At 31.4% G+C, this 52,356-nt stretch overlaps 7 protein-coding genes and 2 long non-coding RNA genes across 17 annotated transcripts in view; 5 read left to right on the top strand and 4 right to left on the bottom strand.

Annotated features, from left to right (window-relative positions):
* The first annotated feature begins 10,228 nt into the window (after positions 1 to 10,228).
* Positions 10,229 to 15,984, top strand: LOC118030240 (uncharacterized protein At3g49140). 8 transcript variants are annotated; one of them, XM_073408621.1, is made up of 10 exons: positions 10,229 to 10,476; positions 11,828 to 12,068; positions 12,774 to 12,876; positions 12,983 to 13,050; positions 13,476 to 13,631; positions 13,741 to 13,866; positions 14,081 to 14,422; positions 15,007 to 15,159; positions 15,389 to 15,484; positions 15,641 to 15,984. In XM_073408621.1, the coding sequence occupies exons 1-10, from the start codon at positions 10,358 to 10,360 to the stop codon at positions 15,743 to 15,745; spliced, it is 1,509 nt and encodes a 502-aa protein (XP_073264722.1). In that variant the 5' UTR covers positions 10,229 to 10,357; the 3' UTR covers positions 15,746 to 15,984. The 8 variants fall into 8 exon arrangements, with proteins under 8 accessions (XP_073264722.1, XP_034890154.1, XP_034890157.1 ...); XM_035034263.2 differs by having other exon boundaries at positions 10,230 to 10,527; positions 11,846 to 12,068; XM_035034266.2 differs by having other exon boundaries at positions 10,231 to 10,527; positions 11,846 to 12,068; positions 12,761 to 12,876.
* A 196-nt stretch (positions 15,985 to 16,180) lies between these two features.
* On the bottom strand, positions 16,181 to 17,588 carry LOC118030241 (protein SAR DEFICIENT 4). Its single transcript, XM_035034267.2, has one exon. The coding sequence runs from the start codon at positions 17,446 to 17,448 to the stop codon at positions 16,429 to 16,431; it is 1,020 nt and encodes a 339-aa protein (XP_034890158.1). The 5' UTR covers positions 17,449 to 17,588; the 3' UTR covers positions 16,181 to 16,428.
* A 520-nt stretch (positions 17,589 to 18,108) lies between these two features.
* On the bottom strand, positions 18,109 to 20,081 carry LOC118030250 (uncharacterized). The gene is made up of 2 exons (XR_012169670.1): positions 18,717 to 20,081; positions 18,109 to 18,637 (listed from the first exon to the last, which is right to left on the bottom strand). It is a non-coding gene; the product is annotated as an uncharacterized lncRNA (long non-coding RNA).
* Positions 20,082 to 20,209: 128 nt separating this feature from the next.
* LOC118030248 (E3 ubiquitin-protein ligase SINA-like 7) lies at positions 20,210 to 23,485 on the top strand. The gene is made up of 3 exons (XM_035034289.2): positions 20,210 to 20,697; positions 21,899 to 22,572; positions 22,973 to 23,485. The coding sequence occupies exons 1-3, from the start codon at positions 20,263 to 20,265 to the stop codon at positions 22,980 to 22,982; spliced, it is 1,119 nt and encodes a 372-aa protein (XP_034890180.1). The 5' UTR covers positions 20,210 to 20,262; the 3' UTR covers positions 22,983 to 23,485.
* A 137-nt stretch (positions 23,486 to 23,622) lies between these two features.
* On the top strand, positions 23,623 to 24,559 carry LOC118030249 (uncharacterized protein PAM68-like). Its single transcript, XM_035034291.2, has one exon. It carries the CDS (start codon positions 23,816 to 23,818, stop codon positions 24,362 to 24,364), a length of 549 nt encoding a protein of 182 aa, XP_034890182.1. The 5' UTR covers positions 23,623 to 23,815; the 3' UTR covers positions 24,365 to 24,559.
* A 4,176-nt stretch (positions 24,560 to 28,735) lies between these two features.
* Positions 28,736 to 30,006, bottom strand: LOC118030251 (heavy metal-associated isoprenylated plant protein 39). The gene is made up of 3 exons (XM_035034292.2): positions 29,844 to 30,006; positions 29,348 to 29,423; positions 28,736 to 29,254 (listed from the first exon to the last, which is right to left on the bottom strand). Exons 1-3 carry the CDS (start codon positions 29,847 to 29,849, stop codon positions 28,938 to 28,940), a joined length of 399 nt encoding a protein of 132 aa, XP_034890183.1. The 5' UTR covers positions 29,850 to 30,006; the 3' UTR covers positions 28,736 to 28,937.
* A 2,526-nt stretch (positions 30,007 to 32,532) lies between these two features.
* LOC118030252 (heavy metal-associated isoprenylated plant protein 39) lies at positions 32,533 to 33,617 on the bottom strand. 2 transcript variants are annotated; one of them, XM_035034293.2, is made up of 3 exons: positions 33,533 to 33,617; positions 33,075 to 33,150; positions 32,533 to 32,955 (listed from the first exon to the last, which is right to left on the bottom strand). In XM_035034293.2, exons 1-3 carry the CDS (start codon positions 33,536 to 33,538, stop codon positions 32,672 to 32,674), a joined length of 366 nt encoding a protein of 121 aa, XP_034890184.1. In that variant the 5' UTR covers positions 33,539 to 33,617; the 3' UTR covers positions 32,533 to 32,671. The 2 variants fall into 2 exon arrangements, with proteins under 2 accessions (XP_034890184.1, XP_034890185.1); XM_035034294.2 differs by lacking the exon at positions 33,533 to 33,617 and adding an exon at positions 33,341 to 33,513.
* Positions 33,618 to 41,708: 8,091 nt separating this feature from the next.
* LOC118030253 (uncharacterized) lies at positions 41,709 to 42,535 on the top strand. Its single transcript, XR_004684302.2, has 2 exons — positions 41,709 to 41,922; positions 42,158 to 42,535. It is a non-coding gene; the product is annotated as an uncharacterized lncRNA (long non-coding RNA).
* Positions 42,536 to 52,033: 9,498 nt separating this feature from the next.
* The window catches only part of LOC118030254 (protein REVEILLE 6), a 3,963-nt gene continuing 3,640 nt past the window's right edge, over positions 52,034 to 52,356 (top strand). Inside the window, exon 1 of the mRNA XM_035034297.2 lies at positions 52,034 to 52,356. This exon is cut by the window's right edge and continues 30 nt beyond it. Within this exon, the coding sequence (XP_034890188.1) occupies positions 52,151 to 52,356 (206 nt within the window). The 5' untranslated portion in view covers positions 52,034 to 52,150.

Here is a 52,356-nt window from a genome sequence, read left to right on the forward strand (position 1 = left end):
TTTCGTCTTCCTTGCTGACTTCATTCACATCACGGCCACTCTCAAGATCCGAGCCTGCAAAAAGCTAGAGCCCACTACTTTCACATCAGAGGAAGCCTCCTCGTCCTCATTTGCAACATCTTTGACGACATCGACTGCATCGTCACGGGAAGTCTCCTCCTCCCCGCTTGCAACACTGCTAACACCATCAAATTCATTGGCAGGCTTCGCTCGAATCCTAACACGCTCTCCCTCTGATGTATCGGTAAACCCGTTTTGGTGGCGGGTATTTTGTTTTCTTTAATTTTTCATTTTTGTCCGTCATGCCCAGCCTCTGGAAGACACTTCCCACCATGCTGACAATCGAAACACTAGGGCGGAGACCAAGCTCCTCCATATCAGCAAATATCTGCGAGAAAGAGAGATCACGTTAACATAAACAAGGTAGGCCAGACATCCAATATTATGAGCAACTATCTAGCTAGTGCCATACGACGTTGGTTTCAAATGACAAAGATACCGATCATCAGCGTCATATTTGAAGTCATGAAAAGATCAACAAGGGAAAGAAAACAAAAATGGAGGGATTAACTCAAATATTACTTTGAAGAATTACTGCTAATCAGGTGTCCCACAAGAAGGGATTGCTCGTCATTAGCATAGAATGTGGCATAGTGTGACTTCCTCACACACCATTCCCTTATATTCACCAAAATCATACGATGATCAAGTTGAAACCTTTAGGATACAATAATATATTCACAGACACCAGCAAGCTGCTAAAGTCAATCACCAGAAGTCAATATGCTTGCATGGCAATCGTTCAATTCATCTCCAAAACTGTGTGGCAATATCACCCTTGTAACATAACTGAAAAAGGTAGAGCGAGATGGGGCAGGAATACAATATTAAAACACGATTTTAATCTAATAACTTAATCTATTAAATAAGATTTTAGAATATAATTTATATTATTTTTTAACATATTCCTTCCAGTAAAAGCTTTTTAAACTTGAAATTTACATGAATATATATTATCTTATTTAATTTTTATTAAATAAATAAAAATAATAAAATTCAAATTTATAATCACTTAATCATCAAAAGTATAATATTATATTAAATAACCATAATAATCCAATAAATGAAATTAAGTAATATTTTATTATATAATTTATATTATTATTTCAAATAAAAATCTCGATCCTTGCAATTCTGTTTGGGCTATTTCTCAGTGAAAGTACATCACCGAATCCTGGTGTTATGTACAGATTGAATATGATCTGATTAATTGATGGTCTGGCAGTACAAAAGGACATTCGACATCAGTGGTTCACTGTAACAGAATATGGAACTTAGAGACTTGCTGCTTTATAAAACTAAGTCATTAATTCTACAAAAACAAATTAAAAGTTGCAGGAAAAAAGGGATATGGCATGCCACAATAGCTAAATCTGTGTAACCTCCGTAACCGCGATTCGCTGTGGGTGGATTAATTTTTGAAAAAAAAAAAAAGTTTTAGAATAGAAAATAAGTAAAACAAAAAATATAAAAAAACCATATATAATAAATATATAAAAATATTAAATAGAGCTAAGCCAACATAGGACATCGCACTAGTCTAAATTATATGACTGGAATAATTCAATTCAAAAAAATTATAAAGTTTTTTTTTAAAAAAAATATATTAACTTTTTTAAACATTGACCCGAGTCATTAAACTTTAAATACCTAATTTAAAAAAATTACAAAGTTTAATTTAAAAAAATATTAAAGAATAAAAAAAAATAATTATAATCATACAATTTTTTTTAAAAAAACTAGAAATTCAAAAAATAAAGATGAAGATCACTATAAATACTATTATTAATAAATAATATCATCATTATTACTAATTATTTCTATCATTATTAAAATTATTGTTGTTATTACTACTACTACGACCATAATTATTGCTAATATTATAATTATTAGTAATAATAATATTATTACTAATTTAACAACCAACACCACAATCATTATTATTATTATTGTTATTGTTGTTGTTATTACTATTTATTTTTATCATTATTATTATAACAACTATTATTATTATTAATTATTATTATTATTATCACTATTCTTCTTCATCCTCTCTCTCTCATAATATTATTATTATTATTATTAGAAGGAGCAGCATTGTTACTATCATAACACTATAACAAGTATTATTATTATTTACTATCATAACATTATTATTATCATCATTTTTAATATTACCACTACTAAATATATTTATTATAATTATAAAAATAATATGTTTAAAATCCAAACAACAAAAACTAATCTTAAAAATAATAATTAATATTTCATATAATTGTATTGAAGAAAAGATGACAAGCAAAGATTTTACCATGAGCACCTTTAAAAATTAAGTATGAATAACCTCTCCAAGTGCTTGTTTGATGGGGTTATACTTGTACTGGAGTTTTATTGAATTTTAATTTATTTTTTTTATTTTAAATTATTATTTTTATATTTTTATATTATTTTAATATACTAATATAAATATAAAAAAACATTTTAAAGAACATCATACGCCAAACAGACCACAATAAACACTGAAATGCAATTAACAAGGGTATTAATATATAAAAGTTGGCTCGATAATAATAAATAATAAAAAAATGAAGTAGATGGAAGATTTTGAACCCGTTTGGTAACGTGGCAGCGTCCACGTTTCCAGCGTTTCGTTGCATCAACCTGTTTGGTTCAACTGCAACCACCGTTTTATAACTCCATGGGGCCCACATAAATTGAGTTTTAAACGCAGGGTAAACAAAAGCATGTGAGGGCTGCTTTTTACCGTTGCTGCTGTTCAGAAAACGCAGCAAACTTTAACAAAAAATTAATTTCACACCAAAAAATTAATTTCACCCTATCTGCCCTCAACTACACACCATCGTCTCCCCTCTTCTGCAATATTCGTCCCTGAGCTCCCGATCCACAGCTACCCTCTTCTCAAAAAATTAGTTCTCCTCGCCACAAAACACACCCACACACTCGTTCTCAAGACAAAAGGTAAAAGAGAGACAGAGAGATAAGGAGAGAGTTGGGCTTCTTCCTCATCATCTCTCTTGGCTGCGAGGGAGAGAGATAGTTTACTGCTGTTGTAAACAAGGTTAGACATCACTTAATCCTGCTTTCAGTTGATTGATTGTGATGCGTCGTCCATTCTCTAACAAAGACACGAATTGGTTGTTAGCCGACTGTAAATCAAGCCCATCTGCCACCGATCTGCTGTCATGAGGAACTCATCTCGCGTTTGAAGAAGATATGCACTGACCCAGGTAATTTTATTCCCACTTGACCTAAAAAAAATTTTAGATCATTTTGTATCATCTTAAACTAACTGTTTTCCCTAACAAAAATTATCTCTTCCTGTGACTTTTATTTGCAGAACCAATGAGATCATCGAAATATTATCTTCCTGGAAAGCTGAAGCAGAAGCATCTTACGAAGCTCATTCTCGGTTGCACACGAAATTACCAGGTTAGTTGCTCTGTATCGGTTCAACAATTACTGTATCTGTCTCATTGGAAATTTTGCATGTGATTGTGGTTCTGCGTTGTGTTAAAATTTGACATGTGAATATTTGCTTACACTTTTATGCATACATAGGCACAAATACATTTGATATCCTGTTGGTTTTGATGTGGGTTTTTTTTTAAATGGAGCTACCCGATCATTATCTTCATTGTCTCTGCTAAAATTCAATTTTAATCTCTTCTGTCATGCATTACTGTATTTTTCTCCAGGTTTTTGTTTGTTTTTTCAAATTACTTGTGTTTACGAAATGTGTCATGTTTCTAAACTAATATATATTGTCAAAATTAACATAAGGATCTATTTTTTATTAACAAAAAAATAGTTTTAGGTACTCAAATTAAAAAAATAAATTCATGGATTAAGTTTAGTTTGGCTCAAATTCAGTATATATATATATATTTTTTTTAATTTAGCCAACTTACTATTTTAGATTCCATTATTGAGGAGTTATAGTCTCTTTTGCTGTAGTTTTAGACTAAAAACCGAGTTGACTATTTATTGAATCTCTTATCACTATTTTTTTTGTTTTCTTGTCACCAAACACAATTGAGATACAGTCTTATCTGTTGTTAGTTAGATTTCCTTCCGAATTGAATTTGTTTTAAAGCTGAAATTCAATTCTATTTTTGATGCAACCAAGTGCTCTTACTGGCAGTTGCAGTCCCTGAGTGCCTGCCTCAATGCTTTGCTTCTATGGATCATACACATAGATTTCAAGTATTATCTTGTGTGTTCTCTGCAATTAGCATTACTAGAATGATTATTTGTGTTCAACATAGTTTTCACTGGGCATGACCTAAAAAGTGTGTAGATTATGATATCTTATTGTAAAGCACAACTAGTTCAATTATACTTCCTCTGCATCCAGCATTAAGAATTTGGAGGTATGTTTTATGGTTACAATTCATTTGCACTATCTCCACAAATACATTAATTTCATGAGTTTGAGTGTTTTTTATTATTATTATTAATATGTCAAGTACATGTAGAATTTAGAAGTAATCACCTTCAACTTTGATACAATTATTGTAGTTCTGTACTGAATAATGCTCTTACTATCAAGTCATAATCCAAAATACAATAGGAAGGAAAGTTTTGGTTTATTGCTCCACAGAAACCTGTCTCTTTTGCTTGTCCCTTCTACTTTTGGTCTCTTTAAGTCATAGCTACTTACGATTTATTTTTATCCTCAATTTTAAAGGAAATGCCTTTTTTATTAGAGGAATTTACACTTTGTATTGATGGTGTCTGAACTGGTGGTGAAAAACAGTTTAATTTGTTAGTAAAAGAGGCTGCAACTTTCAGGATGAAGGCAACCCTGTTTTTGTTCCCATTTCTTTTAGTTTAATCAAAATGATCTATTTTCTTTTTATAGCTCATGCATATCATACGAGCTGTGGTAATTTTGTCATTAACATTTTATTTAGATTTCATACATGAGTCTCATGTCCAAAATCTGTCATTTTGGATGACAAGGTTTGACATAATTAGGGATGTAGGGATCAATTGTAGACTCACCTCACCCTCTTATATGTACACAAATTAGAAAAAAACAAGAACATGGACGATTCTCAATCACAAGATAAGGCTTGTTGGACTAGAGAGATGTTGCATGCTTTTTGTGACATATGTATTAAAGCAATTGAGCAAGGTATGCGACCCAACACCCATTTCGACAAAGCTGGGTGGAAGTTTGTTATGAATAGCTTTAAGGATCAAACTGGCCATGCATTAACGAAAGCACAATTAAAGAATAAGTGGGACGGAATTAAAAAAGATTGGAGAATATGGAAAAGGTTGATTTCCGAAACAGGAGTAGGATGGAGTGCTGAACTTGGAACAATTGCAGCTCCTGATGAATGGTGGAAAGCTAAAAACCAGGTCTGTTTTTTTCTGTATTTTTACAGCTGTTCTTTACTGTTTGGTTGCATGCTTTCACATAATTTTTTATGCATTTTTTCATTCATTGTCCCGTGTTGTAGGAGATACGCAGGGCAAGAAAGTTTAGGCATGCTGGGATCGATCCAGCTTTGTGTTGTAAATATGATATCATGTTTACAAACACTGTTGCAACCGGTCAGTATGCTTGGGCTCCATCGCAGGGTCTGAATTCTGATGAAGATGGTGGCGGTCAAATGCACACTAACGCAATGAATGATGACCCTCATCTTCATGAAGGTAGTGGAGATTCTGAGGAGGGTAGTCTTCCCAATTTCGTTGCCGATGTGGAGAATATGGTGGCTGGTGTGACTTTTTCCAATAGCACAAGCAATCCCACCGGTAGTAGTGGGAAAAGAAAAGGTGTGCAACAAAGTTCTACACAAAATAAGAAAAAAAAAAAGGAGTGCCGGAAGGGGATCGCAATTATTTACTCGATTAGATAAGTTAGTGGATAGTGTTTCTACCAAGAGTGAATGCACGTCAAGTGTTTTAGATAAAAAAAGGTTGTAGCATAGAAGAGGTGATGAAGGAGTTTCACTCCATTGAGGAAGTGGTGTTCGGTAGTGAGTTGTATTGTTTTGCAACTGAGTTTTTTATGGTTAGAAGTAGGAGGGAAATGTGGGCAACAATTGGTGATATGGACCGAAAATTTCAGTGGCTGAAATTAATGTTCGATCGAAGGGCAAACTACCGACCTTCAAGTAAGTTTACATTTCATACATGGAAAACTTACATTAATATGTGTTATTGTGTGTTGTATGTTGCAGCAATGAAATTCTGTTTTGTGTCAAAAAAATTTCAATGTTTATGTGTTTTTTCGCAGGTTAAAGTGCAGCTCAAATTTGAGGTTCATGAGGTGTTGCTACGGCTGTAGAATTGGAAAATGGGTTATGCAAACGGTTCTGCCTTTGCTGTTTTTCCCAGGTTTCGTAACTTGTAACGTATCATATGTTGAACACTTTTTATGTATTTGTAGTTGTCGGCTGTTTGTTATGTTTGAGAAATTATTAACAGCTATTGTTGTTCCTTTTAGAAGCTGTTATTGTAGGTTTAATAGTCTACTTTCAATGCTGGATAAATCTGTTTTCAGTTGGCTTTTTTCAGCCTTGAATTTTATATTGTAACGTAATGGATTGCATTGTGTTTTATGTGTTGAATGGCTGCTGATTGGTTGAATGTATGTTGAGTTGAAAGGCAGCTGAATGGTTGCACTATAGTTCCTTGCATGACTGTTTGAAAGTTGGTTGAATGGGAGTTGGTACCTTTGAATGGTTGGGGATGGTAAAAATGTTTGCTGCTGGGTTTGGCAGCAGTAAATATATGTTGGTGTGTGTGTTTCTATTTAAGATGCATTAGAATTCCTTTGCATTTTCATTTTTTGGACACAAAATTTACAAGCATTCCAACGTGTATTGAGGGCTGTTTCAGGAGGTTTTGTTGCTGTTTTTACACTGCAACGTGAAGTGCATTGACTTTAGAAGGTTGGTTGTTAATTTTATGGATGCTTTTTAGTTAATAATGCTTTATATTTATGTTTTGTTAGCAGAATGTTGGTGTAAACAATTATATGGCTGCTGCTCTTGCAATTAAACAAGTGTATTTATGGTTTTTTTTCAACTGACAGCAGCCCCTTCTCTTTATGGCTGCTGTTATTGTCAATTAAATAAGTGCATTTATGGTTTTTGAGCTTGCTTGTGCATGTACTTGAGAAAAACCTTAAGTTTTTTTTCATGCATGTGCATGTTAATGTGCAGTTCAAGTGGTAAAAAGTGCTTTGATATTAAGGGTTGAGTCATTGAGAGTAGGCAGTTCTGAAGCCTCTTTGGAAAGATTATACACATGCGCAATGTGCTCTTGTCTGCTAGTGCATTTCCCTACTGTTTTTGGGTCTTTTTATACTGCACAATCGGCAACATTTTTTTCACATAACAAGCTTATCTAATTTCTGGCCAAGTCATGGATAATTAAGTTGTAATATGAAAATGGAAAATATTGCATTAACATAAAGAGAAAGTCATAGCTTATAAGAAAGTAGCTGAAGACTCTTCTTATATAAGTAATGTTTTAATCTCAACTCTTATAAGAAAGTTTTTCCACCAAAAAGTCACAATAAATCTATTGTTTTTTCCTTAAACTAATTGACATTTCATATAATAAGTCTTAGGTTTTATAAATATCCTTGTTTGAACTTTGAAAGGGAAAGTCATAGCTTGATGATAAAACTAGATGGAGTAATGTATGTTTTGAAAGGGAAAGTCTAGGAAACTAAAAATTGTTTTCTACGTTTTACACCTTGCTACCAATTCGGGATTGCATGGCATTTCAAATCATAACCAAGTTCTCTGAATGCATACTACTCTAAAAGAACACCGTGATAGGATACAAGAGATATGAATATAGGCCCTATATAGTGCACGTCTTAATTATATAAAAAGGGATTCTAATGTTTTTGCATCAACTGTTCTGAAAAGTTAGCTAATTTCTGCTATCAATTGAAAAGATATTCTATATTCTTCATATATTAATTGAAAAAATTTGATATTACCCTGGCGGTGATAATCGTGTACATTACAATTATTGTTGTGTTAAAAAATAGTGGATGCGTTACGTATACGTTAAAGATGCTCGATCTGTACCGCTTGATCGAACATAGATGTTTTATGTTAAGACTGTCATAAACGACAAAAAAATTCAAAATAATTTAGTCAATGAACATTTATTTTGTATCGGTACGATGCAGGTTAAAAATTGATTAAAATTTTTTTTTGTAGATATGGATGCGAACTGGTTTAATGCGCTGTTTGATGAACATTATGAAAATGTTATGAATAATGTTGGTCGGCATGTGTCCGATGGGTTTGCTGGTACAAGTTCTGTAAGTGGATTTGGAGGAAGTTTCAGTGATGGTTATGGAAACTACAATAGTGAGGTTCAGGATGACGACATAAATCAACAGGATGACGATGACAGTGGAGAATTATTTTGGCGTAGAGAGTGTGATCGCAAAAAATTAGTCATCTGCACTGCAGGAGCAATGGCTTTATATCACGAAACGTATATTTATAAAGAGCCATGTATGAATTCATATAACACTGGCATGCGATGGTTGATGGAAATTCTAAATGGTCATTGGATACGTTGTGTGAACATGTTTCGGATGGATTCTGACACATTAAAAAGTTTGGCTTTGGAGTTGGAAACGATGTATGGGTTGAAACCGTCTAGACGGATGAGTGTTATTGAGAAATTAGGCATGTTTGTCTACACTTTAGCTCTAGGAGCGTCGAATAGGGAAGTGCAGGAGCGTTTTCAGCATTCAGGTGAAACTGTTTCAAGAAATTTCAATGCGGTGCTTCGTTCTGTGTGCTTGCTTGCAACGCATATAATAAGACCAGTCGATCCAGAATTCACAACAACTCCATTGGAAATTGCAATGAATCCGAGATACATGCCCTATTTCAAGGTAAGCAATATTGTGTACAAGTAGTTGAATATTTCAAAAGCTTATAATCAAATATTTACGTGCAATTAAATTGATTCGGCAATACACTTTATGTTTTTGTAGAATTGCATTGGAGCGATTGATGGAACACATGTACGTGCATATGTTTCACAAGAAAATCAAATACCATTCATTGGTAGAAAAGGTATACCGACGCAAAATGTAATGGCAGCATGTAGTTTTGACATGCAATTTACATTTGTTTGGGCTGGGTGGGAAAGTAGTGCTCATGATACAAGAATATTTTATGAGGCGATTGGAAATACAAACATACAATTTCCGAGGCCATCAGAAGGTAGATTTTCTTTAAAAAAATATGTTTGTTCTGCTGTTCTAATTTTTTTTTTATGAAGTTTTTTTGTAAGTGGGAAAAAATTCTGACATCTATGCAGGGAAGTATTATCTTGTTGATTCGGGATATCCGAATGAGTACGGTTACTTGGGTCCATATAGAGGGGAAAGATATCATCTTCCAGAATTTCGTCGACGAGGACAACCCCGAAGTCGAGAGGAACTATTTAACCGAGTCCATTCATCATTACGATGTGTGATCGAACGTACATTTGGAGTTTGGAAGAAAAGATGGCGAATCTTGCAAACCATGCCTGAGTTTCCTTACGAATCACAGGTTAAAATTGTTGTCGCATCAATGGCGCTGCACAACTATATTCGACGGAAGTCGAGCCAAGATGTTGCATTCAACAACTTTGATAACCACCCTGATTTCGTTCCTCAAGATATTTTTCCCGATGTCGTTCCACAATCACAAACGAGTTCACACCAGAGGGCGTCGGGTATGGATGATATTCGTGATGGCATTGCAAATTGTTTGATGGGGCAATAATATGTAATTGTAATAACAAATCAAACTTTGATTATTTAGCCGGTATTTATGTGCAAACAATATTTTATTTCCTCTTAACAAAAAAACTTATTTTATTTATGTCCTTTTTAGTCATTTTAGTTCCAAAAGCAACCGCAACCACAATTTAACCAAACATCTTTTTAACCATAATAAAGTCAAACCACAACTTTAACCAAACACTCAAATTATATACACAAATCACAGAAAAATCATTTTTTTCAAAAATCACTTTTTTCCAACCACAACCACAACAATTCCAGCAAAAACAAACACTCTCTTGTCTTTTAAAGCATATACAAGACAAAAGTAGTTAAACTATGTAACATGTGTCCAATAAGAGGAAATGCAAGTGTATGAGCATTTGCAGAGAATCCCAACCTAGATGCTCATCCTCAAAACAGCTACCTCTTCCTCGCACGGATATTTCCAAGCTAAGCTACGCTCCCTAACCTTGAAAAAAAAACAGTGAGCAAACAGAAGAAATGATGATGGCCATGGCAATGATGATTGAAACCACCACAGCCGTCCGATTCCCCCCCTCTACCACTCCTGCTGCAAATTTCTGCTCCTCCTTGCCACGCAGCAGCTCTGCCATTTCTTGGTGACTTAAAAACAAAATTTAAGAGCTTTCTGCTTTTTAAGAGCTTAAAATGTGAACATTCTAGCCACACGAATTGCATCTTTGCCACTCTAGTGTGTGTTATTATCATTGATATTTGACATGCTATCTCTAATAGCTTCATTTCTTAGTTTTGGTTCCATTTTGTACTTTAAAAGCAAGAGTTTTTATAGAAATGCAATCTCTGATTAGTGGTATGGCAGTTGGTTTGGATACCCTTTTGTTCTTTCTGTATTTTTAGAGCTTTTAATGTGTTTGCTAAATAAATTATACTGCTCTCCGCCATCTGTGTGTAGTGTGTGGAGTAGTATTTTTGTTCTCGATTCTATGCTTTTCTGCACTGGCTAGTGTCAAGGTTAAAGTTTTTTCTGTTACATTTCAAGATAATGAAAAGTGGGTTTTTAGGATTAGTGGAAATGCACCTGTTTTTTTCTCAGCTCCTCTGGTTCTTAATCTGAAGTTACATTGGGAGTTTTGGGGTACAGAAGTAAGTAATGAACCTGGTTCTGGATTGGTTAAGCTTAGCTTATTCGTGGATCTGCGTAAAGAAAGGAAATCAAAGGTGAGACTTTTTTATGCTTAAGTTAGTATCTTTGGCAGGCTACAACGGGGAACTGGTATAAAGTGAAGGGACTGTGGGTGTGTTGATGGAGGTTATGTACGTATAAAATGGTGATAGAAGGTGAGAATTGTTGTCCTTTTGGTGGAATTCAGGAGTGAATTATGGTCATGAATTGGTTGGTTGACAGTTTATAGTGGTCAGAGGGGTTAGGATCTTATGAGTTAGTCTTAATCAAGGCATGAACTCAAGGGTCTTCATATATTGTAGAGATCTAAGCTCCGAAAGTGAGTAGATTTTATGTGGGCCTAGTGTCACTCAAACCTGCACTCCAACTTGTGGAGCCTGTACTTTCAAGTGTTGATTAGAGCTGGCTTTGGGCATTCACATCATAAAACAATTTGCTCAGCATTATGTTTTAGTTACATGTCAGAAAACGTACTACAAAGAGGTGATTTCTCAAGTATTAGCATTTAAACTTGAAAGGTAAAGGATGTTAAAAGGAACACAAGATTTTCGTTTTTAGAAATAATATATACCACAAACTTCCTTCCAGTTTGTATGTGATCTCAAATTGTCGTATTTTGGCAAAAGATTGGAACTCTTAAATCCTGAATTACCATTTTTTACCATAAAACCGAGGACTTTACATATGCTTCTCTGGAAATGGAAAATGTTTTAATTTTTGTTTGCTAATGGTTCATTGTTTTGTTCTTATTTCTTCAAATGCTTTGCAACATTGTATAAGTAGTTGCAGATATTAAGGACAAGTAGTTATCAATATTATTGCAGGAATAAATTTCAAGGGTTAAATGGTGGTTCTTTCTTTAGAAGGAGCAGTCATTTAAAGAGTAAGACTCAAGCGTCTGCAGAGAATTTAGATTCGAACTTGGAATCTTCAGAGCAGAATGGTCAAATGCGATACCATCCATTTGAGGATATTGCAGTGTCAACATCACAAACAAGCAGTGATGCTATGCTTACACCTCAAGAAACATCTAGGACCATCGTTGAGGTATCATACTACATTTTTTAGTCATCGCTTCAACAAAGAATGACTTCTGCTGTTCCTAGCGCCTTTCTATAATACAAGCATAACACATGTCAGTACCATGCATTATAACATCACTCGAGTATATGACCTTTCACCTATGCACAATATTCAAGCCATCAAGCTAGAGCTCTTTGTTGAACCTCTATAATCCATATAAATGATGGTTGCATATTGATTTCAAAATAGAAAATCTGCAAATTTTGTAGTCCCATATTTGATCTGAAGAAATGGTGATAATGCTGATAATTAGACCCTGCTGAAATGAACTTTTCAACGTTGGCCATCAAAGAAGGTTTACTTTTGACACTGGCATAATAATCGTAAAAGATTAACTAGGGCAAGTTATTACCTTGATTCCCTTCTGAACATCTTTAATTACATCGAGCAATTATCCTTCATACAAAGCTACTTTCTAAGACAAGTACCACCTGCTTAAACAAACAGCAGACTAGGAGATTGAGTTGGAAAGTAAGGAAAGAAAGACATGATGTATGGGTTTTTTTGCAAAGCGTCTATATATTTGTTATCAATCCAGAGTGGATGAAATGCATTGAGTCCCTCATAAACTCAAGCCATTAGTACTTTCACTGTATGATAAATCTTCATGTAAATTATTATTTTATGCCAGTTTGCAGAGCTAATGTTGCCTGTAGTGTGTTATTTCAGGCGAAAAGCAAAGCAACACTAATGTTGACTGGTGTGATAGATGATGATTTTCATGAGAACATTATCTGGCCAGACTTGCCTTATGTGACTGACGAACATGGGAGTAAGTCAAGCCCTTGAAATTCATCACTGTCTTACACGCTAACTTTAATCTGGGTGCAGAAGTGCTGTTGCATATTGAAGTGTTAATTTGTTCTGATGCCTTGCAGATATATACTTTCAAGTGAAGAATGATGAGGACATTTTGCAAGCACTAACTACAGAAAATAATTTTGTGGTATGGAATGTCTTTTCTGGTTGGATATCCTGTGAATTACATCATATTGAGTCGATACTAAGATTATGAAGGAGAACTATTTTTTTGGACAAAATGTGGCGTATTATTTTTATTGCACGACCTTGTAGCTTTTCAAGAGACAAGGGGTGGCATATTAGCAATATTCTGTCTGTTCATTGCATTGACGTGCCACATTGGTGTTCAGATGTAGAAAACCTTCTCTTTTGGTTTTGGAAACAAAGTGGTATTTTCTTAAATTCTATTTGGCCTTGTAATTTTATAAGAGACAACTCAAAGAAGAGAATACATGCTATTAGAGGGGAAAAGAAAAGGGCAATTAATAAGCACTTAGCCAGATTTCTATGTTTGATAAAGTGGGGAACTCAAATGCCCCTTGAGTTGATGATTTTATATGCAAAATGCAGCAAGCCATTATAGGTTTTGATGCCATGGAGATGCTCAGTGAGATGGAGTCATTGGGTACATCTGAAATTGATTTTGGGGTTGATGAAATTGAAGATGAAGATAGTGATGTTGAAGATGGGGGCGATGAGGATGAGGATGATGATGACTATAACGAGGTTTGGTTTCTCTTTCTTTTCAGTCCATTCTTGCTGTTGGGTTTTAGCTTTAAAATGCAAAAGTATTTGAACAATTTTTTCTGGGTGTATTTCTCTGTCTTGGCTGTAGGACTTGGTGGCTGTTCTTGATGATTCAGACGAGGAAGATGATTCTGACGAGGAGCTTGGAGACTGGGCAAAATTAGAGACAATGCGTTCTTCTCATCCAATGTATTTTGCCAAAAAGCTGGCTCAGGTATTTGTCCATTGCATATCTTTGGCCTAATGCACTTTTAGGAAGAAGCAAATTCCATTTGTTTTGTGTCCGTGTAAGAATGCATCAACAGTTGCTTTCTACTTGCAAAGTGTATTTTTTAATTGTCATCACTATGAAATTGTGGAATGGCCATGGTTTGTAGTCTTAGCTGGGTTCTTCCATTATTATGTTATTTCTTATTTGTTTTGCATAGGTTGCTTCAGATGATCCTATAGACTGGATGGAGCAGCCTCCTGCTGGTCTAGCTATCCAGGGCCTTATTAGACCTGCCTTCATGGAAGAACACTCTGACATCCAGAGGCATATGTCTGGCAATCAGTCTTGTGATGCTGATATAAATAAGGTTGGGAAAAGTGTAGAAGGCAAACTAGAAGAATCTGGTGTGGTAAATGGTCATGAACACAAGTCAGGATCATCTGAAGATAGTTCAATGTGGGTTGAGGAATCGGAGAAGGATAAGGTCCCAAGAAGTGGAACTTCATTTTACAAGCTGGAGATGATTAAAATTCAGCTCATTTCAGCTCATGGACACCAAGTATATAAGCATATTTTCTGATCTTTATTTGAACATTCATTGGTTGCGTATAAATTTCTTTTTATAATGGAATATGCAATGCTTTCCAGAGACTCTTGCACATTGGTTGTGATTCTGTCCTCATTCTTGTTGAAACAATGGAGTTGCTGTTGTGAGCTTTAGTAAAATGATAGTGTCAAGTTTTGTCACTCACTACACAAGATGTGTCCATGTATCCTGTTGCAATTAACATCATTTCTACAATCATGTTTTGATAAAAGTTCCACCTGTATTCTGTTGTTGCTTTCAGTATTACCATTTACTGTTGTCAATCAAACTTGGTTACGAACATTTTGATTACTGAACAAAATCATTGCTCACTTCAGAATAAAGTCCCAGAGAGCTTCCTTTTATTTCCTTTGCAACAAGTTCGATGTCCACATTTTGCAGCAATTAGTGCTGGATAATCAGAGTTGGTGAAATGACAATTTTTCTTAGTTATCATTTTTTATTTCTATTTTCGCACCCTATGAATGATCATGTAATATGCTGTTGAAACTTGTACATGCACAAGAAACTAATTCTTCTTCTCTTGTTCTGTAAAGACTATGGTCGAAGTAGAAGACTTTATGAAAGCAAAACCTGATGCAATTGCACTTTCAGCAGCCAGAATCATATCTCTAATGAAAGCTGGTGGAGAAAAGATTACACAGGCCTTTAAGTCTCTGTGCTGGAGATGCAAGGGTATTCAAGTGGAGGTAACACACATAAATCTGCTTCATCAGTTAATAGTGAAAATTATACCGTGTAGGAAATCTTTTCATTTTAACTTCAAGTTTATCATATTATGTTGAACTAGTGCCTATCTCACTTCTGTTTGCATGTTTTGCTAGGCAACCCATTGTTGAGCATAACCATGCAACACTACAGTTTTCTGTAGCTTATTTGCAGTTCATAAATAATTAGTTTTGTTTTATCATATTGTAGGAGGCGGCAATTATTGACGTAGATTCCCTTGGATTTGCTTTGAGAGTTTGTTCTGGAACACAAATCCAAACGCTGCGGTTTGCATTCAATTCACAGGTATGTGCTTCTGTAAGCAATTATCAGTTCCTGTTGATCAGCTGCATTTACCAATTAGTTTGTTTTTTTAGTGATGCAATTGTTTTTGGCTTACTTCAAACTGGCCTTCCTTTACTCATGACACACTTCATTCTCCCAACTCCATTGTTTTGGCAGGCAACTTCAGAATATAGTGCTGAAAGACAGCTGAATGACTTACTATTCCCAAGGATCCAAAGCAGGCTGCCGAAAAAGAAACCGACTCATCAGAACGATCACTAACATAATAATAACATTGTCAAATGCCAGAATCCAGTTTTTTCTGGATGGTTTGTTGTATCCTTAGGTGTTGAGAACCTGTCTATTTGTTAAAAAAAATTCCGCAGTTCGTGATCATATGTATTTATTCAATTGTAGTAATGCCATATAAAAACAATGCTAGAATGATCATTGAGAAATCCAGTTTTCCAAGCTGCTTAAAAGAAAATTCCTGCAGTTTGTATCCTTGTCCATTTTTTCAAGCTAGTAATTATCATTGAGAGATCCATTTTTCCGAGCTCGTTTTCGCAATGTTGATACTTGACTCCCCAGCTGTTTTGATAGAACTAGTCAGAAGCTGACAACTTCTGTGAGGTAAACGCAAAGACAAGTTGATGAATGCATGTATTCAACTGTCCCCTTTTAAGATAGTGATCTAAATTGAGTCCTTGAGGTCCATTACAAACAAAAAGTGAATAGCTTGTAGATTTCAAGCAACATTTCACGAGCCTCCTAAAGACAAACTGAATTCAAGGAGGAAAAAATCATTACAGAAAACATGTGTGGATGGCAAGCAGAAAGAAGATTTCGAGTGGGAATTCCTCATTGTATTAGCATACATAGCATACATTACCATCCATTTTTTCTAGATTTTAAAGCATTGACCATCGCTTTATTTCTACTAACAATTCATATACTCAATCTCATTACTTATCCTTGATGCAACTCTCATACACCAATTGTGCAGCAAGCAAATCCACAACTGCAGAACCAACAGACTTGAACACAGTGATCTCTTCAGAATTCTTTCTGCCAACTTGCTCCCCTTTGATCAACTCCACCAAAAATCCCACATCCTCTTTCTTAGTCACCCCCCTCTCAAAAGCACCTACAAGTTCCCCTGCCTCCACCAAAGCAGCCTCGTTATCAACAAACACTCTTCCTCTCCTTATTGCCTCATCATCACATTCCCTCATTGTCTCCTTGAAAGAACCCACCATATCCAAATGGGCTCCTTGCTTCAGTTTCTCACCCTTGACCAAAGGTGCATCAGCATTTGTAGCACAACTCACAATATCACCCAATCCAATAATTTCCTCCAAATTCCCATTACTTTCAAAACAAACCCCGTCATTTGCAATGCATTCTTTCTTCAATTTCTCAGCCAAGTCAGAAGCTTTCTTTGCTGTTCTATTCCAAATTATCACCTTTTGCAAACTGGGTCTTGCAGCAAGATGAGCCTTGATCAAATGGGGTGCCAAAGCACCAGCACCAACCATCACAAGAACTTTACTATCATTCCTAGCCAATATTTTTGATGCTAGCCCAGATACACAAGAAGTTCTATAAAGGGTCAAAACAGTGCCATCCATTGAAGCCAAAGTCTGGCCAGTTGTAGAGCTAAAAAGCACATAGCTTGCATGAATTCCAGGCAAGTTTAGCGCAGAGTTTTGAGGGAAGTAGGTGACAAGCTTGACACCTATATAAGGAAGGGAGGGAGTAGACGACCAAGAGGGCATCAAAAGGAGAGAGGATGATTTTGAAAGGTCATAGCTTTGACGGATTGGAGTGTGGAGTGTGGAAGAGGTAGTGGGGAGAGATGCATGGAAGTGTTGAATTAAGGAATTGTGTGCGAGGATTGAGTGTAGAGATTCATTAGTGAGGAACATAGGTGATGTTATAATTGCGGTGGCGATGTTATTGGCTGTGTTTGGTGTTGACGCCATGGAAATGAGAGCTGTGGAGGTTTGGTGAGGAAGAGAGGGAGAAGTTGGAAATTTGGGATATCAGAATTGAAAGGAAAAAGACCAGGACTTTCGCAAAGGAATATGCGCTTTATTTTACCAAAGAAAACCGAGAATTTTTTATTTATCATAGAGTAACTGTTAACTCAACCAGCGGGCTTAATGAATCGATCCAGGATCTCATTTGGAGTAGGGCTTCAAAAATATCGGATAAAATTGACTTGGTGTCACCCATTTAATCAAGCAAATTAATTTTAAATCCACTCAAAATATATTTTAAGACAATATTATTTTAATTAAATAAATTTAATTTGTAACTCAGATCATGAACCATAGCCTTTGCTTCTGGTTATGTCCTGTAATTTGTCCATCTATGGGCTGTTTACAGAGAGGAATAAAAATTAGATCCTGTGTTATGTATTTCAGTCCATAAAAATGAAAACCATGCAACGTTACCCCTGGATTCCTTTCCATATAAAAATTTCTAGAAATGTACGAGGATACAAGATGATAATAGTAGGTTCTTGGGCTTCAACATTATTTTCTTGAAAAGGAATAATGAATTCCGATATATTGAAGGCGATGCCAAGATTCTTTCCCCTTCTGAAAGAAATTTCAAGACATTACAGAAACACATGGCAGTGAGCATATCAGGGATTCTGCCAATAGCTGTGAATATTGACCGTGTGTGCATTACAAAGGCAAATGACATAAAATACAACCAAACCCTGCTATGTGTGTAACAGTTGTTGGTAGACAATGTTTGGCCATTCATGCCCATGGGTGGCATTTCTCTAAGCCAAAGGCCCAAAATTACATCAACAAACAATTCCAAGAGAAGGCAGCAAAATGACCTGTCCTAATGTAATGAGTCTACAATCTTATTGATGTTGTTTTAAGGCTGTTTTGACAGAGAGAATGTTTAGCTACTCACTCCAGTGGTAGCAGAACCATCCATTGCTGCATAGAAAGGAACAGGCAGCAAAATAAAGGTCTAGCAGGATTCAGCTGTTCTTTTATTCTTCATCAAAGTTTACTCAATAAGAAACCGTGAAAGATTTTTCCAAAACGTCATCAGCAGTAGGTTTCCGATCAGACATCGTCCTCTCAAGAGTCTGATCTTATTGTACTTACAAAGAGCTTGCCGTGATTTTAGATGGGAGCTTGGATCCTATGACAAGAATTAAACAAGTTAAGAAAACAGAACAAAATGATATTCGAGGTTGAGGAAAAAAGAGACATGATCTAACCACCAGACATGCTTGTCTGCAGAGAAGTTTGTCACAGCTAATTGGAGAGTATCCACTGACCAGCAAAAGAGTTCCCTGATTCAAAAGTGGCAATTGTCAGAAGACAATTGAACAAGCCTTCCAATTACTTGGTTATTTCCATCAACTAGAGCAGAATGTTAGGCCTCAAATTTTCTATTACAAACAAATAACGAAAAGAACATACTCAGGAAGCACTATGAAGGGAAATTATCTGCTTAAAACCTGAAGGAAGCCAATGGACAGCATCTCCCTTCAATTGTGAAAAGCAGCACAATTTAGGCACCATGCAAAAGGTGATTTGGCATTAAATCAACAAAGAATTACCCATTTCTGCGTGCAGCAATTTACCCTTGAAATGAAAGAATCACAAAAGAAGAATACAAAAAAATCCGAACATAAATTTAACTAGGTTATGGGCCATCCAACACAACAACGGTGAGTTTCAAGGTAAATTCATATGGCTTGTAAGTTGATGACACTCAGGTCACCATGGATCAGCACCTGATGTTGACTCGGTTACAGAGCCATACTTCCGAGTTCACCCATCTATCAATGTTTATGCATCAGCCAAAAGACAGACAATGCTTTTAAGTCATCAATACCACACTCACTTTAGGATATTGTATCTCAAAATGTCTTCAGCGAAGCATATTCTCCTTGTCTTTTTATCTTTTCATTTGCACATTAAATCAACATTGCATATGCTTTATTGAATCAAGGGCCATTCACATACAAGAACGAAAAGCCACAAACAAATATGGAGGACGTCCATTTTCAAGCACATTGAGCAGGTTCAAAACTCCTATAAGAAGAACCATACTATCTTGTCGTTCTCCTCATGACCGTTGTTTTTAACTAGCTACAGTAACAATTCATCGCAAATCCCAATAACCGATACTATCACTTAAAATATAGAACAAAACCCCTCATATCTCAAATCTTTCTTTTGCCCATGTAACTAAAAATAAGAAAATCCAAAATTTTTGAGCTGGGTTTATCTTAAAAAGGAAAAAAAACTCAATCTTGGTCATGGATTTCAATTTTGTTTTTTTCACTTGGAAAGTACTTAGATCCCATAGAAGTAAATAATTCATCAATCATAACCTTAGTAAAACGCAAAACAAGCAATTTGTTGTAGTCAAAGCATGCAGGTACGCCAATGATAATGCTGGCTGTAAAGCTAAAAATTGATGAAGAGAAACTAATAAATAATAAATAGATAGAAGAGAGAACTTCACTTGCAAGTTCTTGTTGGCTGCTTAAGTGGAAAAAATGCCTTGCGGATCAAAATGGAGGTTGAAACGGGGTTGGGGTATTGTATTTCCCTCTTCACCGTAATGGATTTTTATATATTGGGCATGTTTGTAATTTTGTGAAAATTTGAAGGGAAAATAGTATTTTCAGAGTTAACAGGCTGTTGTTTACTGATAATAAGGTGCTGTTTGTTTACTGATAATAAGGTTTCACTTCGGTTAAAAAAAAAAAATTAAAAAAAATCTAATTTTGCTTAGAGAGAGATAAAGAGATGAGAAAATTCTTACTTGAAGATGGAGAAGGTTCAAGCTATCCAAGGCCGAAAAGACAAGGACCCTCTTCTCCCTCCTCTCCTCCTCCTGAATTTCCTATGGAAGAAATTGCTCGTGAGGAAGAAGATTCTGATGAAGAAGAAGAAGATGATGATGATGAAGATGAAGACACAAGTGATGAAAGTGAAGAAGAAGATGAGGAGGAGGTGGAAGAAATAGTGAGACCACCACCACGACCACCACAACAACAAAATAATCAGATGGAAACTGTGGGACTACAACTACTACAACCCAGATTATATGAGAGTCCAATCTTTCTAGAACCTACCCTCGTGAGGCCCAGCAGAAATGGAGCTATTTTTGTAGCTATATCAGACCCAGAAGTTCTTGATTGTCCCACCTGCTGTGAAACCTTGACCATTCCTGTTTTTCAGGTATTTGTTTCTTGTTTCTGTTTTTTTCCTCTTGCATGCCATGTCCTCGCTTTTAATGATACTTTATTTGCGCGCGCGTATGTTGAATATGGTAAGGGATTGTTGGCTTTTAGGCTAAGATTTGATGTTTAGATTTGGCTTTTTTAGTCAGATTATGGTTAGATACTTTGAGTTTCTTGATTTTGCATCTGGGTTTTGATTATTTGTTCTTGGGACTATTTGGCGTGCGAGAAAGGATTTTGACCTCGTTTTTAGCTTGTTTTCTTGAAATTGAACTTTTCTATTCTGTTTATATAGTTGTTTTGTGTATATATCAGAGCTATGCTTTCATTAGTTTTGAAATAAGAGTCGAAGGCTGTTATTTTGACATCTTTTGGTAGCTAAGAAGATAGACATTGGATGTTAATGAATAGGAAGTTGATATCTGGCTTGTAAGAATTTCCAGTTTGTGTGGTGAAGTGGCTATGGAAGTTGGAATGTTTTTCTTTTATGTGGTCTAGTTAATGTAATGGACTGAAGTTTCGTTTGTTTGATTGGGATGAAGTTCATACTGCCTTGCATGATTGAGGTTTAGGAGCTGGAAATTTAACAATTGAACCAGGTACTTCCTGGGAAATGGTGGTTGTGCTGCTTCAAAGTTAACTTTCCAGATGTGGTGCGGAAAGAGATTTAAATGGATGGTTGGAGATCTATTGTCTTGATGTTCTTGTAGGATTATGAAGTTTGAAGTTATGAGTAATATTGTCAAAGAGAAGTTGAAGTTTGAACTCTTAGGAATAAGACAATCATTCTTATCTGCCAAAAAAATTGCATTCAGGTTATGATTATATAGAAAGTTGTCAAAGATGTCATGGGGATTAGAGAGTTTTTCATCATACTTTAGAACATTTTTTATCCTCCAGTCGTAAACAACTTGTGTTTATTAAAATTTCATAATTTCTCTTAAAGCACTCTTTAAAAAAAAATGTGGATGCATGGATCTTTCAAGAAAATGAAATGTTGAAAAGTTGACCACTCAGAAATAACATTGATTTCCTCAATAGAGATCTGTATCAGTAGATGCTAAAAATTAGTTCTATTTTTCTTGCATTGATTCAATGTTTTAGTTTCTATGTGAGCTATTATATGACATTTATGATATTCTGTCTTGTGAGTAGAATTTTTCTTGATTTATTTTTTGTGTTCTTGCTGGGAAATTTAGTGTGAGAATGGACATGTAGCTTGTTCTTCATGCAGCAAAAAACTCCAACATAAGTGTCCTTCTTGCGCTATGCCCATTGGTGATAACCGTTGTCGTGCCATGGAGAAGGTTCTTGAATCATTGAAAGCACAATGCTCCAATTGGAGGTATGGATGCAGAGAAAACATTTGTTTCAGTAAGAAGTACGAACATGACAAGTGTTGTAGCCATGCACTGTGCACATGCCCCCTGTTGGGTTGCAACTTCCAGGGCTCATCTGAGCAATTGTACCTACACTGTAGACGTAAACATTTAGGCAAGTTGACAAGTTTCCAATTCAATACCAGCTTCCCTCTTTTCATTACTGTCAATGACAAATTCTGTATTCTTCAAGAAGATAAAGAAGGTGTTTTATTCATTCTGAATAATAGATCGGATACTCTTGGACATGTGATCACTGTTAGTTGTATGGGGCTTTCTTCATCAAAGCCAGGATACTTTTACGAACTTATGACAAGAGCAGAGGGAAGCAATATCAGATTCCAATCTTCCACAAGAAATGTCCAAACCAGAGTTGATGACCCTCCATCGCTGGGGTGCCTTCTAGTACCAAATGATTTCCTTGGTACTTATGGGCAGATAACCTTGGACGTCTGCATCTGGCGTCTTGGCTCATATCCTGCCATTAGCTCTGTGTAAGTTTTAAAGAACTGAATAGCGGTTTGTGAGTGGTCTTTTTGACATTATAAAAGCAGATGTGGCTAGCCTGTTTCTTAGTTTCTTTATCGTCCTTTAATTTCTTTCCTTTTTCTCTCTGATTGAATCTATATTATGATGATATTACTACAACGATTTTCATTTTTCACCTATTGATTCCTAGGCTCCTCTCAAGTCCCATGTTTTTATTCATGACTTTATCCACCAAATAAATGATACAGCTTGAACTGTATCAATCAGAAGTGTGTGTGTGTGTGTTGTGTGTGTGGATATATGAGATTCGATGCCTTACAAAATCAAATTGATATTTTGTGAAGTGGTATGTTCTTTTCTGGTCCCTAGTGGTTCCTCACTTTGATCAATCCATTTGATCCACAGAAGAGCATGACCTCGGATTAAAGATTGCAGCATCAACGTTTCCTGGTTAACTCAGATGCCCTCTCAACAGTTCCTGTGATTGACTGGCTGCCGCACACTAGGTGGGCTGCTGTTCTGACCTAGCATGTTCATATACATGAACAACAATTTGAGTTGGTGGCTCTCCTAGGTTCCTCAGTCAATTTTCATTAACTTAAAGAGATGGTACATCAATACTCTTGGAGATCAAGAAACTACCCTTGCTGGTTAAGGCTTGAAATAAGGGGTAGCTACAATTTCTCCAATCATAAACGTATACAGTACAATACAAAGTGTAATGTAAGCTAGTACAAAAACGACCTTATTATTACAGCATGATCAGGTGAAAGAAATAATGGCTGTCCTGTGATGTTGCTGCTAGAATACATTTAATAAACTTGAAACAAGGGCCGCTGAGATTCTTGGTCTTGAAGTAGATCAAACTAGGCCTTTGCCCCGCCATGATTTCCGTTATAAAATGAAAATTTTACAGCATGATGTGTTTGAAGTCCTAACTAATTTTGTTAAACTTGAGATCGTCTCATCCTTAAGAGTAGTAGTAGTAGTTATCACGCTTTAAAATGAAATCATCGTCGGTAGCTATATGGAGTAAATTCTTCAGAAAGGAACAAGTTTGTCCCTTTGTGCAAGATGGAACCTCAAGAATTTTACTCAAAATATCATCACAAGATAAATAAATCAAGAAATATCTTCGGAATCTAGGAACCAAGGCACTTCCATCCATTTATTTTTGGATAAGATACATGGAACACATAGCATAAGGCTAGCATCATGAGAAAAGGTATAGCTTAATTGAGAAAAACCATGAATACTCTAGTTTGTTCACAAAAATCACCCCTCTATCTTGCAAACTCTTCACCATGGAAGCCAATGGCTCCTTCTATCCTCCCACCAAGCATACGAAAAACCCTAAACAACCCACCTGCAACATGGAAAGTGCAAGCAAGTGCTAAAGGCTTTGGTAGGGCCCCACCTTCCATACAAGAAAGTAGCATTAAGAAAACCTCCAAAAACACCAACAACAATGACGACGAAGAAATCCCAGAAGAGGTGCTTTATAGAATCATAAAGAGAGTCTTGGTATCCGTTGGGGCACCTATGGCACTTGCCTTTGCATCAATGAACGTGATAGGTCTGGTCATGGAGCAACATATATGGAATGTGCCAAAATGGTTCATGTTTTTGACACTTTTTCTTACTTTAGGAGCTTCTGTTTGTGGGATTGCTTATGGGGCTTTATCTACTAGCATGGATCCAAACGAAAAGGGATCGTTGCTTGGGTTCGAACAAGTCCAGAAGAATTGGGTTGAGATGTGGAAAGAAGAAGATGAAGGCAAGAAATCCTGGGACTGAGAAAGGATAAGAACACGAGCCTCGCACGTGCTTTACTCTCCCTTATTTTTTTTTTCTTCCTAATATGGGAGGGCATGGATTAGTAATGCTTTTGCTATCCAGATAGTTGGTGTTCTAGTTTCTCGATGTTGTTTTTATCTCTCCTATGGAGCTTATTGCAAATATATGGTTAATTACAACGAAATTATAATTCAATTACCATCATGTTCAAAATTTGTAAAGTGTTTTGGTTAATTTATTAGAATAAAAATAACAAACTCAAAAGAGATAGAATATTGTTTGATTGAAAAGATATACAGATGAAATAAATATTTTTTCTAAGAAATTTTTTTTTTTTAACTTTAAAATATTAAACACCGAGAGACACATAATATTTGTCTCCATTGTTTCTATTATTATTTTTTTTATTTCAAGAAAGTAATTTAATGCTCTCTATTGTTTTGAAATAGTAATCTAATGCTGAATTTATTGTATAAGACATTCAATTTTGTGGTAAAATTCACAATTTATGGAAGTGAATTTATAATGAGTAGAGCTTGCCTTGTGTGTTCATGTGTATGAAAGCACTAATTTAAAAGTTTGTTTGGATTGTGTTGTAATTGTTTTTTTAAAATAATTTTTATTTAGAAATAAATTAAAATAATATTTTTTTTATTTTAAAAAAATTATTTTTTATATCAACACATCAAAATAATTTGAAAATATTAAAAAAATTAATTTAAAATAAAAAAAAAAAAAAAACTAAAATAATTATTGTTTAAAGTGTTTTTTATTCGGAAATGAATTAAAATAATATTTTTTTTTATTTTTAAAAAATTATTTTTGATATCAGTACATCAAAATGATTTGAAAATACTAAAAAAAATTAATTTAAAGTAAAGAAAAAATATTAAAAAAAAAAAAATGAAACATAAAAAAAAAAAAAAGATGAACGTTTACATGTTCTCTTTCAAGCAAATTAGTGTTTTGATAAATTAAAAACTCTTAATTTGAGTTTCCTATGGTAGATAAACATAAACAGAGAGAGAGTTCTTCACGCCACTATACACTTATCGGTATTGCCCAATTCCAAAACTAGCTTTAATTGTTGGAAGAGAAGGCAGCCTAAAAAAGCAGTCAAAAAGCAGCTTGTTCCATCATATCGTTACATCTACGAATGGCACCAAAATCAAAACATAAACTAATGGAATCATGCATGGACACGTGTATAAAATATTTATTATTTATGAAGATGTTTAATTTTTTAATTTTTTTTTTATAAGCATGAAGATACTTTACTGGTAAAATATCCTGAATGTTCTTGGCCATATATTACGTCCTCAAAGTGGGTTTTATTTGATGCCTCTCAAATATCTCATCCTCAACAATGACCGTATTTCATTGAATATTTTAATTTGTTTACTGTACCTGGGATTATTTAAAAAAAAAATTTAAAAATATTTATACAGTAAAAATTATTTGTATTTTTTGTTAAATTCAACTTGACAGTTTAATATTGAAACTTTCTACTTTGATTATTTGATTAGCCTGATTTTAAATTAAACCATGTGAAAATTATCTTGACATGATTTAATTGATTTAACTCGTCTAAAAACATCCGGACCAACTTCTGTTAAAAAAAAAAATGATGAAATTTGACATAAAAAACCTCTCGACCCAACTTTTTACCTAGGCTCCGTTTGTTTGCAGGAAAGGTGAATAAAGTGAATAAAAGTATTTTCCGAAGATGAAAAATGAACTGGAAAACACTTTCCAGTGTTTGGTTATGATGGAAAATTGGACTTATTAAAATTTTTCTCAAGTTTATTAAAATAATGAGGAACAAATCTTACTCGACACAACAAAATTTTAAAAATAAAAATTCAAGTAACAATTAAAATTAAAATCGTGTGGAAAAGAATAACCCAACATGACTCGAAATCAAATTGAAAGTGTTTTCTGAAAACACTTCAAAGAAAACAACCATATTTCGATTGATAAAAAAAATATGAGGATTTGAAATAGAGAAAAATAAAGGATGAAATTAACAGGAAAAAAAACCATATCGACTCATCTCCTTGCTTAGCTCGAGTTTAAAATTAAACCGTATAGAGGTTGCCCTGACATGATTCAATCAACTTGGTCAATTCAAAAGCAATCTAAATAATTATTAAAAAAAATCTGATGATTAAATTAAAAAAATAACCAAGATGAAATTTCATCTTGTTTTTAATTGATTTAAAAAATCCAATTATATTTTATTTTGATTTTTTTTTCAATTTCATCCCTTAAAATTTGATTTATATATCAACTTTAGTTCTCTTTTTTATGATTATTATTTGCTTCCCTTTTTATCATTTTTTTAATTGAAATTCTTTATCTATCAGATTTTGTTCTTATTTTTTTTTTATCGTTATTTATTTTATTTGAAATAATTTATAAAATTATATATATTTTTTAATTTCATCACTTTTCAACTTTTTTATCTATTATATTTAATTTCTATTATTTTGATTGTTATTTATTTTATTTAAGATAATTTATTAAATTATTATTTTTTTTCAATTTTATTCTCATTCAACTTTTTAATTTGTAAAATTAGTTCCTCATTATTTTAATAAACTTGAAAAAACATATTAACAATTCATTTGAAGGTTGGCTAGCACTAGTGATGGATGAAAACAAATAAAACTTCTACAAAAGGATCAAGCCCAAAAATAAAAAATAAAAAAAAAATAGAGATTGAAGTTGAAATATCATCAATTAAAATGATCAAGTTGTAATTTTCAAAGAGAAAAGAGAAACCATATATATATATATAAAGATTCATTAATAACAAACTAGATCACCACCGAAAACACGTGTTGCACCAACAAGAAAAGAACGGCTAGTCAATGAGATCTCTTGTAAATATATATATAAAAATTTAATTTTATATAAATTAATTTTTCAAAAAATTACTTTCTAAAAAATATATCTACCTTTCAACAATCAATTTTTGAAGGGCTGCTGTGCACATGACGTCATGAATGATATTTGATTTTCCCATTTTGATTAAGACCCTTTTATCATCAAGTGGAAGGGATGTGTTTAGCTTGCTAGAGAATAAACCTCCTCTGTACAGAAGAGCCTGTGATTTTTTTTGAATCCATCACTGGTGCTAGCCAACCTTCAAATGGTCCCTCCCTTGGTAAATATGTCTACCATATATATTACGATGCCATCCTTCTCTGACGTTGACTCCTCTGATGGCCGACGTCAGGCAAGACGGCTGAAGCAAGTTTAGCCTCCACCCAGTTTGATCCTCGATGGTTTGGTCGGGGTGGCCTTGCAAGAATGGTCCAGACCCTAAAAGTAAAACTTAAAAAAATGAATTTGTATTGCTTGAAGGAGACGACAATGCTAAATCTCCTGGCTAGTCGATGATGACTGTTGCAGGTTGATGGAGGACAAATTAAGCGATTACGAGATTTTCTTCGTCTGAGAATAATCTAAATATTTCTCAGGGAGATTTTTGTGGCCGGAGATGGTTCTTTGACGCTTTTCGATCTCTTTTTCTAATTTTTTAAGGTGGAATTCTTGAATCAATATTTTTTAAAAATCTATTCCATTTAATATACTAAATCAATGATAAGGGTGTGTTCTTAAATTCATTTAAAAAATCATTTTAATTAATATATAAAATGATCTAAATATATCCTTTCTGGGCATTGAAAATACAGCACCTACCTCCTACTCTAGCCATCAACTTTGCTGCCGGAGGATAACTATGTCTTCATGTGTCTTGAAGTGTGTTAATAGTCATTTTTTAAAATTTTATTTATTTTAAAATATATTAAAAATATTATTATATTAAAATAATTTGAAAACATAAAAAAATTTTAATTTAAAAAAAAAAATTAGTTTTTTAAAAATTTCTTTCAAAACGCAATGTAAAACACACCAACAAAGACACTGCCCTGAAAAAATAATGACTGGCTTGGCCATCTTTACGCTATAGCTAGTGATGGAAGTCTTTTTGTTTTTTTTTTTTTCCTTTTTATTCAGCTGTTAAATTGAGATTCACATGATAGAATCTGTCCATCAAATACATAATTGGGGTCGACTCCGCCTGAATCTTGGGTTATGAAAAAAAAAAATATTTAATAAAAAAATAAATATAGTTTTAATAAAGTTTTGAAATGAATTTTAAAAAATAAAAGAAAATGAAAAATATGTGCTTCGATCAATTTTCTTTTGGCACGAACAAATTGACTCATTTTTTATTTATAAAATCAACCGGCCAAGCAATTGTATACTAAAATAATGTCAACAAATGCCAAACCTAAGATTTGACTTGATATATATCCTATATTAAAATATTAAATAGTTAATGAAAAATCAGCACCAAGATTTTATGAAGTAATTCCAAAACAAGACCCGAAATTCATTAAATATAAAGCAACCCCACTGCCAACTTGTACTGTAGTCTATTTCTAATATATAACACCCAAATTTTCCAAAATCACAACATATATATATATATATATATATATATATATATTATTTATTTTTCACCTATTTCATCTCTTATTAATATTTATTTAACATCTAATTAAGAAATTACACAGGCATTTGGGTCATCTTCAACACTTCTAACATGATAATATGTAGTCATGGGAGGATTATAGGCCTTGTAAGCCTTGACCAGCTCGGCCACAGCATCTTGTTCTTTCTTCTTCGGATCTTCTTGCTTCTTTGGCTCTTCTTTCTTGGGTTCTTCCTTCTTCTTCTCTGGCTCTTTTGCTGGCCCTACTGTAATTATTTCTGTGTTACACAGCTTTCTCAGTTTGCTCACTATGTGTACTGTATCAACGTCCCCTATCACTGTCAACTTCTTGTCCTTCATGTCCATGGATATTGAATCCACCCCTGCAGATTTTGCATCACAAATCAAACCGCTCAGTTATTATTTTTTCTTGAGAAAATTAATCACAAATTCTTCAAAAAAATTAAAATAAATACCTGAAATACCAGAGACTCTCTTCATGGCTTTTGTCTTGGCTTTCTCGTCATGCAAATCCAATTTCAACACAGCTTTCTGTAACAAAACAAAATCATGTTTTGTTATAAATAAATTAATATAAAGAATTAAAATCAAGAAACAGTGATCACCAAGCATCACTATTAATTAAAGATAATTATAACATGACCCCATCAAGGATTAATGCACTAAACATCACTTTAATCAAAGAGAAAGATGATATGACGTCCCGATCAAGGTTTAATGGGCCAAGAATTATCTCATAGAAACAATAATGGCTAAAACAATCAAATTTAAGCAAACGAAACTCTCGGAATTATGGAGAAGAAGCAAGTTTTTCATCAAAATAAGTTAATAATCGACCTCAAAGAAGAAGAAAAACAGAAAGGGAACTTTACTCATGATTCTTAATTTCACGCATGCATGCAAGTCATCTAACAGAAGATATGTAAAGAGAGAGCTGATATCGATCCTCACCTTCATATCTATAGCTTGGAGAGACTTGATCAAAGAAAGATTTCAGATCAAATGAAAGGGTCTGCGATGAAGAAGTAAGGCCAGAGGAGGAGGAGGAGGAGGAGGAGGAACTAAATAAGAAAAACTTGGTGATGAGATGAAAGGGTTCTCGGTTGTGTTTTTATGGTTAGTGAAGGCAAGATTGTAGGCCCATTCAAGGAAAGCACTTTGGTGTTTCCCGCGTTGGAAACGACTTCGTTTACAATCATTGTACTTTCTGATAGCTGGTTTTTTTTTTTTTTTTGTTAAATGAAGTTATTTTTTACAAAACAATTTAACATATTATGGATAAAAATATACACAAATTTTTTAAAAAATAGATGATTTAATGGAGAATTTTTAAAAGTTTGAGGGTAAAATTGATATTAAAAATCATTTCATAGTAACATTGATACCACATATATAATTGGGTGGAATTTTTTAGATTTACCTCTTTTTTCCCTTCACTCTTCTTTCTGAAAAAAATTAACTCTCACTCATATAAATTAGCTAGCTATCATTTATGATCCTAAGGAATAAATGGATAAATAGTTTAAATTTTAGAGTTAATAATTATTTAAAATATATCAAAGTGATATAAAATGATATGATTTCTCATAAAATTATTTTTCATACTTTGGTGATATTTTTAAATTAAATTTAATATATTAAAAACAAACTCATCTTTCCAATACCATAATCATTCATATCAAAATTATAACTAAATATTAAACCATCTAGGTGGTGGTCCAGTGATAAAAACTTGGGACCAAGAGGTTTGCTCTCTCTGTGGTTTCAGGTTCGAGCCCTAGGTTGCTCATATGATGGTCACTGGAACCTTACATGGTCATTAACTTTAGGGCCCGTGGGATTAGTCGAAGTGCACGCAAACTGGCCCGGACACCCATGTTAAACTAAAAAAAAAATATAACTAAATATTGACTTCATGAGAGTCAAGTGACTACATAACTTGTTCATCAATGTGTATGTATTACATGTATGGTTGAGATATATCTATCAAATAAGCTATGTTTTCTCTTTCAAATTGGTTTTTGTTTATATATATATATATATATATATATATATATATATAGAAAAGCAAATAAAATGATGTTTTTCAACTCAAAAAGTAGAAGAAGCAACAGCAGCTCAACTAGTTATTGATTTTTTAAAAAAGAATTACTTAAAAATATATAAAAAGAATTTAAAATTTTAATAAAACCGAATGCTTGTTTTCTAATGTCGCCCATGGTTATTCACCCGGTCCCTCGAGAGATTTGTCTATAAAACAGAAGCCGCGATCCTCTTTCGTAGAAACAACTCTAGCCAGCATGAGTACATCATCTTGATTTCCAAATCTTTATGGTCAAGATGAAAGATCTACTCGTGTTCTGTACTCCTTTCAATCACGCGTTAGGACAGGTCCAGTCAACAATGCAAGACTCGTGAATTTCTTTCTAAGCTTGTAATTTAGCAGCAGCAGCAGCACAGGAGGGGTTTGTGTCTGTGCTTGCAGAAGACGGGAAGAGCTCCGATGGACATGGCATCCTCAAAACCTTGCAAGATTTTACATTTTGTTTAAGCTTTTCTAATTCAGCCGTTCGAATTACGGATTATTTGATAGAAATTACATATTTTTATTCACCCCAATATTATGTCCTGTATTCCTTTAATTATTTTATTTTGAAATCCGATACCCCACTCGTAAAATTCTAGCCGCCGTCCCTGCAGTAACCTTGGAGTTCTTGTGTGCTTGGCATGCCATGTAATTAATAGAATCTCAAGGGTCAAGCCTGTTATATTCGAAGGGAAACAGCCCACTCCAGGTTCTAGATTCATTATCAGCATCTAGTCCAAAAATATGGCCAAGAAATCAATGATATTTTAAGTCACAACTGAAATATTCAAAGATCCATCAAAGTTTGAAGCTTTGAAGAAACTAGTCCTAAGAGAAAATAAAAAGGTCGAGCTTTACACAAACAGAGCTAGCAGAGGCAATCTAGGAAAGGCAGGGGCATAACAGCAATCCACGAGGTTGAATTGCCCCGGGATAGACACTATAGGGATCCGATTATCCGAACGGGTCAGGCTGGGTGCCTTTACGGGGACACCTTATATATAATTTTTTTTTGTAAAGACTTTTATAAATAAATTTATTTTTTAAATAAAATAAATCAAGTAAACATGTTAGATTTAAAAAACTTGAACTTGATGGATCTAGTGAATCATATTAGACTCTAACAAGATATTACCAAGTTTTGAGGCTATATATCTGATCCTAGATGATCATCTATAATATAAATATTAAAGACATGATAAAACATTATATATTTTCATTTAAAATAATAATTCATATTAAGGTAATGATTTTTCTATACTTATAGATATATACAATGTCTCTTAAGAGACTTACTATACTTATTATCTTATTAATAATATATATGAGATATTTGTCTCTTATTAATATCGTCAAAAGTAGAGGATTTTCCGGCTTTTTTTCTTCTCTGAAAATGACAAGATTTAGAAGATATGAATATCCCTTGAACTATATAGGTTAAGGGTTCATAACTTTTTATCTCTTGAGATAAAAATACATAAATTTCAGACATAATTAGAAGACATAATTAAGAAGAAATTCAAACCCTTGAATATAATGATATTAACCATGATATGTCTTAAACAGTAAATAACCTTTTAGTTATATATTTTGTATTTTAAAACATCATCACAAAGCAAATATAAAGGGTTTATGAAATTGAAATTTTATATTTGAAGACATAATTTCTTTTAACATCTAATTAAAATAAAAATTAAGAAATGACACAAGCAATAGGATCATCCTCAATACTTGAAACATGGTAATACATGGTCTCGTGAGGATAATAGGACCTGTAAGCCCTCGCCAGCTCATCCACGTTTTGATCTTCTTGTTTCTCTGGCTCTTTTTTTTTCTTTTCAGGCTCTTTTGCGTCTCCTACAGAAACTATCTCTACGTGACAAAACTTTCTCAATCTGTTCACCATGTTTACTGGATCGATGTCGCCTGTTACTGTCAATTTCTTGTCCTTCCAGTCCATGGATATTGAATCCACCCCTGCAAGTCAGCATCACAAAATAAACCACTTAATTATTTTTAAATAAATTCATATATCTTCAATAATAATCTTGATTTATAAGTTAATTATATGATCATGGAGAAAATAAAAATAATACCTGAGAAACCAGAGACTGTCTTCATAGCCTTTTTCTTGGTTTTCTCATCATGCATATCCAGTTTCAACATAGCTTTCTGGGACAAAATAAGTTCAAGTTAATTTTGTTATAAATCAATATCAAGATGATCAAGAAACAGTGATCACTTAACATTACTAAGAGATGCGCCCAAAACAATGATCAAAATGATATTTTAGCTAATAAAATTCCCAGAAATATCATAGAAAAGAAGCAAGTTTTCCATCAAAACAAACGAATAAAAATACAAGAAATAAAGACTTGACTCATTCTTTCATGCATGGCTGCGCGCAATAAGAATTCGTTTGGCTACGTACGCGGTGCTCCTGCATGCAGTGCAAAATGTGTCTCGCATAAAAAAATAATATTTTTCATGCCAAACAAAGCCTAAGTCCTCTAGTCACTAACAGAAAATTAATACAGAGGAGGTTGATTCTCACCTGCATTTTTATATATGCAGGAAGATTGAAGATGAAGGACAGTGAAGGAAGCTTGAGGTCAAGAACTAAGACAGGAGGAGGTGAATGTTATATAAACTTGGCGTGCAGATAGAGGCATGGGGAGAGATTTTATAGCGACGGAGAGAAAACTGAGTCAGCCACAAGGTCAAGTTTGGGGTCCATGAGCACAAGTTGTTTGGCATGTCATCAAGCAAAGGAAAGCGCATTGGTGGTTAATTTATATGTGGAAAACGACTTCGTTTCACTCATTGCACGTTTAAAATTTGACTGAATTTTGTTTATACTATTGTGAGTCAAGGAGAAGTTTAGTGGGACCTGGGAATATGATTTTTTTTTTTAATGTACCGAATATAAGTATGTTTTACTTGAAAAAATTCTGCATTAATATTTTTTAGTGTGTTTTTATTATTTTAATATGTTAATGTTAAAAATAAAAAATATATTATTTTAATATATTTTTAAATAAAAAAATATTTTTAAAAACATATTATACTATAATATCAAATACATATTAAATCAATTTTAAATTCAATTTTTTTAAAAGAGAAGATATAAGATATAATCTCTTAAAGCTAACTTTAATGTGTTAAAATATGTCATTTATATTCAATCAAATTGATATATATATATATATATATATATATATATATATATAATTTAAAAATTAATTATATTCTATAAAACACGTGAAGAACATTTTCTCTTATTAATGAAAAATAAAAATGAGCTTTGATTATTGGATTGTAGCCCTCTTGGTAATAAGACTTAGGTGGTGTTTGATAACGTGGCTGCGGGTCAGGTTCACCCGCAGCCACGTTAATTAATGTTTGGTAAGCAGTATGAAACTGCTTTTAGTGGGTAGGACCCATGCATATGAAACCTGCGGTTTCTGAGAAGCAGCAAAATGCTGATTCTCGTGAAAATTAAACTCAACAGTGGAGCATGGCTCCACTGTAGCAGTTTCCTTTTTTTAAAAAAAAAAAATAATCTAGAAAACCAGTGCGAGTGAATTAATTCACTCGCACTGTTCACCTGAGAAGTTTTTTTTTTTTGAAAAAACAACGCAATTAATTGATTTCACTCGTGAACGTGAATAATATTTTTTTTATTTATTAAAAAAAATAGTTTAAGGTGAATTAAATTTACTCGTACTGTAATCTCAATTTTATTCCTGATAATATTTTATCTAATTTTATTATACGCTCAAAAAATTATGAAAACTATAGTCCTTATCGAATGAATTTTGTACGTAATGAAATTGTAAATTTTTTTTTTAAAAAATTGAGTTTTACTCGAAAAACTAGTATATAATATTATTTAATAACACTACATAAATTAGAAGGATATCGCATGATGACGTAGCATTTGTGAAATTTGATCGCAATTCCAATTATGTTCTTGCCGGGTCCGACCCAGCTAAAAAAAATTCAATTTTTATTTTTATTTTAATTGTGTTTTATTCAAAAAATTAGAAGGATATCGCTTAATGACGTAACAAAAAATTCAGTTTTTGTTGTTGCATGCTTAAGAAACCAAGAAAAATATAGTCATTGTTGAATAGATTTTGTATGTGATGACATTACAAATAATTTAATTGAATAATAAAAAATATTTGATATCAATATTATTTATTTCATAATGTAATAATAGTAGTTAAATTTACAATATTTAAATTAAGAATATTTTTAAATTGTTTTATAACCTCAATTTGAAAAACATTTTTTTAACCAAACACATTAAACTACTTTTTGTTCAACCTCAATTTCAACCAAACATATATTTTTTCAAACCAACCTCAACTAAAAGTACTTTTTATAAAAAACAACTTTTTTAAAACCACAACCACAACAGCAACCGCAATACCAAACAGACCCTTAGACTAACCTAATTAATCAATTTAAAGCTTATTTAACTTGAGACCTGCACGAGTCCGGGATGAAAAGAAAAAAAAATTATTTGAGCTAACTTGTTATAAATCTGGATTAACCCATGACTTAGGATAAAACTCAGCTTTTAATCTATCGATTTTTTTAAAAAAAAAGAATAATTAATCAAAATTACATTGTTTTGATACTTTTTAAAAAATAATTAAATCAACTTGGAGTAATATTTTTCCTTTTCTGGATTGAGTTTTAGTAAGATTAGAGTACTTGATATTGTTATAAAGGAAAATTACAAAAGTTTTCTTGTGTTTTGTTACCATGAAAAGACTGTACATCCTATATTTTTATTCGTTATGATTTTAATTTTTTTTACCTTTCATGGCAACGAAAAAGCAAGCCCATTTATGATCAGGATATCCCTCTGATCTGTAGGATTTATTATGCACAATTTAAGTGATGTCTTTTGACTATCTAACCGAACGTGCTTTTACTCTTTCCGGGAAACAACTCTGTAGTCTCTTGTGAACACGAGAGGTCTCAATTTCCAGTGGAGTTCTGAGGGACCAGGTTGGAAGAGCTACTGCCCTTCGTTTCTCTCTTCTCCCATCATTACAAAAAAAATGTAAAGACTTACATATTTGAGATTGTGATTCTAATTATTTTTTAAATAATTTTTTATGTTAAAATATATTTTAATAATTTTTTTAAAAAAATTATTGTTACCATCAACACATCAAAATGATTTGAAAAACATTAAAAACATATTAATTTGAAGTTAATAAAAAAATAAAAAAAAATTTTAAATTTTTTCAAGAATAATTTTAAAACGTAGAAACATACAGGCTCATATATATATATATATATATATATATATTCGTGGATTTAGCTGTTTTGTTTTAATTAATATTTTTTAAAGTAATTTTTTTTATTTTTTTAAATTTATTTTTTATATTAAAATATTATTAAATGATATAAAAATACTAAAAAATAATTTTAAATAAAAAATAAATAATATTATTTTTTCACGCTACCAAACATACTTGATTCAAACCCATTTGACACGCTTGATTCAAACCCATTTGACACGCTTGATTCAAACCCATTTGACACGTATCCACTATGCTTGTTTTATTGTTTTCTTTCCACCTAGACTGCGCGACGTACCATGTGAGGTTGTAAAGAGACGTGATGATCATTGTATCTTCATTTTCTAATAAAGCATTACAGTATCTCTAATAAAAAATGCTATATTAAAAATTTAAATAAAAAAATAGCTTTTTAAATAATATAAATATAGTTTTTTTTTTCTTATGTGCATTCTAATGATAAAAAGCTATTTAGAAAAGCCATTTATATTTTAATATATTTCATGTTAAATTAATTTTAATATAATTATATAACTAATTTAGATATTTTATATATAATATAATTCTGATGTTATTAATTATATAATTAATATGAGTAATTTATAAAAATAATATAAAATTAATGAAGTGATATGAAAGTTAAAAGATATAATTTAAAATTAAATTTAAAATTTATTTATATGAATATTTTTAATTTTAAGTTTTATATGTTATTGTTAAAAATTTAATTTTTTTAAAAGTAAATTCAAATTCAAACTTTAAAAAATGACCGCCAACTTTCTATTTTGAACTTCTTATGTTAACATAATTTTCAAGTTTTTTATGTTTTTTTTTTCATTATGGTTGTTATCTTTTAAGTCAATTAATCCTACTTATTATTGTTAAGTGTTAGAGGAATTTTATATTTAAAATAACCAAGAATTTTCTACATATTTAATTAAAAATACATTACATTACAATAAATCAATCAAAGTTAATTAAAAATCAAAACACCTCTTTTGCATAATTTCTAACTTTCTATTTTGAAAATACGCTGCAGAAATTGGATCCAAATTAGAAATATCCATTTTCATAATTTGTTTTTCTTTCTCAATCTTGTCCAATTCTTGTTTCTCTTGACTTTGTTGAATCATCATGGCTTGTTGCTCTAACATAATTTTTCTATCTTGTTTCTTCTGATCCTCAATTTCAACTAGAGTTTCCCTGAATTGTTGTAAGAGATTCGTTACACTTACATCCCCAACTTTATCTTTTTCTTATCTACGTTTAAGTCGTTCCTTTGCAGCCTTCTGACCGTTTGGTCTATCTTGATAAATCAATGGTTCATTATCTTCTCCTAAACTAACAGAATCAGGGGTAGATGGAGTTGATGAAGTCGGACTTGCATTGACATGACCTTTTTGTTTTTTGTTTGACCTTTGATGTTGACTTGCACGCTCAAATTGTCATTTTGGTTCTTTTCTTAAGATAACCCAACAATGTTCTAGTTGAAATCTTTTGCCAACGCAAGAAGCATACATTTGCCGAACATCATTAATCTGGTAAATAAATAAATAAATTAAATAATGTTAAAATATATATTAACCAATTTAACATAGAAATGAATATTAACATTACCCTTGATTCTTCGGTCATTCCACTTTGTTGACGATTTTTAATTTGAGTAACAAATCCAACAAATTTACCAACTTCTCTATTTATTTCTTGCCATCTACTTGAGATGCTTATTTGTGAACGATTATTCAAGTTTCCTCCATTCTCTACAAAGTAAGCATGTACGCAAGCCCAAAACTGTTTTGTTTGTTGTTCAACTCTTGTAATTAGATCCTTACTTGTATTTAGCCATACAAAGACAAGTAAACAATCCTCCTATGGTGAGAAATTTTTACTTCTTTGTGATTTTTTTTGCCGAATGAACATTTAAATTCAAGCATGTTAAGTCATCAAATAATTTATTAGAATCACTTGGTTGAGAGAGAATATCTTCTGACTCACTCATAAGAAAATTGGTAAAAGAGCTTGGAAAATGTGAATCCATCTACATAAAAAAAAAAAAAAATCAAGTTAAAACCTTATAAGAGAGTGTAAAAGAAGCTCACATTCAATATCTAGCAATTTTATAGTTTTCATACATGCGAATTAAAAATATGCATTGCCTCCTACTTGTTCTAACATAACAATTTGACCATTTTTTGAAACTAAAAAAGAATCGATATACTAGTTTAATTGCATTTTCAACTAGACAAAATATAATTGACCTCAAATTAAAACAGACAATAAAAAAAATTAAATATGTAACTCTATCTTTTTATCAATATCAACTACCATTATGAATTCCTCTCAATTTTATGAAAGATAACAACATAAATAAAAATTGTCTTCTTTAATCCATATTAAAAACATAAAATAATAAATAAATAAAAATCATCACAAATATTAAATTAACAACAAAAGGTCTAAAAAAATCAAGAGATATAAAAGATAACATAGAAAAAGCTTTTAAATAAGCATACCTTTTAATTTCAGCTAATTAACACAACTGATGTTAATAATTAACCGGAGAATAATCGATTCTTGTTTTTCTAAATTTGAGAGAAGGTTAAGGCATAATACAAAAATTTAAAACTACAAGTTTTTTGTTCATGCATTTTTAAAAAAAATTCTTCTATATTTAAAGGGAAAAAAAAAGAGCTATTGGCCAACGGCGAAAAAAATAGTCATTAGCCAACAACTATTATTTTGGTCATTTCTATAGTTAAATGTAGAAATGGCTGCCAAGGAAACAAATAGCCATTTTGGTCATTTATATAGAGAATCTTATGCTTTGATCCTACTACATGTTGTCCTAACTAAACGTAACAAATAAGCAAATATTGGGTATAATATGAACTGTATAAAGATATTTGAGTAATCAAGAGAGGATTTATCACCCTAAGTGAATTAAAAAAAATGTTAGTATGTTCTCAAATAGTATTTATAGAGTGATATTATTTAGGGGGTAAATTGACATTTTGTAGTTTATAAAGTTTTCAGGTTTTTCTATAAATAGAATGTGGCGCCTCTAATTTTCTGTACAAAACAATACACAAAGCACCTGAAAAATACAAAATAAAAAAGTTAGTACTTAAAGGCATAGCAATTCCTCTATCTTAAAAGGATTTAAGATATTTATTTTTAGTGGTTTGTGTGGATTACTATTAGAGGTCAGACACTTAAACGACTTGAAAACTCTTTAAAAACTGTTGATCAATTAGCTTGACCAATCTAAACTGATCGACCAGTTGAGTCATATAACAAGCTATTTTTAAAATAAAAATACTTTGAAATCATCAATCCTTGATTATACTTTAATTTGTATTATTAAACCTTTATATTATAGCATAAAAGTATTTGATCTCATTCACACTACACTTAAACACCTTTAAATTCTAGAAATGTTATCTTATAGATATTGAGATATTAGAACTTTCAATTGTATAATCTACTACATTAAGAGAGTTAGTTGTGATAACAAAATCACCTTTGTAAACTTTTTAAGTTAGGTAAAAACTCTTAGTATTGGTAAGGTAATTTCACCTAAGAAAAATCTTGAAGATGACATATCTTCAAGAGGAAAAAATCTTAAAGAGAGAATATCTTCAAGTGGTGTAAAATCTTAAAAAAAAAATATCTTCAAGTAGTATAAAAATCTAGGTATGGATTCATCAGGTAGCTATTGTATTCTTGAAGTTGTACTAGTGAAGGAGTATAATACTCAAGTACGGGTTGATACTTGAGGTGTGGATTGAACCATGTTAAAAACAAGTTTGCAAATTATCTCTCTTATCTATTAACTATAAATACTTTAATTATATTGTTAATTATTATGTTTATTTGAAATAATTTGCATTATTTATGTAAATTAGTGATACATATAATTCTTCCATTCTATGTTAAGCTGTCTTATTCCTTGAACAACATTTTCTTAGTAAGGTTTTTAATAAAGTAGTATCCAATACGTAAGGCTGTACAAAAGACATGCAAAGAAAAATATTATGAAATCATACAATGTATGTAGATGTCTATTTGCCTTCTTTCACCTCTTCATTTTCATGTTCATTCATCATCTCTAAGTTCATTTAAGTTCAAATCTTTTTATGATTTTTGAGTTTACAAGTATTAATGTAAATTATATTATAAAAAAGAAGCATTGTTAAGATGATGCAGTGGTATGACTATATTTAGAAGGTTATATGAAATAAGAATAATCTTTTTTTGTTCCCCTAATCTTTATTGTTCTAATTTATTCTATTTACTATTTATTGAGTATATTACCCGCTTCTAAATATATAGTTTTATACTAAATATATAGTTTTATAATACCATTCATATATACATATGTATTGTATAAAATAGATGAATTTTATAATGAGTTTTGAATAATGAATAGTAGTACTTTTAATTATAACTTTTGAACTGATTTGAAAAGTCCATCTTAATCCGGTATATAGATTAATCCAAGTTGAAAAGAAAATAGAAGAAATGATATATTAAAATAATATTTTTTTTAAAAAAATATATTTAATATTAATATATTATCTAAAAGTTAAAAAAAAAAATTAAAACAAAAATTGCTGGGTCTTAGTCTTCGTTTCTCTGTTACCTTTTCTTTCGATTTAGCGTGTGAGGAGGGATCCATTCAATCTATACAATAAATGTAAAGAACTTTCCTGGTTCAACTTTAGCAAAGGATTGATAATGTTATCATAACCCATTTGTCAATCCACTAAGCTTCTTTTCTTCTTTGCTTTTCCACCTTCCATGTTGCCTGACATGCCATGTACGGCTGTAAAGAGCTGTGGTGAATAATTCAATCTTCTAAAGTATGTTTTGACCGCACTCTCAAACTTATTCTAAATAAATTTGTTTTATAGTGGTTGTAGAATCTAGTTATTTTATAATTAAAATAACTATTTATAAGAAAAAACATGATTTACATGCATTTTTTTCACCAAAATACTTTTTATTAATAGCATTTTTTTTAATTCAAATTAAAGGCGATCAAAATATTTTTTTAATAATTTGAATAATTTAAAATAAACTGGAGAATATGTATCTTTCCACTCTAAGCTACGTCACCTTATTAATATATTTTTTATTTTTCTTACAAAAACATGTTTTTTATCCAAAGCATTATTTTTTAAATTAAAAAAAACTGATCATGATCTAAAAAACCAACTTTGAACCAAAAAAATAATAAAAATCATGTTTCGATATTTTGTATGTAATTGAAGGGAAAAAATAACTAATCCAAGAAAATTCTGTAAAAAAAAAAATAAAAAATAAAAAAATATAAATTTTATTTCTTAATTTAATACTAATGATAACAGTTGTTTTAAAAAAAATGCATATTAATTTAATATATATAGTAATTAACAAGATAATTGCAAATATTATAAAAATCTTATTTGAAAACAAAGACAAAATTGAATGGTATATAATGGTATAATATTTTAAATAAGATATATGGTTAGTTCCACCCTTGAGATTGTTCTAAACTAACCCTTTTCATCCTGATGCAGATTCAACTGGATCGTCAAACTTTGTTCTGGGTTTTGCACTTTTCGCTTCAATAATTCAGGTAGTTGTTTTGATGCCTTGTTCTGGATGCGCTTTTTAGAATATTTACAAAAGTGGTAGGCAAATATTTAGTTACTAAAATTATATTTTCGTGTTGAGTTTTTTTTGTAAGAACAATGATGGAGCTCTCTTTTCTTAAAATGGCATATCTGCCAGAGGGAAGAACATTTTTATCATGATCTCCCTGATGCCCGTCCTGAAGCATAAACTAACTTCTTCCCTTTTGCCAATGGAAGGACTGTCTGGCTCATATCTCTTAGAAAACCCTTGTACTGGCAATTCTTCTCCAATTCATCACCAAGGGGCTTATTGTTTCACTGAAAGGTGCCCGGATTCTGATGAGAGTCCCGGAGGTTTGAATACCAAAGGACATCTCCTGCTGGCCGGAGGGAAGAAAGGAATGCTTCTGACCTTGGAATTGGCAGTATCTTTGATCTGGGGTGAAATTACAGAGAAATGGGAGTAGAATTGAAAACTCCAGGATTCTTTTGTTATCTCAATGAATTACAATTTCAAGTGTACAAATGCGAGTATATGAATAGTTTTATTTCTACTCCACTGGATGTTCTTGATAAAATTGTTTTCAATATATATTAATGAATGTTGTTTATATATATTCTACTACTTTCATAATACCCACAAATAATTAATAGATTTTATTTCAGGTAAAATCAGCAACCACGAATATGTACACTTTGGTTGAATTGGGCTTGGGCTTAGGCTTCGATTTACCGTAACATAGTTTTTTGGACTAAAAAAAATTTCTTTTCGTTAATCTATTTTGGGTTTGAATTTATGATTCCTTTGCCCAAGAAAATTTGTTTTTGCTAGCTCAATAGCCTGTTAAACCCATAAATAAAGAGTGTGAACAATTACCTTCTTCATCAACCTAAACAGTTTTTCCAGCACCAAAATAAAAAAAGATTTAAAGCTAAAACTATGAGGTTTGATATTGTTTTATAACAAGTAATTAAAGCTGATAATTGAGAGAATTTATCTTGGTACTTACTAGATTATTTGAACTCCAAAAAAAATATTTTTTTAACCTATTAGTTTGCCCAACCTATTAATAAACAAATGAACAATTAGTCTTCTTTTTCTTCAACTTGATTAGTATTTTCAACCAAAATAATTATTAGATTTAAAGCCAAATCTATCAAGTTTAATATTATTTTATGTCATGTAATTAATGTTGATAATATAAAGAATTTATTATGCTATCAATTTTAGCTCTAAAACCCTCTAAAAGTGGGAGCTAAAGAAAAAGTGTTTATAGACTGATAGATTTTGAGACTCTTTTTCACCTTTGTTTTTTAAGTTTATTCTTTTCTATTTTAAGCTTAATTTTTCTTTTTAATCCTCGTACTCTAAAGCTTAAGTTTAGTCTTTATAAAGAGATATTTGAGTTAAGCTTTCTTGAGTTTGTGGATTTTTAAAAGTACATCTAAATAAAATGGTGTTGTTGGGATCTTTGGAGACTAATTGCATACATCTTATTTGTATGACATCTTATTTTGTACTAAGTGGGGAGCAATAAAGTTTTAAAGATAAATAATTAATCCATAACAATAACAAGTTTTCAGGATTAATCCATCAATATTGCATTTAAGTTTTTAAAAAATAAAATTAAAAATTAAAATAAGTAAAAATAAAATAAAAACAAAATTTTTATTATTAATTTAAAAAATATTACTGAATATAATTTATCTAGAGAAAAGAAGTTGGAGAAGGAGGAGGAGGAGGAAAGGCAAGTCTTTGTCAGGAGAAGGTGAGTGATGAGATAGACCATATGTACCATTAAGGCTTGACAACAGCTTATTGTACAATAGCTTGAGTTCGGTTGTCTTGATACTAAGTTTAGTTGTCTAAACTTTAATTTGTTCCTGTACAAATGCCTGGACAGCTGAAGATCATAAGCTCGAGCCCGATTGTGAGGAATCAATGGTTGATACACTATGACTCATCTGCATATCCTTGGTTGTAGTGTTTAAGATACAATAAAAAAAAAATTTATTGGATCTGTCGGACGATCTAGCCTCCAATAACAAACCCAGATCAACTTCTAGATGAGTAAAAGGATCATAATCGTATCTTTCTTATAATCGAGTGTTATATGTTTCCTATATATATAAAAAAAAACAAGCTAGCAAATTTTTTAAAAATAATAATAACTTAAGAAAAAAAATTATTGAAATTTTACTTACTATGAACTTTTAAGCTCGACATTTACAAATTGTTGTACCCCTTTCTGACGATCCTCATTTCACATGTGAGTTTCAACAAAAAGATCTATTAGTCTTGAATTACATCCAAAAACCGTAGCCTGTAAAATAAAGATACTTTTAGTTAAATATTTTCATATAAAACAACACTTTAAGAAGAAAATGTGTATAATAAAACAAATTATTGAATCTTTTACCATCCTCTTGGAATGTTGAATGAATAGAATGGATATGCCTATATGCATGGTAATTGAACCATGAACCTCCCTATTCCAGTTCCTGTATCAGATCATGACTGTTGCATAAAATGCTCAAACATCATGTATTATATATAAGCTTTTCAAATAGCCTCAAAAACATGTAAAGGTCTAAAATCATAGTTTTGGGGCTTATTTTTATTAATACACAGTTTTATTTTAACAAATATAATGTTTTATCTAGTGGTTGGATCAAACTGAAATTTTACCAGAATGTTTTAGAGTCATTAACTTATATTCGAATAAGATTTTATAGCGATTAAATATCGGGAAGGTCTTACAATAATTATTGGGTCAGAGTTTTATTCTAATAGCTTTAATATCTCAATTAATTTAATCATTATATATATCAAGCTTTTATCAATCAAATCTAATTTTAAGTTCCTTGATTTATTCTTTTGCATGTAAATTATAAAATTCTTACCCTCTGACTTCCCATAAGAAGTTATACAAGCATTGTTCTACCTGACATGGATAAGAGTAATAGCTTTTCTCGTAGCTAGGTTCTTCCGAACCTTCACAACAAATACTTCCCAATATTCTGAGGACATTATGTGCTGCACATTCGATCTTAAGTTTAGAAAGAACAAGCTCAACTCCCTTTGTCTTTTCATGTCTAAATTGTCTTCATAGTCTTACGATTAGCTCAATAATCCTCATTAAAAAAAAAAAACAGAGAGAAAGGATGGAGAGAAGCATGGTGGATCACAACTCTTTTTAATATCATATTATTCTACAGAGAGAGAGAGAGAGGAAATCTCATGCATTTATCTCTTTGGAAAAATACTAATTTACATTTTTGTAGTTTTTAAAATTAATTCTAATAACCTCACTTAATTTTGAAGTTCTTTTAAAACTTGAAAATTTATTGGAGGATCTTCTTGTCATGTCATGGACCTTTCTATCTTATCTATTTATTTTCTATCTAATTGTTTAAGTTTTTGAATTAAAAGGGTTTTTTGGATATAATAATAGACCAAAGAGTTTGAATTTTTTTTTTTTTGATAAAAATTAATTAACAACATAATATATTAAAATTAATTAATAATATAAAATAGTTTGAATATGTACAAGTCTTAAGCCCGAAAACTTTTTACTTGAAATCTCAACTAACATTTTTTTTTTTTTTTAGTTCTACATGTTTCTTTGATAAAATTTATAAAACTCATTAAGGTCACATGTTATGACTTTGAAGACTCATTGTGGTGCTAGCAATATAAAGAGATTTCTACCTCACGAGACAGTGCATGGAGTGGAAAGGAAAGGGGATTTATACTGGGATCGGTGTGGCAGTGGCAAGGGCTCTTCTCTGCCCCCACGGCTCTCCACTACTGTTTTTGCTATGCGGACTCCAACGTTAATTAAGTAGAAAACTATAAAGGCTTGGGTTTTTCCCCGTGAAAGCTGCATTTTTTATCCTCTCATGTATTATTGTTGATGAATTATATAAAAATTTTAATTTTTTTAATTTGATTTATTTTTTCATACGATTGCATTTTTTTTAGCCAAATTTAAGAGTACTTGAATAAAATTTATTAGCTACGAATGAAATTAAAAGATTGGAAATCAAAATAGAAAAAATAATATAAATGGATGATGGTTTTAAAGTCAATACAAAAGATTGTATTTGGTCCTTATATTTTAGAAACTACAAATGCTCGGTACCTCAATATTTAATCAATTCCATTTTAATATAAAAATTTGTTTTTGTATTATAATGTCCCTGATTTAAGAGAAAGGAGAGAGAGAGGTCACCGAATTCCGATGTAGAGAGAGAAAATATCATTGATGCAAATCTAGGTCACCAAAACGCTTGATCTTTATGTTAAATAGTTTCATTTGATGAGTAGAGTTCACATTAAATTATTTTTTTTACATTGAAATAGCCTAAAAAAAATCTGAGCTTGGGAAGATTTTTTGTTTCCGGTTGATTTCGGGTGGTTTTGAGATGATTTTTTAGGTTTTTATAGGCTAGGAATAGGTTTATCATGATTTCTAAGATGTTTTATAGATGTTTTAGATCAAAAAAAGGTTTAAAATGGGTTTTTGTTGATTTTTCAACCATTACAATGGCTAGATTTGAAAAAATCAGGCAACATGTGTCTGATTTTATTTTACAAAAACAATTGCCCACCCCTGATGAAACATAAAAAAGGATCCAATCACACAGTCCCGCACTCGAGCCCTAACGAATGGGCCAGACCCAACAGTGCTTGGCATTTTCTCTTCTTTTTTATCTAAATTACTTTTTTTCTTATTTTTTTAAACCAATGCTTTTTATTTTCTTAAAAATTATTATTCTTACTTAGATTTAGATTAATATTTATTTTGTTTATAGAGCCTCTTTTAAATGACGATTACATGTGTAGTCTTGCATAATGTGTTTTTTCCTTTTATTTTATTTAAAAAAATTAATATGTGTGTCTATTTTTATTATCGTTTGATTGGATAAAATATTATTTTGATTTACAAGATTTAGCAAACACAATAAAATAAATGTCTCATCTTGAAATATTAAATATCTTGATTTATATTTATCTCTTGATTTTTTGTTAGTTTATTAGAACATATAGTTTTCATTTATTTAATTATATATGTGCACAGACCTTTTGATTTGCGCTTAAAAAAATTTTAGCTGCAAAAATACATTGAAGAAACTAGCATAGATAATTTTTTTAATAGGAGATAAAAATATCTGACCCATGATAGAGCACAGGTCACATAATTACTTATCTCTAAACTTTATAGCTTACACTATGTGTTTAAGAGTAAGATAGTTTTTACGGTTATGATATAAAAAAATAATTAAAAAAAACATAAATTATTTTTTTTTAATCAAGTTTCCAAGAAAAAATAATTTTTAATGGTATCCATTAAAAAACTAAGTATTATGTTAATTAACCAAATATTTTTAAATATATAGCTAGAATAAAGCACAAACAAAGCGTTATTCTTCTTTATTTTCTTCTTAGCCTTCAACCTATTTCATTTATATATGTTTTTTCTTTCAAAATAAATAAAGAAATAAGCTATAAGAAGACAAGATGGGGTAATGAACTCAGAAATATCTCCTATGCTACAAATTGCCACCACTCGTACACCTTGTCCACCACCTTCGAATGTCCATTACTTGAGCTTTACAAGGCATGAGGAAGACCACATGCCCATTTCACTTTTGTTCTTCAGATATTTCCTTCTATAGTTCTTTATTCCCTTTTCGAAAGCCCGACCATGAGGACATGGGTGCCCATCGAGGTCTTGTTTTCATTCCATTTTAAGGTGCGTTAATTACTTAAAAGAAACTAAAAGCGTATATGTTTTACTATAGCATTTTTATTGTAGCTATATGTTTATTGTAATTGTTCATTAGAATGGTAAAATTATAATTTTGTTTTTGTCAATAAAAAAAATCTTTGCTTTGGCAACGAGGTATAATGGTCTTTTGCTATTTCTTGAATGATAAAATAACTAATATACCTTTTGAGTCAGCAGATAAGGGTTTTTCTGACTTTTTTATTTTAAAAGTATAGTAAAATAATTACATTACCCTTGAGTTCAAATTAACTTTAACTTGGATCAATGTGTTTTATGGTCTTTTCCTTATGGTTTCTTTTGTTTTATCGAGTTTTGTTAGTGGTGATTTAGTGTTTTAACATGTATGAAATATTATTTTATATTAAAAAGTGGGTTGTGCATATGAATTATTAGACATTGCATGGGTACACTTATATTATTCAGGTGATGTGTGCGATATCGTTTGACAACTAAACTCTGGCTTTCGTGGTGGCATTTTAATCCTCACAATGGTTCCTCCATTTCTAGGTAGCACGTGTGACCAAAAGATCTTAGGTTTTTGCCACTAGCCGTTTCTTTTTTTTTCTTCTTCTTCCTTCTTTCTTTTTTACTTCTTAATTTCATTGTTTTCATTATATATTTTCAAAGCAGCCTTTCGATTTATTTTTCTTTCAAATCTGTTTCTATTTTTTTATTGCTATTTGTTTTGTTTTAAATAACTCATGGAATTGGAATTTTCTTTCAATTCCATCCTCCTTTGATTTTTTTTACATGTCAGATTAGGTCCTTATTTTCTATTTTTTTTAAATCATTCTCTTAATTGAATTATTTTTCAATTGCATCCCTTAATATTTTATTTCATTTTATTTTTATGACAGATCTAATCCTTATTTTTTTAATTACTATTTATTTTTTATTTGAAATTTCTTTTTCAATTTTGTTTCTCTGCATTTTATTGATCAAGATTTTGTTGATTGAGAATTTAATTTCATGATTTTTTTTAGGTTTTTCTTCTATTAGATGATTCCAACTTTAGAACTCAAGTCACATGTTTGAAAGATTGCCTTAAGTTGGTTCGTGTCTTTTTCTTATATATATATAATTTCATTATTCTATGAAGTTATCTTGATTTTATATGTCTAGTCATGAGTTTTGTGAGTTAACTCAATTAACCCGGATAATTTTTTTTATAATTTATTTGTCATTGCTGTCTATTTTTATTTATTATTATATTGTCAAATTAATCAAGATTATTGAATCTACTGAAGTTCATAACTTAACTCTCAGGTTTCTCTTGCCTCTTTAAAAACGTTGTTGTCACCTAAACATCTTTTTTTACATTCAAAATAAGTTTGGGGGTCAAATTGCAATTTTTAAGAATTAATTTAGTCAAATCAGAAGCTTAATTGCATAAATATTGAAGTTTAATGGGCAATTAAGGACTTGATTGAAGAAATATAAAACTAAGAAACAAACTTAAAATAAAAACATGTGGATGTAGGGGTTGAAATTGACCACATCAAAGGCCAAATTGAAGAAATTAAATTTTTTTGGTCAATTGAGGATCAAAATGCATAAATTCATAATCAAGGACTAAAATGTAAAAGGTGATTAACTTAGAGGCTAGCAATTGAGTTTGACAATGATGAAATTATATGAAATTAAAAGTTTAAAGGCAATTATAGGTGCAATTAAAAGAAATTAGAAAAATAATGACTCAATCAAAATTTGTTCATCCCAAATTTAAAACCATAATTAACGCATGGTTCAAACTTAAGAAAGATAATATGAGTGGCACATCGTTTGGTAGACTAGTATTTATTTTGATAGTTTTAGTTGATCAAGTTGGAAATTTCAAATAATAAATTTGGAGCTACAAATCTCTAAATTGAGCAAAGTTATATCCAAATAAAAGATGTGCACTCATTCTACCAACTTCGGTGGTCTCAAGTGACGATGATGTCATAATTGCTCCGATGAGGTCTTGAAAGTGAGCAACTCAATCAACAATGATTGAAACACAATTGTGCAAGAACTGACTTTCTTTTTGTGTGTTCACACAGCATGGATTCTCAATGATATTGTAACATGTTAGGTTAAATAAAACATGTTTTAAAAGTGAAAAATGTCATTTTCTAGGCTTGATAGTGGCTGCCTTTTGTTGGGTTCATGGCTGGGTTTTTGGACAATGTTTTTCATGTGTCTTGGGAAGAATATTGTCTTATCCTCTTGGTTTAGATCAATTTTGGTCTATTTCTTTGCCCAAAACCCTTTGTTATGCTTAATTACTAAACAATCTAAGGTTTATTTGCATCAATAACAAGTTTTTGATGGAATTTAATCCTAAGATTTTGGTTTTGAACCAAAATCCATTTTGATAAAATCATAATGTTTAAGTTATAATCAAAGTAAATGGATGTTACATTACTGATCCTTGCATGATTTATAACATATATGTACCTTTGTTTTGATCGTATATGGTCTGATTTAGGTTTCACGTTGTTGGATTGGGTTTCAGTGTTTTTTGATTTTTGAGTTTTTTTGTGTTTAATTTATTTTTTATTTTGATTTTATTTTTGGGTCAAATTAAGATTTTTGGTTCGGTTAATAGTCAAACCAAAAAATTCAAGTCAACTTGATTGGTTTCAAATTAGGTCAAGGGGTTAAAACCCTGTATAGCTTGCAATATTTTTGTTAAATGGATTTTTAGTTAAAGGGTGTATTTGGCAATCACTTCGTTATGTCTGTTTTGGTTGTTTTATTATTAAAAAAAAATGAGTTTTTGTCAAACAAAGCCTAAAAAAATAAAAAATAAATATATTTTTTCTTTTTTTCTTCTTGCATATGGTCAAATTCTAAAATTTTCATGCATATATTATTTTTTATAAAAAAGAAAATTGCATTTTTATCATATTAAAAAAAAAAACACAAGAATTAGTCAAATGATATCATAATTAGTTTATGATTGTCCATTAGAAGTTGACTTACATTTAAAAAAGAAAATAATTTTTTTTGTTTCTTTTAATAAACAAGATAATAAAATTATACATAAGACATATTCCCGATATTAAATAAAAAAAAGTTCATTTTATTTTTTATGTTTTGCATTAGAATGGTCAGGCTTTATCCTGATAAAATAAGAATTTTCTTATTGATGATGACTTTTTTTAAACTTTAGATAGATCAACGGTTAGACTACACAACAATACCTTAATTTATACCAAACAAGTAAATAATATAGTTTATCTTAGGTAAGGCGTATTCGAGGTACTAATATCTTATATTTACTTAATCAATATCCTTACTTGAACTTTGAGACCAATTAGAGTTTATAATGACTATAATATCATGTGGTGGTTTTTATTCCTTTTTTTTTACTGATAAATAATAAGAATTTTTTGTTTTTTTTATCCATATTATTCTTGATAATCCTGATGTAAAAGGATTATTATCATGATACTCCACACAAATGTAACAACCTAAAAAAGAAAATGCAATTGTATAGACAATAATTTAACGTAATTTTCTCCTTTATTTGTAAAAATAAATGAATTTATTTTTACACACATTTAAGATGCAATTACCATCTTTACTTTTAAAAGAGACTCATTATAAAACTAATCATATAATACATTATCCTTTAATATATCATTTCAATAATACTATTTAGCTTATTCATGATTGTTTGTCCTTGTTGTATATAATACTCAACGATAAAAAATAAAATAAAAATGGGAGACGGTTAGAATAAAAAGACTTGTATTCTTATTTATTATGTTTTAAAAAGATATAAGATCGCTTTTACATTATTAAAGAAATAAATTTATTTTTATATCTTTATGTTTATTTATACAATTAAATATGTTTTTATTTTTATATATATATTTTTTTATCCTAAACTATTAACTAAACATAACTTAAGCGATATGTTAAATATTTTATTGAAAAAAATATTTTTTTATATAAAAATTGACTTTATGATACTTTTATTATTATATATAAACAAATTAAATAAATAAATCTATTTTCAGCTATTATTTCTAGTTCAAAGTTAAAAATAAGTTGTGATAAAAAAAATTAATTGAAAACATACAATCAAAGAATGATATGTGCGAATAAAAATTAAGATAATAAAAATATTTATATTATAAAAAATATTTAATATTATTATTAAATTCAATTCAACATGTTAAAAATAAAATCTCTCAATCCTAAAGTTAAAAATTAAACCTTATAAAATTTGGTTTGATATGAACTAGTGGTAAAAGGTCCACTGAGCAAGCCAGCATTTTACATAAACATACGTGGCGTATTCTTATAAGCCACTCAACCATAATCCCCAAAATCCTCACAGCATCCAATTATCTCCTCCACTTCTCTCTCTCTATACAAAACCCATCGATTCAAAACACAGAAAAAAACCCACCAAAACCAAAAACCCATTTCTTCTGCTTCAATGGTATCAAAAAACCCGAACCCGGCTGACGGATCTTATCTGGATCCAACTGGAATGGCAGCATTACCTGGACTCTCACCTTTCCCTACAACAACAACGCCGCCAACAACCACAACGACGTCTTCTTCCACATCGGAGGATCCGAGTAAGAAGATCCGGAAACCTTACACGATTACCAAATCCAGAGAGAGTTGGAGCGAACCGGA

Source organism: Populus alba, chromosome 4, assembly GCF_005239225.2.
Source record: "Populus alba chromosome 4, ASM523922v2, whole genome shotgun sequence".
Classification (NCBI taxonomy): domain Eukaryota; kingdom Viridiplantae; phylum Streptophyta; class Magnoliopsida; order Malpighiales; family Salicaceae; genus Populus; species Populus alba.

Coding starts and splice junctions, on each gene's coding strand:
- LOC118030252 (XM_035034293.2), bottom strand. Junction 32,956..33,074: donor GACAGTCTCTGGTTTCTCAG/GTATTATTTTTA, acceptor GCTGACTTGCAG/GGGTGGATTCAATATCCATG.
- LOC118030241 (XM_035034267.2), bottom strand. CDS start 17,448: ATGGCGTCAACACCAAACACAGCCAATAACATCGCCACCGCAATTATA.
- LOC118030240 (XM_073408621.1), top strand. CDS start 10,358: ATGATGATGGCCATGGCAATGATGATTGAAACCACCACAGCCGTCCGA. Junction 12,877..12,982: donor TGTGACTGACGAACATGGGA/GTAAGTCAAGCC, acceptor GATGCCTTGCAG/ATATATACTTTCAAGTGAAG. Junction 13,632..13,740: donor ATGATGATGACTATAACGAG/GTTTGGTTTCTC, acceptor TCTTGGCTGTAG/GACTTGGTGGCTGTTCTTGA.
- LOC118030249 (XM_035034291.2), top strand. CDS start 23,816: ATGAATACTCTAGTTTGTTCACAAAAATCACCCCTCTATCTTGCAAAC.
- LOC118030251 (XM_035034292.2), bottom strand. Junction 29,255..29,347: donor GAGAGTCTCTGGTATTTCAG/GTATTTATTTTA, acceptor CAAAATCTGCAG/GGGTGGATTCAATATCCATG.
- LOC118030248 (XM_035034289.2), top strand. CDS start 20,263: ATGAGAAAATTCTTACTTGAAGATGGAGAAGGTTCAAGCTATCCAAGG. Junction 20,698..21,898: donor TGACCATTCCTGTTTTTCAG/GTATTTGTTTCT, acceptor TGGGAAATTTAG/TGTGAGAATGGACATGTAGC.